This window comes from Panicum virgatum, chromosome 5N (genome assembly GCF_016808335.1).
Source record: "Panicum virgatum strain AP13 chromosome 5N, P.virgatum_v5, whole genome shotgun sequence".
Taxonomy (NCBI): Eukaryota; Viridiplantae; Streptophyta; class Magnoliopsida; order Poales; family Poaceae; genus Panicum; species Panicum virgatum.
The window spans coordinates 688,250-747,551 of record NC_053149.1 but is presented as its reverse complement, the minus strand read 5'-3'; the positions used below and the strand labels follow the sequence as shown (position 1 = coordinate 747,551).

Sequence of the window (59,302 nt, the reverse complement as noted above, 5' to 3'; positions counted from 1 at the left end):
AGTTTATTTTTATTTTAAATATACAATTAATTAATATATGGAGAATGCTCAATGGAAAGTATACATGCTCAAGGCGTGTCCTCGATCTTACAATTGGTAGGGCTGTTAGCTAGGACTTGTGGTTGATGAGGACTGATATATAGACGATTTTGCCGTGTTCATTTCAGTAGCAAATTAGGTGCCTGCCAAACGTAATGGAGCGAGATTATATACTATTCCAGATTCTTCCTGCCGTTGGAACGACGATCACAAGATCGCATTGTTTATTATTTTGTTGATTTAGTGGTAACCACTTTCTCAAAAGCTAAATTCGATCTTAGAGCATGCAGTTATAGTTGCATTATTATATATATTGGTAGCAGCGGAGCCCTGCTATGTAGCTACTACTGGTATGTTAATAGCTAGCAGTTGCATGTACAATCGTCTCGGGTAAGGGTAATAATAAACATCATATATATCGAATGAAGCACGTAATAGAAAGCAAGCTTATATATTGTTTTGGATAGTAAAATAAATAGACTTCCAATATAAATGAATAGCTTATAGCTAGCTACATAAATAGCTCCCCTCGGTTATTATTCCCCTTAGTACAGATAGGCGATGGTGCAACACTCACACGGTGCACTGTCATCCATATGTAGGCAAACCTTACCCAACTATGGTGAGCACATAAAAATCATCTTAATTAGTCCTTATTCTCTCCAACTACTCCCTCCATTCACTTTTGATAGCTATATTTCAAAAACTTAAATGTTCAAAAATGATAGCTATATTTACTATTGGTATGGGTTGTGATAATAAATAGCTCTAATTACAAGGAGTTTCCAGTTAAACCATTGGAGGACCAACAAAAAAGTCTGTTGCATTTATTAGATTGATAAGCACACTTGTGGTGCCCTTGGTCATTGTGCCATATAGAAATATATCAATCAAAACTGAATAGAGGGAGTATCGCACAAGAAAAATATGTTCCAGTCATTTTACTTTGATTAGCACACCTTAATTACTGTCATAGTATGTATATAGACATAATTAATGGATGGAGTTATTGTTATGGGTCATCACAAGAGTTGCATGTATGCATGCATGATGGAGTGGAGTGTGCAGACACGCCTTGGATGCATGGATCGAATGGAAGCACCAAAATGGCGTGAGAAGGATGTACTATGTTTCATCATGCATTTCCAAGATTGAGAACTTGGTAATTGTGCCGAAAAAGTATCATGTTGATGACACTTCTCTTTCATCCAACTCCGATCCCTCTCATCTCTCCTCATAAATGACTCCACCATATCAGCAAATTTATTAATATGGTATGACATTCCTATTACATTTCCATCAAAATTGGCCTCATATATACGTACATACTATACATGGCACCCTCCCTTTTGCAGAAAATGATAACTCGATTCCTGGAAAAAGGGGAGCTGATTTGCAAGACCTTACCTTTTAGCCGTCGTTCAACTGAAAAAAACAAACAACGCGGTAAGAGTGCGTTTCCTATATAGATCGACCAAAACTGGGCCGGGGCTTCACTTTGTAAAATCATCCTCATGTTTTGGCTTTTCAAGTGATGACAAGCTCTTTGTGAACCTTTATATATATAGTTGCAAAAATCCCTGGAGCCTTTTGCACAATTCATTAATAATTCTCTCAGCACGCACCTCTCATAAGGCTACACTGTCGTGTTGGTGCGCTGTCAAGTACTCTCTCCATCCCAAAAAACAAGTCATCATAAGAATTTTAGGATAAAATAATAAGAAGGTAAAATGATCATGTTTGCCCCTATTTATTATCCTTATTTGACGCTGATTGATTCTTACATGCGCATGCACTTTCTAAATAGGGTAAGCTGACATGTTTTTTGGGATAAAATTTGAATCCTAGAATGACTTGTTTTTTTTTTTGGACGGAGGGAGTATAAGCTAACTATAGCTAAGATATCCGCATGCTACTCACTACTACACTATTCTTTTCAGAGGCAGTCAAAAACCATTAACAGAGATGGTCAACCCCAACCGCCTCTGAGTAATCGTCACAATAAATGGGGATTTTTTTGAGGCGGTCGGTCGCCCACCTCTGTTAGTGGAGTAAAAAAACAAAAAGAAAAAGAAAAGCCCGGTCCGTCGAGCCCATCTGGGCCGCCGCCGCTGAGCCCGTCACGGTCACCGCTACCATGCTCGTCGTGGCCGGATCCGCCGCTAAGCCCGACGCGGCCGCCGAGCTCGCCGTGACCGGATCCGCCGCAGGTCCGCTGTGTCGTGGCCGCTGCGCCGAGGGCCCGCCCGCACATGCCATGAGGGAGGGGAGGAGGGGGGAGGACGGGAGAGAGATGGGGACAGAAGAGTGACACGACGGGAGGAGAGTGAGGAATGAGAAGAAAACCCTAAGTTAAGGATATATATACCTAAAGTCATCTACTGAGCCGGGTTGGGCTTTTCCAAACTGGGTAGGGCTTGGCCTTTTAACTAAGGCGGGTTTTTTATAATACAACCACCTCTGAAAATAGGAGTATTAACAGAGACGGTCATTTTTTATTAACAAATGCTGGGTATTGTTGACGCGAGATGATCACACACCAAGCCCGAACTGCACTTGATTCAAATCAAGGCGTGCCAGTCAATTTGACCTGTAAATTGACAAGGAAACAGTAAACCGTCAAATTCAAGAGTGTATCGTCTGAATTTCCGAATCACTCTTATGCAGCGTATCGGCAAGGCTCTGCCGATACAGAAAACGACAATAGATCGGGTATAAAAGCGTGTAACAATTGCGATCTACAGGGAATCGGCAATAGTCCGCCGATACCGATAAGCAACTAGACGGCTAGATCTAAAGCCGACACGTGCCAGGTAACATTGTACAAACCCACGAATGTGTGGATCTGGACAAAGCTAAGCTTACAACCGATCTAATCAGTTTTACAAGGTTTATCGTGATAAACAAGGAGCTTACAGCCGATCAAACAGATTGCTAAGCCGGATAGATTGTGAATAAATCTAAACGAGAAAACAGCGATGCGCCCGAGATCAAAGCTTAGATAAATTCGATAAATTTTGAATAGATCTGAACGAAGCCACAACGATGCGCCCGGAAGCTAAAGCTCAGATTTACTCGGTAAAACGAAGACTTACCAGCAAACCAAGTCGCTCGAATGTGAGGCGTCCTTGATCAGCTTGAAAGAACTCGCAGAAAAAGAAAAAGGATGGCGAAGTCGCCGACGAAAAAGTAAATTGCAAGTAGAGTAAATTTGTGTTTGTTGGATGTGTATCAATCTTTACAATAGCTTGGGGGCTCATATTTATACCCCACACTAACACAATCCTAGCCGATTACGGCAAAGCATGATTCTATCTTAAGAAATAAAACTACTATAAAAAATAAGATAACTCTTGTCAAACCGAAACCAAAATATCTGGTCAATCTCTCCTTCCTCGGTCAGCAAGATTTCCAACCGTGGCACGCGACCACCTCTCCAAATCCACCGATCGTACGACGCAGAACTTTTTCTCCTTTGCAACACTCTTCCTTGACACGTGTCAAAATCTAGTGTCAACAAGTATTAACAGAGGTTGTTATTTATTGTGCCCGCCTCATAGTTGTTTTTTAAGTGCCTCGCTTAATTCAGAATTATAGTAATGACTTTTGGTCCTATAACATAAAAAAATGAAGAGGTTCGGCGTACATTGATTGATATTGATATTCTTTTGCGCGGGGATTGATATTAAGGGCATCCAAAAAATTTTCTACAGTCCGCATCACAATGAATCTTCAGACACATGCATTGAGCATTAAATGCAGTTGAAAAAATAACTGATTACACGGTTTAATTGTAAATGACGAGATGAATCTTTTAAGCCTAATTAGTCCATGATTGGACATTAATTATCAAATAACAACAAAAGTGCCACAGTTTCAGAACCTAAGAATTTTCGCGAACTAAACAGGGCCTGACATTTTGAGTAATATATACTACCATAGAAAGTACCCTCATCATCATGCAAATGCAATGCATCATCTGCAGGCTCATTGATGATATTTTAAGCAAGTATTCCATATATGGTTTAATTAAATTGCATGATGCTACCAATGAGATTATGTTGGTAGATGAGGGTATAGCCACACAAGAGCACCATTAGTCAAGTTGAATGCATGCAAGACGGACGACGAAAGGCACTACAGCTAGAGCACACATGCGCCGGCGATCGATCGATCTCGCGTCGATCTCTAGCTATCGGTCAAGGTCGCCCGGCCCGTACGTGCGGCGCCGCCCTAACGCTAACGCCGGCCGTCGCTCCTTGACTTACCGATAGCCAGTCCGCCTACTATATATCTAGCACCTGCGTAGCGCTCTTCATCATCATGCAAATTAATGCAATGCATCGTCTGCATATATACATATCTAGTGTCTTGACTGGTCTAACGTACTGTACTGTCCCCAGATCTGATCTCATCAGTCAACCTATCTACTAGCTATGTTCTAAATTATTAGTCGTTTTGATTTTTTCTAAATACATAGTTGCATCTACACATATTTTACGACTAGGTGCACATATATATAGCAAAGCCTATGAATCTGGAAAAGCTAAAATAACTAATATATCGGTGCTTTCCTGTGTTATGACTTTTAAGAAAAAGGACACACCGCATCATGATGGTAGAGTACGTATTAGATTGTTGATGATATATAGCAACCGTTACCGGCATCAAACCAGTTCATTCTCCTGTTGTGTGGGGGCTTAAGATTCCTCCTCGTGTGCAAGTCTTTCTGTGGCTGCTCAGCAACAATAAGCTGCTGACTAGAGACAATTTGTCTAAAAGAAAAAACCATTGCAGACAAAACTTGCTTGTTCTGTGGGGAGTGAAACTATTCATCACCATTTCTTCGATTGTTGTGTTGCTATGGAAACGTGGAATTCTTGTGCTAATATTTCGAACATCCAAGGGGCTCATAGCTTTGAAGCTGTGGCCCGCTGGTGGATCAGTAATAAAAAGCATATTGTTCTTAATATGTGTACCTCTGTGTTTTTATGGAGTATTTGGAAACTAAGGAACAATGTTTTCAGGGCGTGATATGGTCGGACTTTGCGGATGGTGGTGAGGAAGGCAAGCATGATGCTGAGGAGATGGAAAAGCTTATGCAGGGAGACCGAGGAACTTCGCTTGGGAGAAATATTGGAAGATGTGGACAGAAGGGCAGCGCGACCACTATGCATAGGTTGGACTGTGTCGGGTTTGCAGGCTGTTCCAGAAGCTCAAACCTTGGCGGAGACTGGAGCAGGCGTTTCGTCAGGTTTTGGCGTGAGCATGGGGTCTGAAGCTGCCGCTGAGGATATGCCTTTCTCTTTTGCCTTAGATGAATACGCCGTAAACTGCTTATTCTGCTATAAGAGACTTGAGATGTTTCTATTTCCTGGAAATGAAAACAGGGGACCCCTTTCCTCTAATCAATTGCTTATGTTTTGATGGGCATGTATTTAATTCTTACTCTCAACCTTTCCAATTCATATGGCTGTCCTTGTACAACTCAAAGGCCACAATGATTTTTAGAGAGTGTATGAATTGGTGGAGACGGATTCAAACCCCTTGGTATATATACGAGAGCACAAAACGCCATTTTAATTCTATCATACCATTCTTGTTATAATGTCAATAAAACAGAAAAATCATGCTTTTTCTTTCCTAAAATTCAATACTAGATACATATATAAACTTGGGGAACGTATCTAGTGCAAACCACAGTCTTCGTGAAAACTCATGCAAACCACGGCAAAAAAGTCGTCTAAATTCACCAAAAAAATCACATATATAGATGATATGATGATACACAACCTTGTAAAATATTTTATCCAAACTCGACTTTGTTTGTGAGATATAAAAAGAATAAATTTCTAACAAATCATATGGACAACTTTCTGGTTTGAAATTTGTTATTTTTATAACTCACAAACGAAGTCGAGTTTGAACAAGATATTTTACAAGATTGTATATCATTATATCATCTACATGTGTGATTTTTTGGTGAATTTAGACGACTTTTTTGCCGTGATTTACATAGATTTTCACGAAATTGTGGTTTGCACCAGATATGTTCCCTATAACTTTTTCTCTATATTTTACGCAACAGATATAAAAGGTCCTTATTTTTTAATCCAACATGATTCAAAAATAGAGTTCAAGTAAATATATCCGACCCCCTTCGATAATTAATGTTGGTATATAAGTTCAATGTGGATGAATGTATAAGCGTGTTTTTCTTAAAAAAATCCCTAGCCCCAGTCACCTGTAGATCATACCAAGGCAAAGCTTTTTGCCACTTGTGATTTTTATTCCTGCTAACAGAAATTGCGTAGGAGGATTGCATTGCTTGGTTTTGATTGGAGAATCTTACACATTCATGGCCACCCGTATACGAAGTTACTACAAAAAATTTGCAGATAGTAGAGGTGTCTCCATGCAAAAAGATGAGAGGGGAGAAACGAGAGAGGCGAGGGGTGTTAAAGCCATAAAGCGCACTTCACTTGTGTAACGCCGCCGTTGAGCTTCCGCCGCGGCCGCTATTCTTCGTGACCCCGAGCAGCTCCGACTCTCTCCCTGCCCTGTCGTCCGTCCCCACCCCTCCCCCAATCTCTCCTCTCCTCTCCCACAAGGCCGCCTCAACAAGTCCCACCGCGCCTTTCTTTAATGGGGTGAGCCTAACAAACACTCCGAGCGACGAACAGGAGGGGAGGCCAAGAGGAGAGAGACACCACCACCGCCACCGGTGCGGTGACCACACTGCTTCTGATTCTCTTCCTTCCTCGCTCCCCCTGCTTCTCCTCCCCGGGACCGGGAAGCCATGGCGCAAGGTGATTCATGTCTGGCCCCTCCCCGGCAGGCCTTGGCGTTCTTTCAGAATTAACCAAGCTGTCAGCTTGTTGGTTGTTGGCAGGACGGGAGCCTGAGCTGTTCGCCGAGCTGTGGCGCGCCTGCGCGGGGCCGCTGGTGGAGCTGCCCCAGACGGGCGAGCGGGTCTTCTACTTCCTGCAGGGCCACCTGGAGCAGCTGCAGGAGCCCACCGACCCGGCGCTGCTGGCCGAGCAGATCAAGATGTTCCAGGTGCCCAACAAGATCCTCTGCAAGGTCGTCAACGTCGAGCTCAAGGTAATTCATTCACATCTCTCGCCTTTTCCGCCCGCCTGGCCTTCAATTGTGTCTGTTATATTAATTCCCTCTCTGTCTCGTCTCTATTGTGCTTGTGCAGGCCGAGACGGAAACGGACGAGATGTTCGCCCAGATCACTCTGCAGCCCGACCCGGATGTGAGTCAAGCACACAGTGGACTGGACCACCGCGATTTTACTACCTACTTGTTTTTTTGTTGTTGCTCTCTCCCCTCGCTTGAGCATGTCCTTTATTTGAGGAGCTGTCCCTAAGTCTGCTCTGCTGCCCATCTTACTCTTTTCGGTTCCCTGAATTCTGCAAATCTTACTCACTTGAATTCCCCCCTCAATTCTGAGTTGTTCTTCTCTTTGCAAGTCTATAGCACTTTCATGGTTTTGTAGGCAAAGCAATTCACTGATTATGCACTCATTTTGGGACACTGTACTATGTGGATTTCTTCTCTGAAAAAAGTGTAATTACCTGTGTTTTGCAGCAAGTGAATCTGTCCACATTACCAGACCCGCCCCTGCCGGAGACGCCGAGGCCAGTGGTGCACTCTTTCTGCAAGATCCTCACACCATCCGACACCAGCACCCATGGCGGCTTCTCTGTTCTCCGACGGCACGCAAACGAATGCCTCCCACCACTGGTACACACAATTCACATGTCTTCGGTACAGCGTATGGTACGGTAGCGGATAATTCATAGAGATTGCTTGTTGTTAAACAGGATATGTCGATGCCGACCCCCACCCAAGAGCTCATCACAAAGGACTTGCATGGATCTGAATGGAGGTTCAAGCACATCTACAGGGGTATGCACTGTCTGAGTCTCCACTGAATTGTCTTTAGTAATTTGGCCAAATTACGTTCTTAGTTTGGGTACAGATCAGGAGAAAAGTTGTACCTTTAGGCAACTTCTGGTGCTTAATTCTGCAATTCTTGCTTCTCTAGGCCAACCCCGTCGGCACCTTCTGACTACCGGATGGAGCACGTTTGTCACATCAAAGAAGCTGATTGCTGGTGATGCGTTTGTCTACCTCAGGTTAGATCTCAACTGAACGAACATCTTGTGCAGATGATTTAGTTAAAAAGAAAACTTGTGCACATGTTCATCATGTAAATGTACATCCTTTTTGTAGGAGTGAGACAGGAAAGCAGCGTGTTGGAGTAAGACGCCTTGTGCAGAAGCAGAGCACAATGCCAGCATCAGTTATATCCAGCCAAAGCATGCATCTTGGGGTCCTTGCAAGTGCATCACATGCTATCAAGACTAATTCCATTTTCCTGGTGTATTATAGACCAAGGTTGGACACTCCCTACCATCGATATTTTCATACAACTGCTTTCTCTCTGCTAATCATTTATTTGTTTTCTTAGGTTAAGCCAAAGCCAATACATCGTCAGTCTGAACAAGTACCTTGAAGCTAGTAAAATTGGATTTAATGTGGGCATGAGGTTTAAGATGAGTTTTGAAGGGGAAGATGTTCCTGTGAAGAAGTAACTATTTATCCTGTCATCTCTATATTTCTCTTTTATTAGTTTGATCCTCATGTGTTGCCAACTTGTTATCCTCTCAAATTGACATGATCGACCTATCTCCTTCAACTGTAGGTTTTCTGGAACTGTAGTTGATAAAGGAGATCTTTCTCCACAATGGCAAGGTTCTGAATGGAAGACGTTGAAGGTATGTTCAATCTATTTTTTGCTCTTATTATCTGCCTTCAGGTTCGTTGAGGAAAAAAAAACAGCACACATTCATTTCCCTAGAAAAGATGCTTGAATACCTTCTTGATTTTCTTGGTTTAGGTCCAATGGGATGAAGCCACAAATTTCAATGGCCCTGATAAGGTTTCCTCTTGGGAAATTGAACCATTTGATGCCTCTGCACCTACCATAAACATACCTGTGCAACCATCAACGAAAAACAAAAGGCATAGGGAGACAGCTGAAGGCCTGGATATTCAAGCAATGGGTATGAGATTGAAAATTTCACGTTGTTTATCTTCAAAAAATAACAGGAATTTTGATTCTGATGTTCACAATTTTACAGAACCTACTCAAGAATTTTGGCTCTCTGGAATACCTGAACAGCATGAGAAGACAGGCATTGGCTCCAATGAGCCCAATTGTATCTCTGGACATCAAGTCGTTTGGACAAGTGAACGCGCAGGATACAGTGCCATGAGTAGTTCAGTATGCCAGAGTTCTGTAGTACTTGGGAATTGGTTCAAGGACTATAACTCCTCAAGCAAGGGGGGCTCCCCTTCCTTGTCAGAGATTTCTCAGAAGCTGTTTCAGGTTACCAGCAATGACGCAAGGGTTCCTCCTTGGCCTGGGCTTTCTGCATATCAAGCCGAGGAACCCTCTTCCAAGTTGTCTTGCAACACTGCTCTGTGCAGCTACCAGACCGAGGAGGTTGCTCCAAATTTGTCCAATGCTATCGAAGAAAAGAAGGAACCCTGCATGTTCCGTCTGTTTGGTGTCAACTTGATTAACCATACAAAGAGTAGTGCTACCGCAGACAAGATGACCATGGGAGTAGGGGAGGTGTCAACCCAAGCTGCTGGTTCTTTTGAAGACTATGGTCAGTTATCGGCACTTACAAAAGTCATAAAAGATCATATGCCGCTCCTGAATGAAAGACCCCGAGAAATTCAAAGCCATCAGAGCTGCACTGGGAGGACTCGAATTAAGGTACAAGTTTTGTTGTTCTCTTCTCTGTCCCCATCAGTGCTTCTTAATCTGTACTGTAACCTGAACTTGATACTTGATCTTTGCTAGGTTCAAATGCATGGAAATGCTGTGGGCAGAGCTGTAGATTTGGCGAACCTCGATGGGTATCCACAGTTGATCGGTGAGCTTGAAGAGATGTTCGAGATAAAAGACCTGAGTTCCAAAGAGAAATGGAAGGTGGCTTTCACTAACGATGATGGTGACACAATGGAAGTTGGCGATGTTCCTTGGCTGTAAGCTGCCTTGTGCATATCCCCCAAAAAAAGTGAAGAGGAGATTAATGGGTTGTTACTGACATACGTATTATATAACTCGTGCAGTGAGTTCTGCCTGAAGGTGAGGAAGATTGTGATCCATTCCATTGAAGATGAGAGCGATATGGATCCTTGCCTGGAGCAGGATGTGAAGACTGGTTTTTAGAAGGAGGGACAGGGATGGAAGGTGGATTTTTGGAGCCTTTCACGGTTGATGATGAAGCATGTTGTTTCTCTGGGGTGGAAGATGGTTATAGCTGAAACATGATGGCTAGATTGTCTTGATGACGCAACAGATTGGTTGCTGGCGTCAGTTCTTTCTTCGCAATCATTTTGAGGAAGAATTGATGTAACATAGGTTTGCAGAAAAGAAAAGAAAAGAAAAGAAAAAAGGTTTGATAATGTGTCTTTAGTTTGGTTTAAAGAAGATGACAATCAATTAATGTGTGTCTAGTAGTCTACCTAAAAAGCTTAGTGGAAGCCTTTATTGGCGTGAAGGAATAATGAAGATGGGTGTAAAGGACAGACCTATGGGAATGTAAGTTTTGTAAATATATCAGTAGGTATATCAATATATGGGTGGTGATATTGGTTAGCATATGAAATTGTTGTGTTGAGTTGATGGCAATTGCAAGGCTTGGTGATAAAAGACAAATACTAATTACAGAACATACATGTAGTGTATGGTGGGGGCGTTGGGCTTCTCAGACTCTGCTGCTTGGTTGGGTGGCCCGCCCTGAGATACCGGGCCGGCCCAGCTGGGTGGTCATGCAGATGGTGTGAGTGAACTGAAGGGAGGAGCACCGGCCACCGGCACGGTTGGGTGCTGGCAGTGTCCGGCCGGCACAACCACCACCGTCCACCGACCGTCCTTGCCGCCGGCAACGAAACGAGAGGCTTGCTTCTTTTCTCTCTGCCAGAAACGGCACCCGCGCACCGGCAACATCACCAGGCAGGCTTTGTCTCTCCATTGCCACCGCCAATGCCTGCAGGGCACAAGGGTGAGCACAACTAAACATCCTGTTTATTTCAGAAGAAAATTTCCAGCATATTACTAGTATGTGCAAACAAGAAAAGGTGTCTTGTACTTGATAAATGATAATGCTCCTTGTTGATCATGTATAAAGACCGTGGGGGTCTTAACACTCATCTCGAGCATGAAATGGAGCTAGTGAATGTAGGGGGTGTTTGATCCAAATAATAATACCCCAAAGTGTTAAAGTTTAGCACTATTCTATCTAAATGGAAGTGCTAACGAGGTAGGTTAAACTTTTGTCATGATTCAAAAACTTTAGCAAAGATACAAATATTAAAAAGTACTAATTTTTTTTAAAAAAAAAGATTTCACCGCTTTATTCTAATGGAACAAACCACAAAGATATTCAAACGTTTACAAGTTGAGGTGTTGCGTACTCTAAGAGCGTGATTGGTTGGTTGCATGAGCCCAAACCAGGCTCGCCGCATGCCACCGCGCCTTGATTGGATGGTTGCACGGGTCTCGAGCCTAACTGCTCGGATGCAAAATGAGGTCGTGAGCCAGGCTCGCGGGAAACGTAGGAATCGAGCGTTGCTGGCGAGCCAGGCTGGTGCGAGCTCCCACGCTGCATGAGAGTAGAGAGCAGCGGTGCAAGGCCCCCTCATATGCCCAGGCAACTAATCAATTTCTCTGCTCTGCCATACTGCTTGCGCGCAGGCAACCAAATGCTGGGCCTTTGCATGGCAGCAGCCTGGCCAGCTAGGGCCTGTCTCACCGGGTGCCATGCAGGCTACCGCATACGCGAACCAATCAGACCCTAAGCGTGCCCGCTACATGACCGAAGCACAAAAACAAGATCAAGAGTTCCAGAACTAGAAAAGGTCTCTGACATGGCGCTGGAGGTTTGTCGGGTATCATGATTAGGGGCACCCTAATCAGGGGACTAAAATCGCCTTAAAAACGCAAACACATATTTGGCAACTAGGCCCACGAACGCCTACAACCTCCTTCCAATCTGGAGGAAAGGAAAGAACTCAAAGAAGCCTAATACACGGCCCATCCAAGCCCCCCGAACCCGCGGGGCGATCTTCGCCTCGCTCGAGGGCTCCCCGCCGAGACCCTCGACAGCGCCCCGCATCTCCACCTCGCTCCAGGGTAGCGAGCCTACCCTCGAGAGAGCAGGTCGACTCCGCCTCGCTTGAGACCACCCCTCGACGGAAAGGACAAACCACCATCCATTCTCCCTCCTGCCGTACGGAGGCATTAAATGCCAACCACTCCTCCGCAGCGCCCGGGTCAGACGGCGTCAGGCCACTATTCCGCACAGTGGCTGTGACCAGAGTCCCGTCCGCCAACTCCGGTCATTGCTTAGCCATTCCGGACGTTGTGGCGTCACTGTGGGAACCTGCGACGCTGTGCGAGACGTGCTCGGCACTATTCCAGCCACTGTGCTGCCAACTCCTCGTACTTCCCTTGTACTTACCCCTCTGCAGAACCCTCGAATGGCATGGGCACGACCCTCGGGCGCGGCCCAAGCCTTGACCAGATCAAGACCCCCGCCCGTAGGACCCTCGGAATGCCGCCACGTCAAGCGCAGAGGACGGTACCCTCTACAGCAACCACCACGCCACCCGCTGGGGCTGCCATGACACCGGTGCGATCTCCACAAGGCCAAGGACGACGCCCAGGACAACTGCCACGCCCGGTGTCACGATCTCCAGTGTCTGCATTGTACTTTCTACAGTAGACAGCCATTGTGCACCCCCGATTCAGGGAAGAACGACGACTTCTCCCCCCCGTACATGTACACCGCCCCTCCTTGTGTCTATAAAAGGGGGAGGCGGGCTTTATCTTATCCATCTGGGCAGAACACTACACTCAGCACAACTCACAGAGCACACACGCTCTTGAGCCCCGATATTGGCGCTTGCCTCAATCAACTCCTCCTCTAGCAGAGACCTGGGAGCTTTCCTCCCTCTCTCGCCTCGCTTGTACCCCCTACTACAGGCACCTCGGTGCAAGACAATACAGTGCCCTCGCACACCCCTTGCTGGACGTACGGCCCCGCGGCCGGAACCAGAATAAACACGTGTGTTACTGTGTTGCCTCTTGCATCAACCATCTGGAATTAGGGACACACAGCATCATCACTAGTTAGTGCAAGGCCCCCGGGACAGGACACCGACAAGGTTGCTCTCGACGCTCCCAACTCTAATGGTGGTAGAACCGATGTTGATGAGGTAGTCGACCGGCTCCCCTATCATCCTCAACGGTTGGTTATCCTTAACGGTTGCAGACTCTTCTCCATTATCTTGGAGATGGCCCAGTCGTACTTCCCCACGCTTTAAGCCCTTGCACAATGGTCTCCAGTTCCTCAAGGCTTGTACCGTCTTATTCAAAGCCATCTGCTCGTCCTTCCAAATCTTCCCCTGAAAGAAAATTTCATTCCTTATTTTTCCATAAACTCCATAACAAAGCAGCACCAACAGTATTTAAGACACTATTCTAGTTATTACTCACCCACCAACGGGCTACAGATTCAAAGTTAGAACCAATTTGCAATTCAAATATATCTGACACATGATTCCATAACACACCGGCAATACAACAATAAAAAAAGGAGGTGATGCGTTGTTTCAGTTTCAGAACAGAATAGGTAAGAGATACCCTATAGAGCTTTTCTTTAGGCTAGATTAGCTCTTGTTAGTGTTTTATTATTAGAGAGCAAGCCAAAGGAAAATATGTATCATAGGAGGAACATGTAAATTCCAGAGTACAGGTGTATAAACAGGTTGAATTCCTCTAAAACTCACTGTATTATACATGGATTGAACCGAGAACTTGCCACTAGCATCAAAAGATCAGATAATAGAATCACAATCACATGTATAGGTGATAGATTCAGCAATCGCAACCAAGTCCAACCAGTCTTGCATAAGAGATTCGCTAACTCCTCTCCTTAAGGAAAGCTTTTAACTCCACACCATCCCCATGCAGAGTTTTTTTTGTTAGCAATGATATAAAGCCCCCAAAATTGAGTGGCCAGGCTACAATTACCGGACCACCAATCTTCACAAAATCTCACTGATTTTCCATCTCCAAGTTTCCATCTCACTCCCATCTTGGCAGCTTTACAAGCCCACAACACCTATTTCCAAAAAGGGAGGCACCAATGACAGGGCAACAGAAGATATTTGGATCATTGTTATATTTATAATCAACAATTTTTTTCCGGATCACATTATCACTCAAGTGATATCTATTAATCCAAGAGGCGAATAAACACAAATTTATATTGCTAATATCAAGAATACCCCAACCTCCATGATCTTTTTTAGCCAGACAGTGGCAGTTTGATAAATGGTATTTGTGTTTGCCATCAGCATCATGCCAGAGAAAATTGGCCATTTGAGAATTGATATATTCTACAGCCCATTTTGGGAATCTAATCATGGAAAGCAAGTATATAGGAATACTAGCTAAATAGGATTTGAGCACACTAGAGAGTAATCTCCCCCTTCCAACCTACAATTCTTTTAACCAATTTATTCATCACAGGTTGTATAGGCACTGTTGCGGGATTTCTAGGGTACCCACAGCCGGGTGGCGGAGCGCACCCGCCTATTCCCAGTGAGGGAGGACTCTGGGAAGTACTTTGGCGATTGGCTGATCTAGCTTTTGGAGGAAGCTCACAAGAACACACGATTTAGAGTGGTTCGGGCCGCAGGAGCGTAATACCCTACGTCCACTGGGAGAAGTTTTGATCTCTGTTGTGTATGAATCTATCCTCTGCCGGGCCTTAGCTCTCACCCAGCTTGAGTCTTCCTTCTAGCGGGCGCCCCCTTTTATAGACCAAGGGGGCGGATACATAGGACGTTGGGGCCCCGACAGGTGGGCCCAACGTGACTGCGCAGCATACTACGCAGAGTATTCAGATGGGTACAGTGGTTACGGATCTTTCCTCCGATACGCTCTGCTAGCGCTACAGTGGTCTTCTCTTGTCCCGTCACCAAGGTGTCCGTTGGGGGAGCGTAGCTTGCGGCGTAGCCTGTGGAGGCTATTATGTAGGCGTCATAATGGGTGAAGCCGAGCCGTCGTATCCATCTGTTATGGCAGACTTGGCAGGCGCGGCGTTGGCGGCGCCTGCGGCTCCACTATCTTGGTAACACGCGATCAATAGTGCCTCCTGGTCAAAGAATCGCCTTGGCTTCCACCGCATCAATGCGGGTGTCCACCTACCACAATAAATGCAGTGGTGGGTGAGGCTTAGTACGGAGACCAAGCGGCCTTGAAAAGTCGTGCTTGTAGACACATGTTGCTCCGGACCACCCCGAGGCAGGACGTCGACTTCTTCCCTTAGCGAGTGGTCCGGTTACCATACAAGGGGTCCGGGACCCTATGAGGGGTCCGGGACTTCCGCGGGGGTCCGAACCCCTCGGGAGGTCCGGAACCCCGGCTGTTTGGGCTGCCCGCCTCTTCCAGGACACGCGCCGTTCCCGGACCTTTCCCAGCCATGAGGCAGGTCCGGAACCGTCACCGAGAGATCAGAACTCCGGACCACAGGGGTCCGGCTGTTTGGACATAGTCAAGGATAACTACAAGGCTCTTGCCTAGATACAGCAAGAAGGGGTACCCCAGTCCTGGGGTACCGACAGTGGCCCCCGGGCCCACCTCGGGAGAGGTACGAACCCGCGGGTGGGGCCACTATCGTGATGTGTTTCTACGTAACCTGATTACGCTGGTGTGCTCATACAAAGAACGGGTGCTCCGGACCCCTGAGGCCGGTACACCGGTTGCCAGGTTCAGGCTCTAGAGTGCTCTCCGCAGGGCGATGAAGGTGTAGGCTTAGGGTACGGAACCAAGCTAAGCGGCTACACAGACCTCGGACCGCTCAGGGAGCAACACCACCTCCTGGACCTGGCTCTTGGCGACCGTGGCGAGCGGTCTCCGCCGGAGCGGGCCACCGGAGTGGACTTGAGGCGACCGTGGCGACCGGTCTCCGCCGGAGCGGGCCACCGGAGTGGACTTGAGGCGACCGTGGCGAGCGGTCTCCGCCGGAGCGAGCCACCGGAGTGGACTTGAGGCGACCGTGGCGAGCGGTCTCCGTCGGAGCGGGCCACCGGAGTGGACTTGAGGCGACCGTGGCGAGCGGTCTCCGCCGGAGCGGGCCACCGGAGTGGACTTGAGGCGACCGTGGCGAGCGGTCTCCGCCGGAGCGGGCCACCGGAGTGGACTTGAGGCGACCGTGGCGAGCGGTCTCCGCCGGAGCGGGCCACCGGAGTGGACTTGGATCATTGCTGACGAACCAAAGGAAAATGTCACCGGACCTCACAGTAAGGTGCAAGAAACCAAGCCTTATACTAGAAGGGAGCCCGGGACCTCTAAAGACAGCAGTCTCGGATACTAGAGTACTTGTAACAAGGTAGTGAAGTACGTGAGCTTAGGGTACATTACCAGGCTAAGCTACGCGGAGCTCCTCTACCCCAGGATACGAGTACCACTTCTCCAGAGCAGGTCCTTAGGGGTCCGGACTGCCTTCCAGCTAGAAGGGGCGTCCTCACCTGACTTCAAGCCGGCAACTTAACTTGGATCGCCAACAAAAGAAAAGACTCTGTTTGGGGGGAAGAGACGGTTAACCAAGAAATAGCCAATCAGAACGAATGAATGTAATTAGAGTGGTGGCGAGACAAGACTAAGAAAATAACTCTCCTTTATTAGTGTGGTTATCACGGTATACATCAGAGGTCGGGATTACGAGGTCGGACCTCCACCGCTCCGGACCGCTTTTTGCCTGTTTGTGTGATAGGGCCAGAGGACGGGTTTACAAGGTCAGACCTTGACCGCTCTGAACACACACATAGGCGCCACGTTATTACAAAGGAGGACTCTCTTAACCTTTTCTTAGGAGTAACCTACGGCTGCATGCTATACAGCGTGTTCTTCTTCGGTTGGAAGTGGTACGGCCACTCCTAAATTCTTCATAGTCGTCGGAGGCGACGGCGCCCTAGATGTGCCTGAATTGCATCATCCAGTATTACCTCAGGAGCTCGGGGGGCCACTCCTTGCCTAAGAGCTGTCATATGCTTTGGTAGCATGAGACAAATTCTTTGGCTTTGAGTGGGAGAGGCCCCCCTACCGCCGTCGTCGTCTGCCGATGGAAACCAGACGCCCTTGCGCAGCAGATGGACCAGACGTGGAGCGCGGAGAGGTGCGGTCGTTCGCCGGCTTGTCCTTGGTGCTAACGCCAGGGGTCCCCGCGCCTGGCGACGGGGCCTTGTCTGCAGCAGCACCGAGCTATGCTGAGGCGGATCTCCGGTGCTGGCGACGGCAGGACGACACGGCCAACTTCCTCCGGGATAGCCGTCGGCTCCGGGCTCCATGTTGAGAGGAAGCCTTGAGCCAACGTCATGCTGCCGGAGGGGAAGGATGGCCGTTGCTTGAGAGAAAACCTTGGGCCGACACCGGGATGGCGCGGGGCGGCACGCGACAGGCGTCGCCCCTGCGCACCACCGTGCCACCGGCTCTGAGGCGTCGCAGTGGCGACGCACAGCATGCGGCGTGGGTGACGCCCTACCTTCCTTCATCTTCTTGTTCGTCGTTGCGGAGGATGAACACGGCCCCAGAAGCCTGAAGATCCAGCCAGCGCCTGTTTCTCCCCACGGACGGCGCCAAATGTTGCGGGATTTCTAGGGTACCCACAGCCGGGTGGCGGAGCGCACCCGCCTATTCCCAGTGGGGGAGGACTCTGGGAAGTACTTTGGCGATTGGCTGATCTAGCTTTTGGAGGAAGCTCACAAGAACACACGATTTAGAGTGGTTCGGGCCGCCGGAGCGTAATACCCTACGTCCACTGGGAGAAGTTTTGATCTCTGTTGTGTATGAATCTATCCTCTGCCGGGCCTTAGCTCTCACCCAGCTTGAGTCTTCCTTCTAGCGGGCGCCCCCTTTTATAGACCAAGGGGGCGGATACATAGGATGTTGGGGCCCCGACAGGTGGGCCCAACGTGACTGCGCAGCATACTACGCAGAGTATTCAGATGGGTACAGTGGTTACGGATCTTTCCTCCGATACGCTCTGCTAGCGCTACAGTGGTCTTCTCTTGTCCCGTCACCAAGGTGTCCGTTGGGGGAGCGTAGCTTGCGGCGTAGCCTGTGGAGGCTATTATGTAGGCGTCATAATGGGTGAAGCCGAGACGTCGTATCCATCTGTTATGGCAGACTTGGCAGGCGCGGCGTGGGCGGCGCCTGCGGCTCCACTATCTTGGTAACACGCGATCAATAGTGCCTCCTGGTCAAAGAATCGCCTTGGCTTCCACCGCATCAATGCGGGTGTCCACCTACCACAATAAATGCAGTGGTGGGTGAGGCTTAGTACGGAGACCAAGCGGCCTTGAAAAGTCGTGCTTGTAGACACGTGTCGCTCCGGACCACCCCGAGGCAGGACGTCGACTTCTTCCCTTAGCGAGTGGTCCGGTTACCATACAAGGGGTCCGGGACCCTATGAGGGGTCCGGGACTTCCGCGGGGGTCCGAACCCCTCGGGAGGTCCGGAGCCCCGGCTGTTTGGGCTGCCCGCCTCTTCCGGGACACGCGCCGTTCCCGGACCTTTCCCAGCCGTGAGGCAGGTCCGGAACCGTCGCCGAGAGATCAGGACTCCGGACCACAGGGGTCCGGCTGTTTGGACGTAGTCAAGGATAACTACAAGGCTCTTGCCTAGATACAGCAAGAAGGGGTACCCCAGTCCTGGGGTACCGACTCTTCCTGTAGCTAGGCAGGACCTGCGTAGTTATCCGTAACTGCACGAGAAGGACGGAGTCGCCAGGTCCCACAGGCCAGGCTTTTCCCTCACCAGGCCAACGGCCCCGGACCGTACCCCACCTGGGGATGGGTCCGGTGATGCCACGTGGGTCTAAGGAAGGGAAGCTCTGAGCTGACCGCCGAGGCCTCGGACCCCCAGAGGGGTCCGGGACCTCCTGCGCCCGTCCGGACTCCCCTCACCATGTAGGGGTCCGGAGCCGCCACGTGTCCTAGAGGCGCGGGATCGTGTGCGAGTCTTCCGCAGGAAGACTCGCCCACCCACCGCATTTAATGCGATGGACAAGGCGTGCTCTGCCGCCGCGGTACACGAGACAGCCTTTGTCAGGCCCCGCTGCGCGCCGCATATTACCAAGGAGCACAGTGGAGCCGCCTGTGCCGCGCCCGCGCAGGGCCCGCCTGCAGCATTAAATGGATACGACAGCACGGCGCTTTTCCATCATGCCGCCTACGCCGCAAGCTACTCCGCCCGCTTAAGCAACGTGGCGGGCGATGCCTCTAGCTACGTCAGGCTCCGTCTCGACAAGACAGCACCAGGACATGATGGACGAAGGGCTCCGGGAGCAGGCGAGGGAATCCAAGAGAGATCTCCTTTGCCTGCGACGCCATAATATATGAACAGTACGTTATGCTGCATCGTTGGACCCACCTGTCGGGGACCCAACGGCTGTGTACGCGCCCCCTTGAGATATAAAAGGGAGGCGCTCGCTGCGCACAGGACGATCCAGACAGACTCAAGCTCTTGCAACCTTCTCACTCTCGTGGGAAGGCAATACAACACACAGTGGACGTAGGGTATTACGCTCCGGCGGCCCGAACCACTCTAAATCCTGCTGTGTTCATCGTGTTCTTGAGTGAGATCGATCTAAGACCAGCTAACCCCCGAGTACACACCCTCAGGGCTAGGGCGGGTGCCATCCGCCACCCGGCTGTGGTTTGCAGCACCACGACATTTGGCGCGCCAGGTAGGGGCACTTTAGCTGGTCGCAGTTCATCTCTTCTTCGTCCCCATGGTTCGCGTGGACGACGTGGAGATGACGGAGGGTGTGGCGTCCTCCACGCCACATGCCTCTCGTGTTCCTGCTCCAGGGGCAACTGTGCCTGCGGAGCAGCCACCGTCGGCGGCAGCGCGCGCTGCTCGCCGGCAAGAGTCAGGGCGCCCATCAAGGGCCCCCTCACAAGCTGCGAGCGGCGGAGCGCTGGCAGCGGCTAGGGAGTTGCTTCGCAACCCCCCGGCTGAGACAGCCTCGCCAGACGCCCTGAAGCAGTGGCGGGACGACGTTGACCGTCTCCTCCACCTGGTTCAGGCCTCCCCCAGTTCTGCAAGGACTGGGCAACGACCTCCGCCCGGCAACGCGGTGGTACCTTACCACCAGCGTCAGGGCGGTGCGTCGGCGTCCGTGCGCTCCCCTACTGTGAGGGGTGCACGAACAGAAGACCTGCGGGCGGAGCTCAACCGCCGGCGCGCGGGAGAGGATGCCCGCGTCTCCGTTGAGAGGGCGCGAGAGCGCCGTCTTAACATTGAGGGCCGTAACCTCAACGCCGACTTGGACGTAGTGGCACCCAAGCCCCCGGTGAATGCCCGGATACAGCCAGGCGCACCAGTTGCTGGGGTGGGCTGCGCTGCGCTGGCGAACCACCTCCGAGCAGTGGCATGGCCATCCAAGTTCCGCCCCCACCTGCCGGAAAAGTACGACGGTACCACTAACCCGTCGGAGTTCCTGCAGGTGTACGTTACTGCCATCACAGCGGCTGGTGGTAACGCAACCGTCATGGCAAGCTACTTTCATGTAGCCTTGTCTGGGCCAGCCCGGACCTGGCTCATGAACCTCACACCTGGGACGATCCAGTCCTGGGAAGAGCTCTGTGCGAGGTTCACAGCGAACTTCGCCAGTGCGTACCAGCAGCATGGTGTGGAGGCACACCTCCACGCCGTGAGGCAAAAACCCGGAGAAACGCTCCGGGCCTTCATCTCGCGCTTCACCAAGGTACGGGGTACCATTCCTCATATCTCAGATGCATCTATTATCACTGCTTTCCGCCAGGGGGTACGTGATGAGAAGATGCTCGAGAAGCTGGCGACGCACGAGGTGGAAAGCGTCACTACGCTTTTCTCCCTGGCAGACAAGTGTGCCAGGGCCGCTGAGGGTCATGCATGGCACTCAGCCCCCCAAAGCGGAGACGCCAAGGCTGGCGGCTCCAGTGCTACCGCTCAGGGCGGTGGCAAGAAGAAGAAGAACAAGAACCGGAATCGCGGAGAAATGCAATCTGGTGGACCAGTCGTTGTAGCGGCGGCACCAGCGGCGGCGCCGGCTGCAGCAGCAGCGGCTGGGGGCCAAAATGCACATGGCAAACGCCCTCGCCCGCAAGGTGGGAGCGGAGGTTCATGCCCAGTGCATCCCACCGCACGCCACAGTGCCGCTGACTGCCGCGAGATCCAGAAGCTCGCGAAGCGGGTCAGTGGGCGGCGGGAGCAGTCCTCCAAAGACGGCTCACCTCCTCCTCGCCAGCGCGCCGGCAAGGAGAAGGCCTCCGACAGCGGGGCCACCGCCGGGGAGAAGGAGCTGGGGTGCCAATCCCCCGCTCGAGAGCTGAAGGGCGTCTACCACTGTGACGACTCCGATTCCGACAACGGCGACCACCGCAAGAAGCTGTACGTAATGTACGGCGGAAGCTGGGAGCTTGTCTCCCGACGGGACGTGAAGACCCTTCGCCGGGAGGTCCTCTCGGTGAAGCCGGGGGTCCCGAAGGCGGCGCCGCACCAGAGGTGGGTGAACACCACCATCTCTTTCGGGCCATCCGACTGCCCAGAGAATATGGCCGGAGCTGGTGTACTACCTCTAGTCACCGCTACCGTCATATCCAACGTAAGGCTCTATCACGTGCTGATTGACGGTGGGGCAGGCCTCAATGTCATCAGCTATGCAGTGTTCAAGCAGCTGCAGATCCCGGAGTCCAAGCTGACTCCCTCTCGCCCATTCTCTGGAGTGGGCCCACACCCGGTGTTCCCTCTGGGGAGCATCACATTGCCGGTCACGTTCGGGACCGAGGAGAACTTCCGCACAGAGAGCATTCTGTTCGATGTGGCGGAAGTAAACCTCCCGTTCAACGCCATCATTGGCCGGCCGGCGCTCTACCGCTTCATGGCCATTGCTCATTATGGGTATTTGGTCTTGAAGATGCCTTCCCCTGCCGGAGTCCTCACCGTGCAGGGCGACCGCACCGCTGCCGTCGCTGCAGTTGAGAGACTGCATGCTCTGGCGGCAGAGGCTGCACGTTCCGAGGAGGATCCGTCCACCTCGCAACCTAAGGCGCCTGCAAAGGTTCCCAAGGTCCAACCGTCCGATCCGGACCATGTTCCCGTGAAGACGGTGCAGAGATCCTCAGGGGACTCAAGACCCGCACCTACAACTGCTTGAAGAAGCATGGTGCCAAATGGGTTGACGAGCTTCCATGCGTGCTATGGGGCAACCGGACCACACCCAGCCGAGCCACCGGGGAGACTCCGTTCTTCCTGGTCTACGGGGCTGAAGCATGCCTTCCCCCAGAAATTCACCTGGGCTCACCACGAGTCCAGGCCTTTGACGAATCCATGCAGGAGCAGCTGCGGTGCGACGACGTGGACCTCGTTGACGAGCGAAGGTGGCGAGCAGCAATCCGAAACGCACGCTACAACCAGGCGCTCCGGCGCTATCATCAACGGTTCGTGCACAGCAGGGAGCTCCGGCCTGGCGACCTCGTCCTCAGACGGATCCTGAGCCGAGCAGGGCTCCACAAACTCTCCCCTAGCTGGGAGGGTCCCTTCAGGGTTACAGAGGTATGCCGGCCCGGATGCGTTCGCCTCGCCACAGAAGATGGAGTGCCGCTGCCCAACCCATGGAATATAGAGCATCTGCGTAAGTTTTACACCTAGGCAGAGCAGGGAAATAAACCTTTCCTTTGTAATAAGATAGAGTTAGCGTGCGGCCCAGAGCGGTTGGGGGCCACCCTCGTAAACCCGACCTCTGGCATCCATCGCACCACCGGCTAACGCGCGGCTCAGAGCGGTAGAGGTCCGACCTCGTAAACCCGGCCTCTGGCATCCATCGCGCAAGCCATGTACATCAAGATTGCAAAGGAAAGATTTTCTCCTAGTTCTGTCTTTGTGTCAAAGTTAAATTACGCATTTCGATTCTTGGAGTTCTCACCTTTCTAACCCCCGCGGGAACCTCTACTCTTGTTGCTACAACTAAGATCTGCATTGAGCTGCTGGACTGCCGTACAGATCTGGACCCTCTTGCTGCTGGAGGGGGGTCCGGCCCCTAGGGACCTACTCTGGGGAGCGGGTACTTGTTTCCAGGGGTGGTCCGGAGCCTGTGTAGCCGCTTAGCTGGTTCCGTACCCAAAAGCCTACACACTCCACCACCCTGTAACGAGCGCTCTAGTACCTGGAGCCGGGTAATTGGGGGCCCGGACCTCATTCCAGCTCAAGAGTTGGCTTCCTAAGTCCAACACGGCATGTCCAGCTCTATATCTCAAAGGATCGAGTACAACAAAGCGACCTCACCCACTGCTGCGGAGGGTCTGGGACGCTGAAGCCAGGTCCGGAAGGATCGTGCTGTTTCCTGGAGTGGTCCGGAGCCCTGTGTAGTGCCTTAGCCTGGTTCCGTACCATAAGCCTACGCACTCCACCACTCTGAAGCAAGCACTGAACTACCTGGGCCTGTGCATCTAGAGCCATGGACCTGGTACCAGCCTGGGACTGGTCAGGAATGAGCCCCGCGGGTCTGCTACTAAGCTATAACTTTGAAGTGGTACACAGGTTAGCGGTAGCCAGTCTCAAACCATTGAGCCTATCTGCCAGGGGGTCCGGGTATCCGCTTCAAAGCTTTCATGCAGGATAAGAGCCAGTCTCGATGGTAGACAGACTCATAGCAACTGAGTCTCTCTCCCAGGGGGCCCGGGGCATCCGCTTTGACCCAGACATCATGGATGAATTCTGCATGTGTCAAATAGCTAAGATGCAGTATCGTTGCTACTATCTAAGCGAACTTGATTCTTCTATCTGTACTCCTGTATACTACACAGGGAACAAGGCGCTTGCTCGTCTTACAGGCTATGCAGCCCTATGCCAAGGAGGTCCGGAGTATCTTCTACGACTCAGTTGGCAGACAGGTCCAAGCAACTGAACCTATCTGCCAGGGCACCCGGCACCGGGGTGCTACTGGGGTGCTGCATACTGCAAATCAACAACTGACAAACAGCTAAGTTGAAGTTTTTTCTACTTCAAAAAATTTCAGCTAGTACAAAGTTTGTTACATAATGCAATAGGAAAAAGATACAATGCCCAGCTCAAGGGTCTGCAGGCTCTCGCTTGAAGTAGGAGGCGACGAAGTCAACGACCTCCTGCACGCTGTCCCGAGCGGCGGCCTCTGTCTCCGCTACAGGGCCATCGACCACGGGCGCCAACGAGATGGTCGGGTCGTGGCTCTGGAGGCAGGTCAGGATGTGCTCCGCCACCATTCGGATCAGCTCGCGGCCCTCGGTTTCGAGCTGTCCAGCAAGGACCGGCCCCAGGCGTTGGAGCCTATCCGAAGCAGAGCTCAGCACTGGGAGCGCGTCAGCTATCGAAGCTGGCGGCTCCGCCACCTGGATTGGGCTCATCCCAAATGGCACCAGTGCGAGGCTCGCTTCGGCCGCCCAGTCAGTGATCCGCTGGGCTCCTGCGCGCTGGTCCTCCTGGTGCTTCCGGACCGCCTCCCGGACCGCCTCTTGCACCCGAGTGTCTAGGGCCGCCTTGGCCACCTCCACCTCGCGGGACCTCTCCTCGAGCACGCGGGACCTCTCCTCGAGCTTTGCCTCCCTCTGCTCCGCCCACTCCTTCAGCTTCTTGAGCGAGTCTCGCTGGCGCCCAAGTTCCTTCTCTATGCCGGTGGCGTGAGCCTCCCGCTTGGCGAGGGACTTCCGGCCCTCCTCCAAATCCGCCTCGTCGGCAGTTAGCTGGCGGGCTCTCTCCTGCAGTTGTTCACGCCATCCCTGCAGAGTCACAGAGAAGACGTCGAGCTCCTGCCTCCGGACCTCGAGGTCCTCGCTGCGAGTCTCTAGCTCGGACTGTTGGGCTGCGAGGTGAGCCTCGAGGTCGGACCGCTGAGCAGCAAAGCCAACAACCTCTAGGGTGAAGTCCCGCTCCCGCTGCGCCAAGGATTTCTCTCGGTTTGACACCGCAAACTCTCGGTCAAACACCTTCTTAAGGTTGGCTCGGTAGGCCTCTTGGTCCGCCTTGAGCTTTGACCGAGTTTCCGCGGCGCGGGAGGCTTCAGCCTTCGTGTGCGCTTCCAGGCGGGTGTGCCAGTCGGAGAGGCGCTGATGCTCGCTCTCCAGAGCAGACCACTCCCGCCGGAAGGCCACCTCGGCGGAGGAGGTTGCCTCCTCGATCGACCGCCGAACTCGCAACAGCACCTGAGGAAGCGGAGTCGCATCCTCCTCCGGGAGTAGAAGCTGCAGGAGCTGCCTGCCAAAGACCACCTCCAACTCCTCCTCTGCAACAGGACCGGAGCTGGAGGTAGGGGCTTCCGCTGCGGCACTTAGCTCCGGCGCCCCCGCTGCCGCCGAGTCGGGCGTGGCCGAGCCCAGCTCCGGCGCCCCCACTGCCGCCGTGGCAGACGCGGCCGCGTCGGGTGCGGTTGCGGCCGCCTCGTCGGGCACGGCTGTGCCTAGTACCGGCGCCCCCGCCACCGATACGTCAGGTGCGGCTGCGCCCTCCACCGGCACCTCCACCACCGTGTCGGGTGTGGCTGCGCCCAGCACTGGCGCCTCCGCCGCTGCAGCGTCGGGGGCCGCGGCGCCCAGAGCCGGCATTTCAGCCGCCACGGCATCGGGTGCGACTGCACCCAGCACCGGGTTTCCGCTGCCGTTGTGTCGGGTGCGGCTGCGTTCAGTATCGGCGCCTCCACCGTCGCCGCGTCGGGCGCGGCTGCACCCAGCGCCGCCGCCGCCGCGCTGAGCACTGCAGAGTCTAAAAATGACACACCAGTCAGCATCACGTCGCGCACCACGGGGCTAGCACAGGTCGCCGTACCTGAGGGTCCTGCACTTGCTGTCGCCGTCGCTGTCGACGCCAAGGCCGCCGCCGCCTGGGCACCTGCCGATGTGCCAGCGATGGTAGAAGAACCGCTGGGGCGAGGAGCCCTGGTAACCAGCAGAAAAGCCTTCAAAAAAAAACAGAGCACAGGCGCAAGGGAAGAGAGCAGGATGACACTAACCCAGAAGTACCGGGTACCCAGCGTCCCCGGAGCCCGGGCCTCTTCTCTTGCGGCTGCTGCTGCTGCCCTTGCAGCTGCGATGCAGGCGCAACCCGGGCTTGCTCCCGCTGCTGCTGTCCCTGTGGCTGCGGCATGGGCGCAACCCGGGGTCGCACCTGTTGCTGCTGTTGCCGCCCGCGTGCCTGCTGCTGCTGCTCTTGCTGCCGGCGGGAGGAATTCCTCGGCGGCGAAGGTGGTGGTCCAGTCGCCCCAGAGGGCCCATGGGGGCCGGCAGCCCGGGAGCTACCCTGGCCTGCGCCCTCAGAAGACCTCTGGTGCTTCGCGGCGGGCTCCGAGACCAGGGTCCCGTCGCCCCGGAGTAGCCTGCGCCGGCCTGCGTCACCCGACGATGTACCGGAGCTGCCCTGTGCACGGCTGGAGCCGGCTGCGGCCGCGCTGCTAGCCGCGGCCTGCTTCCCCTTTGTGGTGGCGCCGGACCCCGCAGCGCTCAGCGTAGCCTGATCCCCGGATGCGCCAGGGATCCGGAGCCCACGGTTCACGTCGCCTCCGGTCTGGCGTGGGGCCAGTCCCCCGTCGTCCAGAGTCGGCAGGGTTGCCAGCACCGCCACCCTCGTGGGGTCCTCGCAGAGGGCGACTATGCTCTGCGGGAGGATCAGGTTCTCCGGGATGAAGGTGTCTCCCGTCACGTTCCGCACCAGGACCTCCAAGGCCTCCTGGGTCAGGTCGCTTCCCTCCCCGCGGTGGGTCCTGCTGCAATCGTTGAGGCCGGTGAAGCTCCACGCCGGTCGCGGTCGCTGCTTCAGGGGGGCGATCCGGCGCTTCACGAAGTCCCCGAGCACGTGCCACGAGGTGAGGCCGCTCTCCGCCAGCGACCTGATCTTGTCCAGCACGGAGTCGAACTCCGGCTGCAGCGACGGCTTGGCCCTCCAGGATGCTTTGTCGGAGGCGGGCCCCTCGGTCGGCAGGGCAAGGCGCTCGTTGGCTTCGGTGGTGGCGATCACCCAATCCCTGCGCCACTCCTCCCACCTTCCACCAGCAAGACCGGGAATGTAAGGAGTCGGCAGGTCGCTCCTTATCTGGAAGTAGTATCCCCCCACTTCGTCCTTGCTCCTTCCGGACCTCACCAGAATGAAGAAGTAGCGGAAGAGGATGACGCAGGGGCGCACTCCCACGAACATCTCGCATAAGTGCACGAAGATGGACGCCAGGAGGAGGGAGTGGGGCGTCAGATGCTGAAGTTGGAGGCCGAAGTCTTCCAGCAGCAGTAGCAGGAACGAAGAAATCGGCAGTCCCATGCCGGCGGAGATGTGCGAGGTGAATAACACAAACTCCCCGGCGCGGAGGTTGCCAAGAGGAACCGAGCCTGCTCGAACCCCCCAGCCGGTCTCCTGTGCACTCCACCCGAGTAGACGGCGCACTGTGTTCAACTCTCCCTCGGTCTGGAAGCGGCGGGGATGAACAAGGGATGCCATTGCTTAGTGGAGGTGAGAGGAAGCCGGCGCAGGGGAGCAGGGAGCAAGGGGCAAGGAAAGCTCGAAGGCAAAGGGGCGCAAGAGATGGAAGGAAGAAGGCGAAAGTGGGAAAGAAACCATGGAATGTGGCTCACCCCAATATAAAGCCTGACTCATCCGGCGCGCCCCGGAACCGTCGCTGGAACCCAAGCGACGCCCGCACCTAGGGTTAACCGCCCGGTCCATGGCAAGGGGGGCCAGGCCCACCTGTCAGGGAGAGCAGGTAACCAACAAAGGTGTGAAAAGGCGGGATCCGAACCGTCGCCCGCGCGCGTGAAGCAAGGCGGAAGCTGAGCTGACGTGCGCGTATTAATCGCAGGCGTGGCCGAGCTTTTCGGGAGCTGCGCCGGTGGTAAATGATCCGTTTACTCCGGCCGCAACAATGCCGAACGTCGCGCGCGTGACTAGGTGAACCACTGTTCGTGGGGCCCATAGTCAGGAAGCCGTTGCGATGTGATGAGGCAGCAACCAACCCGAGGGGTAGTCAAAACCGGACAACCGGTCAAGACCCCCGCAGAAAGGAGCTTCAAGCTAAACAGAGCCAAATCGCAGAAGTGGCCCCACCTGTGGGTTCGTACCTCCCCCAAGGTGGGCCCGGGGGCCACTGTCGGTACCCTGTAGCAGGTGTACCCACTCTTCCTACAGCTAGGCAGGACCTGCGTAGTTATCCGTAACTGCACGGGAAGGACGGAGTCGCCAGGTCCCACAGGCCAGTCTTTTCCCTCACCAGGCCAACGGCCCCGGACCGTACCCCACCTGGGGATGGGTCCGGTGACGCCACGTGGGTCTAAGGAAGGGAAGCTCTGAGCTGACCGCCGAGGCCTCGGACCCCCAGAGGGGTCCGGGACCTCCTGCGCCCGTCCGGACTCCCCTCACCATGTAGGGGTCCGGAGCCGCCACGTGTCCCAGAGGCGCGGGATCGTGTGCGAGTCTTCCGCAGGAAGACTCGCCCACCCACCGCATTTAATGCGATGGACAAGGCGTGCTCTGCCGCCGCGGTACACGAGACAGCCTTTGTCAGGCCCCGCTGCGCGCCGCATATTACCAAGGAGCACAGTGGAGCCGCCTGTGCCGCGCCCGCGCAGGGCCCGCCTGCAGCATTAAATGGATACGACAGCACGGCGCTTTTCCATCATGCCGCCTACGCCGCAAGCTACTCCGCCCGCTTAAGCAACGTGGCGGGCGATGCCTCTAGCTACGTCAGGCTCCGTCTCGACAAGACAGCACCAGGACATGATGGACGAAGGGCTCCGGGAGCAGGCGAGGGAATCCAAGAGAGATCTCCTTTGCCTGCGACGCCATAATATATGAACAGTACGTTATGCTGCATCGTTGGACCCACCTGTCGGGGACCCAACGGCTGTGTACGCGCCCCCTTGAGATATAAAAGGGAGGCGCTCGCTGCGCACAGGACGATCCAGACAGACTCAAGCTCTTGCAACCTTCTCACTCTCGTGGGAAGGCAATACAACACACAGTGGACGTAGGGTATTACGCTCCGGCGGCCCGAACCACTCTAAATCCTGCTGTGTTCATCGTGTTCTTGAGTGAGATCGATCTAAGACCAGCTAACCCCCGAGTACACACCCTCAGGGCTAGGGCGGGTGCCATCCGCCACCCGGCTGTGGTTTGCAGCACCACGACAGGCACTCTTTTGAATTTAGTATAATTAACCAATTTATCCACCCCAGGTTGTATAGGTACTCTTTTGAGTTTAGTATAATGAAGAGGGACTCCCGGTACTTAATAGGGAAAGTACCAAAGTTACAGCAGAAGAGCCTAGCTAAGGTGTTTTGCTGATCTTCATTGAAATTTAGTGTCAGGAGATCACTTTTATTGTAATTAATTTTTTATTTCTGAAAGTTATTCAAAACACACAAGCAAGAATTTAAAATGTCTAGTTTACTGGATGTCATTTTCGAGGAATAGAAGGGTGTCATCAACATATTTTAAACTGATATCCCCTCCACAACTTCAGGAAGAAGACCTTCAATCAGATTATAATTAACTGCTTTCATAAACATTCTGGGAACACATCTACTACTAGGTTAAAAGTACTAAAATTTAACCCTCAACCTTAACCTCAAAAGGGACCCGTAGCCGCCGCGTCCATGCTTATCACGTGACCTCTGCCGCCCGGTTTGGCTTGCACTTTCAGCAGCCCAGTCCAACCAACAAACGTCGAATAGAATGCTGGCACTCGCAGCTGAAGAAGAGCAGCCAGCCACCCTCCTCGTCTCGTCACCTCTGCTCGTGCTCCCCACACAAACAGAAAGAGAAATTTAGCAGACAACAAATAGCCTCTTTTAATCCTGTCCTGTCCCTCCCTCCCTCTCTCCCTTATCTTCTTCCCCCGCCCGTCGCAAGCTTCCAAGCCACCGGGAGGGCGGGAGCAGGGGAGGGACCCAAACCAGATCTTGGCGACACCAACAGTCCAACACAGGTAGAGTGGAGGTGGTTCACCCCCTTCCCTGTTTCCCCATATTATAGGTGAGCCACCCCACCACCACCGCCGCCGCCGCCGCCGCCGGCACTGAGTTGGAGCTTCCACTTCCTTCAAAAGCTCCCTGCTCTCTTTGGGGGTTTTGGTTGCTCAACAAGGGGAGGAGGGGGTTTTGGTGCTCCTGGGAGGAGGAATCTTGGCACCAAGGGAGGGAGGCGCCCAGATTTTTAACTCCCCGTTTGGCCCATGGAGGCGGTCGCAATGTCGCCGTCATCTGTCTCCTCCCACATCCATGATGCCGCCTCCATCACCGACGACATGTCCTTGCAGGAAGGCCTCCTCTTCTCAGACACCCTCAAGGTATGTATGCTTCTCCCATCTGCACAAGCCTGCATTTTTTTTTCAGTCCCCCCTTCTTGTTCCAATGGATCTAGGCAACGCTCTTGTCCAAGGAAACTTGACCGCATTTCTTGATTGCTGATTGCGTTCCCACGAAACAACATTTCCTACGCGCTTTCCTGTCCATGTCAAAGTGTCAATCACAAGATTTTGTCCCTAGTTAGGTCTATTACACACTGTAGGTAGGAAGTGTAGTCCCTGTCCACACTTTTTACAGTAACGTAACCTTGACTACTGGAGTAGTTTTTACTCAGGCATTTCTACCTCATCAACCATTTACCTATATCTAACCTTGAAATATACTCACTTCCTTCCAACAAAAAAAAACTTGAAATCTTGAAATATACTAACTTCACTCCAACAAAAAGAGAGGCAAAACCATGCGTTACTTGTATAATCACTGCCTTTGCAGCTCTATAATGGCCGCACCTTTTCTCCCCCTACTTTTCCCCTTATTATGCAAAAGCATCATCCCAATTGGATTTTCAAAATGCGCTTGTCTGCATAATGGCACTGCAACTCTGACCCAGCACGGATGCTCTTGCCAAGAAAGCAGCATCAAAACCATTTGTTCTGTACCGCTTTGCTTTGCCCATATTATTTTTAGATTAAGGAAAAGTTCCGGCCTTGAACATTCAGGTGAATGTCTACTGCCAAGCTTTGCCCATATATGCAAGGGCTATTTGCTCATTCAAAGTTTGAACCTGTCCTTCAATTGAGTTTTACTGAGTTTATTGGTCCGTTAATGTCAATCCTTTACGTGCTGCTGCCATCTATTGTCAAATTTGTCCCTGCTTGGATTAAACAAATTAGTATCCTTGTCCACAACGAAACCCCACATGGCAATGCCTTAGTTAATTATTTTATGTGTCTTCTATATGTGCTGAGCTGGCATTTCTTATTACTATCTGCTATGCTTTCTCTGCTTCAGTTAAATAAGTTATGCTTTATTTGCAGGACCTGAGGAATCTGCGGTCACAGCTATACTCAGCAGCAGAATACTTTGAAGTATTTTACCGAAACAACTCACACAAATCTACGTATGATCTTTTCCTGGATCTTTGGTTCCCTGTCTGTCTAGTCTGCTGTTGCTTCAATAAACAAGTAACACATCTCATCTCCTTTTTAATCTTCTGCAGGGTGATGACGAGTTTGAAAGATTACACAGTAGAGGCCCTTGTTAGCACAGTGGACCATCTGGGTTTTGTGTCATACAAGGTGGATAATCTTGTCAGCGAAAAGGCTGATGAGGTTAATGAAACAGAATTTCTAGTGTCTTCAGTTGAACAGGTATAATGCTTGCTGCAAAAAAATTCTTTTAGTAAATCATTTTTTTACTGTGTTTTGCAAGTTTGCTTATGTGGGATGAATATGAGACAGTTACATTTGTCTATCTCTAGCCTTCAAATCATTGTTGTTTCTCATGGTTGCAGAGGGTACGAATTTGCCAACAGACGATGGACCAGGAAGGAAGATCTCAACAAGCTCTTCTCATCAAGGGGCCAAAGTACCACAGGCGTTACATATTACCAGGCAATTCCACGCGCCATTCTGTTACTACTGCATTAAAGACTTACCTTCTTCGGACATATAGATTATTGTTGCTATGTTTTGTAGGCATGGATCTACTGGAATCTTCCATACATCCAGTTTCAGAACCTCCACGGTACAACAGACAATATACAAGTCGCAAAATGCACAAGTCTCAATCTTGTAAGTTCATTGAACTTCTGATCTATGAATCTTTGTAAAGGTTACTGTGTTGTTGATTTTCAACTGCTTCCTCCAGCCATTTCTACTGCAGGATGTCGGCAGGCTACAATGAGGTAAACAAATAGGAACTAGCAGATCCCTCCATTGCATGTTTGATTTATTCGGTCAAAGTTGATTGTTCACTGTTTAGTATCCATAATGATACACTGCAGCACCCTTTTTTTTAAAAAAAATGCATGTCCTGCTGCAGGCGTGCTCGTTCACCATCTCCTACACCTAAGGATGCATATCACCGATCCCAGTCCTTGTCACCTTCTCGAAAAGCACGAGCTAAATCTCCATCTCCCCGAATCGTGAACTCAAATGCAAAAGGTACATTGTCCTTTGTCTGTTTGAGCATATGTTTGAATGTGGAGCTTGCATTAAGGAGGTTAGTGAGCAATTATCGCATTCGCTTTTGCTATGCAGAAACAAGGGCAGGCTCGCCAATACCAGATTCTAATCCTCTGGCACGGTCCTCTACAGTCGCAAGAAAACCACCCCTGAACTCAAAGCATTTGGTATGTCCTGAGCACAGCTTTGACCTATACTGGTGGATTACCAAAAAAGCATCATCTGATTTACTTTGTGTTTGATCACAGAATTCAATTTTTGTACTGTGGCATTCTGTGCAGAGACAAACTTCAATGCAGTTACACACCGACTGGGACCACCACAAGGAACAGGAGAAAAGCTCGAGCAAAGGCAGGGGTTTCCTCAAGTCGTTGCTCACAAGGCGCCGGTGGAGGAACGATGAGTCATTGTACAGTTACTTGGATGAGTATTGACTGTTGGAATGCTGAAAACAAAGAAGTTTGGTGTTAATTGAATCAACATATGATATTTGTGGCCTCTTGCTATGCCAAAAGGTTGCAATCATGTCCCTTCGTTTCTTTTTGCGCCATTTTTTTTTCATGTATTCATACAACTCTGGCACATGGTGAACGCTGCTCATTGTGGCATTGTGCAAGTATAGCCATCATGGTCTGAATACAACGTTCGGATGAGGCTCCCGTTTTTTCGGTTTTAGAATTTTAGGGTTGCCGTCAAATCTCATCTTGAAGCCAAAGATGGGAATATAGTCCACATCACTAAAGCACCCCCTTTTCATTTTTCAAGAGTAGGAATGAAGAAGGGCAGCGATAACAGGAACCCAAAATGAACCCTTTTAACTAACTCGGCCTGTTTGTGGCCTGCTGCTCTTGGGCCTAGACCAATTCCTGCGCAACACAATCGTGCCGTGCAGCTTTACTGTACCAGGTTAGCTGCTAGACGACATGCATCAAGCTGCAAAGGTTTTTGTCAGCAACTTACAATTTCTAAGTTGCTGATAATACAAATAAAACATTTTTTTGGTTGAGTGGTTGAGGCCAATCATCAGCTGGCTGATTTGTTGTATTGTATGTCTTTTTTTTTGTGGAGCAAAAGGATTGATGTGCACCTTTTGGCTTTTTTAGTCCCCTAGCTTGTAATCATCCTGCTGCTGTTGTACGTATATAACGTATTGCTGTGGCTGAAATTAAAAAGAAAATCCCGGAATAGTTTATGTGTTGTGGCGTGGTCGGCAGCCAGTACGTTTTCAAGGACAGACAACTTAGCAAGCTTTGACTCCCTCAGCGTTTGGAAAAGAAACAAACATCATTGAGAATCCAAATTTTTATATATATGCTACTAGCTATAGGATACGACGTTTCGTGTTGCACTACTCTGCTAGCTGCTTCAAACACAAAATGGTCCTGTTTGGATTCAAGGGTTAGAGTTAGATTTGAGTCATCTAACCCAAAAATATCCAAACAGAGTCCAACAGCTAACCCACCCCAAAAAACTATCCCCCCTAAGAGCAAGTCCAACCGTCTCGGTATCCCGCCTCGCCTCGGGAAAAAAAACGGATCACCTCTGAAATCGGCGTCCAACAGGCTCTTCAACCAACTCCTCTCGCTATCATATTCTGTATGTACGCTCCTTCGCTCGCATCATTCCCCGAGCGCAAGGAGCTCGCCATCTGCTCCCCCCGCGCGCGGGTCCCACTTCCGGCGTCTGCGGCGGCGGCCCTCGGCGGCAGCAACAACCGCGTCCCCGTCCAGCTCGCGGCGGCGGCGACTGCGCCGGCCGGCTCCGCCTCGCCCCGTCCAGCTCGCGGCGGCGGTGGAGCTCGCGCGTGTGTTAGAAGCGACAGCGAACAAAAACGATGAAAATAGAAAAGATCAAACTTCAAGAGACACAAGGATTTAACGTGGAAAACCCCTCCAATGCGAAGGGTAAAAACCACGGGCGCCAGCCAGCAAGAACTTCACTATATCGGGTGTGTGTTTACAACGCCTAACGGCGGCCTACAAGAGGAATAATCGGATTGATGTTCTCCGGTGAAGCCTATGGGTTAGATATATAGGAGAGTCATATGGTCTCCTCAACTTCTACTAACAATGTGAGATTAAAAGTTTGCACCACATGAGCCTTTGGGATTTATTTGGAATAACTGAAATACTTAATGGGCCAAGCCCAAATTCCAACAATCTCCCACCAGAATTTGGATAACAATATAACAGCGCGGTGGGCAGAGGCCGACGGTAGAGCGCGCGCGGCGGCGGCAGCCCTTGGCCCGGCCACACCGGCAGCGGAGCTCGCATGCGGTGGCGGAGCTCACTTGCAGCGGCGGAGATGGGCCCTGTGGCCGTGCTCACCGGAGCTGCCATGCCTCTGTGACCGCTCGTGCTCAGATCCGTCCGGCCGCGCCCCCTCCGACTGCGTGCTGCCTCGAACACGGCTCACCATGGAGGAGGAGGAGGCGGCGAGCTCCACCCTGCGTGACCATAGAGGAGGCGGCGACGCGAGCTCCACCCCGGCTAGGCTATGGAGGAGGCGGCGCGTGCGCTCCTCGGCGCTGGGAGGGCGGCGCTAGGCGGCGCTGAGCAGGCGGCGGAGCGGGTGGCGCTGGGCTACGGAGCGGGCGGACGGGAAAGAAGAGTATATAGCTGGTCTGTTGAAAATCATAGACAAATGGAGAGTGGAAGTTAGCTAAATGAATAGCTATATAGCAATAGATAGTAGGATTTGGATAATCTGTTGGAGATGCTCTAAGGAGTGTTTATTTGGGTTAGAATGGTGGGGCCCCGTTTTTTTCCTCTCTCTCAATCGATCTGTGGCCGAATCGGCCTTGTCTCCGCAACGCACCCTTCCTCGTCGCCCCCCTGCGCCGCCCATCGCCGCCCCTCCCAACGCCGCCCAGGGCGGCCGCGCCGCCCGGCCGGCCGTCGCCGAAATCGCCGCGCCGGAGCTGCGCCACCGGTCCTGGATCCGCCCCGGAGCTGCACCAAATCGCGCCGCCCGCTCGGCCCTGGAGCTCGCCTGGAGCTCGCCTCGCCGCCCCTTATTCACTCCGAGCGCCCCCACCTTGGACGGAGAAGGCTTCGATATGCTTGAGGACAGCGTCCTCGGGGACGTGCACGCGCTCGAGCGTCCTGCCGGTCTTCCCCTCCCAGAGCGCCAGCAGCTCGTTGTGCGACAACGTGTTGGCCGGCGGCCTGATGTGCAGCGTCTTGTTCTCGGCGCGCGGGTCGCCGGCGGCGAGCACGGTGTAGGCCGCACCGGTCCGACGCCCTGCAGCCCGTAGCAGAAGAAGTAGCCCGCCAGCGCACAAGAGATGGCCACACCAGATCCATCCAAAAATGATTGCAAAAATACTTTTAATTTAATTTTAACCCTTGCATCCAAACATTATTTAAGTTAGAGTTAGTCTAAAGCTAGAAACTAACTCTAACTTCTAACTAAGTTAGAGTATTCAAATAGAACCAATGTTTATGTGGAGCGGTCGTAACTATTTAGCTCTTTGCGAGCTGAATATTATTCGGCACCTACGGTGGAGCCTCTAGCTCTGGTAAGTACTCTGGCTGGGCAGTAGCAACAATCGAATCCAACCTACATTGCGTATTTGTTTTAGTGTTCTTTTGCAGTCATTGAGGTATTCTGGACATGTACGTGTGACGTGATATATATGCAGATGAACAAATATATATGCAAGCTAGCAACCAAGTGGAGAATCGGAGATTCCAGCCTTGTCAAGTTGCATTGTTTGGATCTCGATCTTCTTGTGAATAAATGACCAAATGCCGACTCACCTAGTCGGTCGAGAGTTGACCATTTAAGGGAAAACGTTCTCTGATAGATCGATCTACTAAGTATGAAAAGTTGGATGCATGATCCTTTGTAGACTGCACAAGCTAGGCAAAAAAGATGGCGTTATACATGTTCCGTGGGTTTTGCTTGTACAGGGAGCTTTATTAATTTCAACCGCAGGCTAGGAATTGAAGAACACAGCATGCTTGCAGCCCAATAATAATTCCATGTCCTGAGCCAATGGATTGATCATTACTTACTGGTAGGGGAAATGAAGAGGATGATCAACGGACAACTGCAGAACACAACAGAGTAATGATTAACTAACCTGCTGCAGCTAGCTAGCTAGTATATTATTAAGTTGACAAAGGAACAATATAATAATAGTCGTGGTCGTTTGAAAAAAAAAAGTAATAATAGTCGTCGTGGTCGTGGTCATGGTTGTTGTCGTGGTGGACATGAAATTCAGCATCCGCCGCTGTCTGGTTTTATTTGCTAATAAGTATATAAGGGAAAATGAATGCTGCCTGTAGTATCATTATACACAAATCAATCGATACACACACCTACACACCATGTGCTATTCTACACTTTAGGTGTAGCACTTTATCCTACCCAATAGTTAAAATGAGCAGAATTACTAAATAAATTTTCAGTAGTTCAGTAATTGGAGAGGTATTATTGAACATATTTAGTAATTTGGTAAATTTAGTTTAATATTTTGATGATGTACACTATAGGTGTAGAATGTAATTCTACACCCACCTTATATTACTACTAAAAACGACCTACATTATGGAACGGAGGGAGTAGTAGCTTATTACTGCATACCTTATATTACTACTTAGAGCCTGTTCGGCTGATCGGTTCTCGGCTTGTTTCGGCTTATTTCCTCTCAAATAATACTATTCATTCTACCAGCCGAACACTATTCATCAGATCAGCCGAACAGCCTCTTACTCAAAATTCTGAACTGCGGAAACCTCGATCTGCTAGCTTAGTTTTTTTTTCGATCTGCTAGCTTAGTAGTAGCTTATTACTGCATCATCTATCGTGTGGACGCGAGCGATGGGACTCCTCCTATCTTTGCCCAGCTAGCCGGGGCCGGTCGATCAGGAAGGAATATGCTGTGGAAATTCCTTTCTTCAACGACACAAATTCTTCGGATGCATCCGGCTGGGGGCTGGCCATGCATCCTCTTCTTCAGACACAGATAGATCGACCAATACCATCATTCATTGGCACGCCGCGCGCAGCATTATTTGCTGCTGTTGGGCAAGTTGCTGCTGCTGCGCTGACAGCTGCTGCCCAGCACATATATGTATACAAGAGCAACTCCAATGGAGTGATTAAAACTCATTTAATCACTTGCTTTTCAAGTTTAGTCATTTAAAATGTAGTCTCTACTCCAGTAGCACTGACTAAATAAACTAAAAAATGGTGGACTCTATTTTTAGTAGCCTAAGTAGAGGGTGACCAAATCGAGGGGGTGAGAGAGGAAATTTAGTCACCCCCTTATTTTAGTCACCCAAATAAGGACCCTGCTGGAGATGGAATTTTGAGTAAAATAACTAAAATATGAGTTTAGTCACCTAAATAGAAGCACTGCTGGAGTTGCTCTAAGACATCGTCGAATATGCAATAGCTAGTATCGGATCGTCATATTTCCTTTGCTGATTAGGCTCTGGGACTCTGTGCAAAACCAGATGCAGCAACTCAGCAAACAAAAAAAAACCGCGCCCAAGACCGCTAATTTTAGTTACATAATACAACTCAGACACAGCTATAAACATAATTTTTAGAAATATCTCGTTTTTTTCCAGAGGCCGCAAAAGATAATCTGTTCCTATAAAGAGAAAGGAGCTACTGTAATAGTTGACCCGCACAAAAAAATATTTTCTAGAGGCGGGTGATGGCATCACACGTCCTAGAAATGACTATCATTTTAGAGGCGGGTGATGCCATCACCCTAGAAATGGTGTCACACAAAATTGATAATTTTTTCATATAATCTCGAATGAAGACAAACTTAATATTAAAATTATAGAGCTTGACCATATATACAATTTTATAGTTGATAATTTTTATTTAAGGTAATTTTGTAGTCCAAAAAATTATCTCGAGTTTCAAAATCAATTAGATTTGATTGGTTTTCAAATAATCTCAGATGTAGAGTAGCTAGTCTCGTATCAAAGTTGTAGTGGTAAGTTTTAAATTTTATAATTTATATATTATTTATTTAAGACCATTTAGGATCACAAGATCATTTACTAGTTATTATCTACATATGGCTATCTATATAGTATCTCATACAACTCAAGTTATATTTTCAAGTTTCCATAATCTTAACCTTTATATACATGAAATATATTTGGTATATTTTTTAATCTAAATTTCACAATAATCATAGTGTAAATGTTTCACTTATTTATTTATTCTTCTATATTTAAATAAATTTAGGAATAAAATAGAAAAATATTTTTGGGGCTGGTGATGGTGTCACCCACCCTGAAAATATATTTTTAGGGGCGGATGATGGTGTCACCCGCCTATACAAATCGACTTTAGAACATATCTCATAGAGTTATAACTAACTGAGTAGTGTGGTGGAGAGAGAGGTATGCGTGAAGCTTGAGATAACGGTTCGAACCAACAATTTACGCAAGTAGAGGGCTTGTGGTGGTGGCTGGTTAGGTGGGATATTATATTGTTCTCTTTTTTTCTTTTGTTGTTTTCTAATTTTTTTATTTTTGAAAGTTGATTTGTAGGAACAGAACACGCCATGACCTGTTCCTACAAATCGATTTCTAGGAACATATCACGTCATGATCTATTCTTACAAATCGATTTCTAAGGATAAGCATGTTACCCATTTCTACAAATCGATTTTTAGCTACGAGAAGTAGAGGCGGGTACTACATCCATATGTATCATGGAAGAAGCTGGAAAAAGAAGCAAACTACAGCATATATACTACATGCATTGGTTGTAGCTAGCAAGCTAGCTAGCAGGGCACACAAGCTAGACTAGTCATCAGACAATCATCCACCACAGCTTCTTTTGCATGCCTTGCTGGGCGTCGAGATATGATCGGTCAGTGTCAGCATCTCATATATATCAGTACCTGTCGCCAAGGATTTAGTCGATCCGGATCCAGGAACGGATACCGAATGTAATCTCCATCTTTGGACGATGTACGCTAGCTAGCTTATTATTTGCTCTGCTACTAGCTGTACATGTTCTGAATTTATTTATTATATGTTCATTTATTTCCACGGTTAATTCTCAAAGCATGCATGCATCAGTGGAGTAGTGGCAATTAAGCAAATAAATCCGCAAGCTAAGGAGCTAGTTGAGTAGCCTAGGCAAGCATATATACGTCAGACTAATTGTATATATTACTGCAGATCGATATGATATATGAGAACTAGCAAGGTGGCCCGCGCAAATAGCGCGGGTAGCTAGTTTTTTATTTAATTCTTTAAAAATATTTACATTGACGGAAGATATGTATTTTGTAATTTATTTACCTCTCATTTGCTCTTGTTGACTATTATACTACTTGCAGCTTTCTATGCATAGGAGTTCATATCAATCATCACTTTTTATGTTGCTTTATTCTATATTATAGTTGCATATTTTAGTATTTAAACCTACAAAATCTAAATTTGAGGATTGAATTCAATTTTGGATCACCTTGAATATGGAGCAAATTGTACATAATTGTATTCATATAAAGTTTTTTATAATTATGAAATATATTTATATGTATTTGATAGTTATGTTTGCCAACAATCTGTAACTTAGATGTTGGAGTTCGATTTGTATCTTGCAATATTTTGATTAATATTTAGCGAAAATATATCTAGTGTAGTTGTTGGAGCACTTAAGTAGCATCTAGCAGATCTAGACCTGACTCATCATCGGAGCGAAATAAAAATGATCATGGATTAGACAAAAAAAAAGTTATGTTAAAAAATAAGTTGAGGCCTCCTGCTGGCTTTGGTAAATAAATGTTATGGAAAACTTATATATATATATGCATGCTATGTTAATGCATATATGTTTTAAATTTTTTATTTAACCGAACCTATTATTATTTTTCCCACTTTGGTTACTGCACAATTTATTTGTTTTTAGCCCATATGACTGCATATATTGGTCTACTTTAGAGTTTTGTCATCTCGGTGATAGATAGTTCCATATATCTTTGTTGTTGTTTCTAACTCTTTTCTTTATTTTTCATTTTCTCTAGCAAATTTTATTGATTTCTCTATCTTCTATTTTGTTCCTCGGTACATTTGAAATCGATTAGTGTGTATCGCATCTGATGCATCTAATGGAGAAGTTTCCTGTTTAGTATTGTGCCTCAGGGTTTTTTTCTGAGCGAAGAGGAGCATCGACAACGTATATTTGTTTGAATCATTTGATTTTGTACCGTAGCCAATCGACTTTGAGATAGATTAGCAGGGCTTCAGGCCTGTATCTGTGGCTAAAATAATTTCAGTTGTGGCTTCTTTGATGGAGCAGCTTTTTTTATGGATATAGAGCTGTTTTGAAAACCGTTCGGTAGAACCGCTTCTTCTATTTTTTCATGAATATATGAAAGATGTCAAATGTCCAGGACATGGCTATAATTTAATATTTTTCTCATTCTAATGATATTATTTATAGACTAAACCAATAAATTCATTTTTGTCCTTTTCTTTTGCCCTCATTTTCTCATTTTCCTGCCTTCTTTTTCTATTCTCCTTTTTCTACTTTCCTTACCCGTTCAATCTTGGTGCTTCTTTATCTTTTTATCTTCTCTTTCTCTATACTTCTTTAGAGGTATCGATCACATTTGTGTTCCATGCCTAGTGTGTACTTATAGAAAATTAGATGTGGATAATAATGTTAATAATTTTCTATGCTATTTGATTCCTCACATGACTAACTCCTGGATTTTTCCCATGCATCTATTTAGATTGAGCTAATAATAGTCACATTTATTTGTAGGTTTTGGTGCTTTACCCTTTATCCCAGTGATTATTACTTGTATGGAACTATTATATGCCCATAGAATCATAATTCTTTGTTGACCACCATCAGATTAGTTTGAATAACTAAAGTTGTTCAAGAATATGCAATATTTATGATGATAATTCTTGTTTGGAGAAAGCATTGGTTCTTTAGCGGATATTTCTCTCACATTAATTCATCTGCGTATTCATTGGCCCACACTTACAATAATAAGGTGCCAATGGTCTTGCAATAGATTGCAATATGTGAAACTCTGCGCATCATCATTATTTTTTCGTCCCTATCTTGACGTTTGGTTGCTCCAGAAGAAATGGATTGATTGAGTTCGGCAATGATTTTGAGTAGAATCCAGTGTGCTTCATGCAGCTGCATGTATTGCATGACGTTCTTGAGACTCAAAAAGTTGTGATTCAGAATCTCGGGCAAAGACTATGGTCGCGTCGTAGTGCAGGGCGTTCCAAAGATTTTTCAAAGCAATTATTTCTTTCAATAGTACCAATACAATACAACTATAGTCTTGTTGTCACGCTTATGATGCTGCCATTTTTTTGCATCTTTAAGGAAGGTTAATGCGAGACATAGATGGTAACATGAGTTTTTATGTCATGTGGACCCTGTATTTAACTTTAATTGGATACAGACACTTTTTGGTAGTTTAAAATATTGCATCTCATTAAATTGGACATGGACTCTTTTGTCCAATTTAGATCGTTAGATCTTCATTAAATCGAATGGTGTAAATCCTATACACAAATACTATTTAGATCTTCACTAATTTGGAGTATTTATTAACTTTATTTGCCATGAAACTCAAACTTGGATTTTTATTATTGCATTTGATACTATTTAGCTATTTTTCTTCTTAATATGATTCATAATCACTACACATATCAACAATAATTTTTTTATTCTAGTTCTTGCATTTATCTATTTATTAATCATATCCATCTTCGACATCTCTTCACGTCGGGGCAGTGCCACGACACCGGGGGCACATCACGTCGGAGGCTCCCTCTGCAAGCCTATTGCCTGCGACCACCGTGCTGCTAGCTACCAGTAGTTGCTAGGAATTCAAGTCAACATTATCTCTTTGCAAAGAGGTATTAACAGTCCAGATTAATTCTAAAACATATGTTTTTCCATCAAGCTCACGTATTACCCATGCCCCCTCTTCTTCAATCGTCCAGAATGCATAATCCGTTTGCAAAACTTTTAACAAGTACTAACAATATGACATACTAAAAAATTAGTCAACTGACAACAGTTGGACAGTCATAGAATAACGTAGGAATTTATAGACCCTCTCGACGAACATGGTGGTTTGTTTTAACACTCCCTTAATAATATAATAGAATTTATACTTTTCATTTTAAATTTAGCTATTCAGCTAATATTAATTTTTTATCTAGTGGTAATGCTATTTTTTTAATTTGATAATTCAGAATTTTCCTATTTAGTAATTGTATTCAACATGGACTCTTTGATTAAGCCCTAATTTCCTTATTTTTAAATTCCGAATTAAACTATTTACTAATAGTATTCAACATGGACTCTTTGCCATGTCTTAATTTTCCTTAATTTTTTAAATCCGAAATTAGCTATTTATTAATAGTATTTGATATGAATTCTTGAGTTAGTTTGAACCGTTAGATCTTCATAAAATCTAACGGTGCAAATTCTTCTCTTTTTTAGATTAATGTGGGAATTTTTAGACCCTCTCGGCGAACGTGGTGGGTTCTTTTAACACTCCTTTAATAATATAATAGATTTTTACAATAATAAAAAATAAGAGCCCTCCATCTAACAAATCGTACGGTGATCGAAGTAGAAAGTATTTTGAAGTACTTGAACTAAAATACCCGGTGGTACAAAAATATATGACGTACTATTCATTGAAATTTTGAAAATATCTTTCATAGATGAACGGCCAAGAAAAAAATTAATTTATAGAAAAAGTAACTCAAAGTATCTTATGGTATTTTACAATTATTGTAACAGAGCTCGGCCTAGAACGAAGGAACTCCCTTGCATCATGCGTTGGATTTGAGCCCCCACATGTATAGCTATAGGAGTATTCTTGGCTTACCAATACATACAAGTATGGATCCGCGGCCGATGAATACTCCAAAGAGCCGTATAGTTCCGTACATCCATCCATCTTGTTAAATAGTTGCTTGTTTACAGACTGAAGAAAAAGATGATCGCACGCACACAGTTGCGTGGTGACTCCATTTATTTATATTAGCTAGGTTGGCCTCTCGATCGTCACATAGTACATGCATGCACTAGCTAGCTAGTTAGTTTATCTGAAAATTAAATGCGTGATGGATCGCCGACATGCCTGCACATACAGCTTCGTCAGATCCGATCGAATTACCAGAGGCAAGTAATGGTGATGATCGAAGAACTGGTGTACTGTAGCAGACGGAGGCAGCTAGCAATGGTGATGATCCTGATTGCTTGAAGCTGATGATGATGGAAGAAACCAAGCAAGGAACGTCAGCTAGCTAGCTCATCGCTCGCTCGCTGAATCCTATTCCAGCCTATTCCTAACGATCGCTCGTTAGGGTGCACTGAACCGGAATCTGGCTGATGGATCGAGATGAAGGCCAGTGGGCGGGGAACGAGATCCGCTGCAGTTGAGTGCCCTGCAGTTGAGTGCCCTGCAGTGGTGTCCCTGACACATGGGCTCCACACATGCAGGCCCACCTGTCAGTGGCCCAACTGCAGGCTACCGAACTGCAGCGGATCCCTTTCCAGTGGGCGGATGCCGATGCGCACTGGCACCACTGTTAGATCTGTGTGTCCGATCCGAATCCGATCCATCCATGGCAATTAGCAAGTGAAGGGATCAATCAATTCAACACACCCGTCGCCATCACCGCCAGCGAGCAGCCGAGCAGGTCGGCGATAGAATACAGCATTACGGTACCGTCCCAGATTGGAGGGGGCCAGCCGCAGCCGCAGGCAGCCATCGCTAGCTGCGACGCGGCCGCGCGGTTGCCGGAGCCGGAGCCGGAGCCGGAGCGGGACGCGGTCGCCGGAGCGCGGTGCGCCCACAGCGACCCAGATAGCAACTGCCAGCCTTCCCAGCATCCAACCAATGATCCGATCCATCCATCCGTCGTAGCGAGCAGCGAGCCTGGCCCTCTGCCTGCTCTACACGTGCGGCTCGCTATTTTACCAGCCATGTCTGAGGTGGGGCCGATTATTGCTACAGCCATGTCGTCGGAGTGCACCCGTTATTTTACCAGCAAATTCTCCATACCATGCGCTTTATAGTATGCTTTATGCGGGAGCGGATCTAGCGGTGGATTTACTATCGGCGGATTTATAAAACCCCTCCTAAGCACCACTTACAATTTTTTGTACGGATGTATTATGAGAAGAAATAGAAACTGTCTAGAGATAGAAGAAAATCTCCTGATAGTTATATATCATGGATCTGCCACTGCTTTTATGCTCTTTCTTTTAGATTTGCTTGTATTTACCACTTATCACCAACAATATCTAATATATGTATGCTATATGTGTAGCTAGATAAAATGACGAGAACCATATCTTGTTCGTCTTTGTTCTTACCTTCTCGCTTGCTTGCAGTACAAAGAAATATCTCAAGTGGCTTTCGCAGGGGCAAGTTCAATTTGTACCGATAAAGTCCAGTGACATTAAAGTCATTGCAACCGTGTATCGGTTAGCACACATCAAAAGCTAATTACGAAGTGAAAGTTTTGATTGTATTTTTTATCACTGGATCATAGTAATCTCGCTCATCATATTAATTTTGCTGAAAGAGCAAGCGCGACTTGTACGAGCAAGCTACATATGGCATATATAAAAAGAAAAAAGAAAAGCACCAATGCGCAAATGGCTACGCATCATTTAGCAATCATACAAATAGTATCAAACCTCACTGATTGGAGCACATACTCTCTCCGTGCTAGCAAAGAAAGTCGTTTTAAGTTTATCTCAAATTAAATATTTTAAATTTTGATCATAAATAAATTATTTTGGATTGAGTTTTGTAAAAGCATACATTAACTATATTTTATTAATACTTTATAATAAAAAGATAGTGATTAAAATTATTTTGAGAGATCATGTCAGTACTCAAAACAACTTTCTTTACCAACATGCAGAGAATACTGATGTGTCTAATGGAGCCACGAGTCTGAACGTTGACATCTCAGTAGCCTCCGAGCAATAATACATACTGATGGGGTTGCCGTGGCGGGGATGTGATTCCTGGCATCACACGCAGACTCTCTCTGATGATGAAAGAAAAAAAAAGAAGAGAAGAGGCCAAGATCTGGCTGCCCCACTTGTCAATATTTTATTCCGGTCCACCACTCCGGCCCGCGGCAGCGCACCTCCCTCCACCCCCGACCCCAGCCACATTTGATCCATCCCCCCTCCCCCACATGGCACCCCGCCTCCTCCCTCCACTACTACCGGCTCGTCGTCGTCGTCTCCTCCTCCTCCTCTTCCGCCGTCGCCGTCGCCGCTAGCCAGGCCCAGCTCGCCGCCGCCGCAGCCGCCTTCTTCCGGTACTAGCTAGCGCCGCCGCCACCAGCAGACTACACCATGGACCTCGACCCCCCCACCTCCGGCCCCGGGGACGCCTGCGCCGTCTCCGCCGACGCCTGGCCCTTCGACTCCCTCACCTCGTCCCTGCTCTTCCCCTCCGTCTCCGCCTCCCCGCCGCTGCCTCCCCTGCCGGCCAACTCCTCCTCCTGGCTCACCCCGCCCTCGCCGCTCTGGTTCTTCGAGGACCGACACCTGCTCCCGCTCGACGCCCCGCAAGCGCCCGAGGCCACCGTCGCCGCCGCCGTCGTTGAGGAGGTCCAAAGGGCCCGCTCAGGTGACACTTTCTTTCTCCCTTCTTTCTATTGCACATCGGCTCTAAGCTTCCTGCTGGATCGTACGATTTCGCAACAACACTTGTTAGACGAAAAGAAAGGAATAAAAAAAAAGAGAAGCCTGGAGATTCTCCCGTCCGTCCCATGCCAGATTTTGTGCTCCGCTCCACCATCTTTGCTTTGCTTTGGCCTGCACCTAGTGGATTCGCGGAAAGTTGGAATCTTGCTCTTGTTCTTGTCACCAATACGCTACTAATCTTATCAAGTTCCAAGCTTTATCCGGTTTGACTTTGATATTTTTATTCTTACGGAAAACTCTAGGTAGGGGGCTTGCTTCATTTCTGCTATGCTTATTGGCCTCTTAGGATTTGCCTCGTTAGTTTTGGATCAAACAGAATCTTTGCGCTTCCTGTTTGCAGGAGTATGGACAAAATGTCCCAAAGTTAGCTGCATCTCCTAGTTTGCAACGATACGAGCGCATTTGGTTACTTAGTGCAGCTAAGACTAAAAAAACATGCCTTTCTTTCCGACCTGGTGGGGTCAAGCTTCGTTTTTAATGCTAATCATTGCCAGGATTTGTTGATGGCAAATTGGATCCCACTAGGAGGTGCGAGGTGTCCTTGGTTATATTTACTGTGCAGTGTGCACACACAAAAGGAAGAGAGAGACCCTCCTTTCTTGTGCTACATATTGTTGCCTGAGTCATTTACTAATTTACACTATAATGCATGGACTACTTTGCTCTGTCTCCTAGTGCTTTTGTGCTGTCTCTAAAGCTACCCCGTGCTGTATTTACTAGATTTTTCAGTGGGTTATGACGCCATGGACTGTATGCTAGATTGTATTCAAAGTGGAAGCAGTTGGATAATGCCTCGCTTATCTAACTATATTATAGTTAAATTACGACATTGAGGTCAACTTTAGTTACGTGCCGAATAAACTGTGACATCTTCATTTCATAGGTTCTTGATTCTGTATTGTGTATTCAAGCATTTATTTTGCTTCACTCTGTTGAAACCATAGACCAGACCAACCATGCCATTTCTAACTTGTGTGTGTATAAAATTTGGTCCATCTATATATAGAAACAGCGATCTAACTGTTCATATGAGCGCTAGGAGGTTTCGAACCAAGCAGCCAACCATAAGCAGAACTTCTGCTTCATTTAGTTTACAGCGCCACCCCTTTATTGTATGCTTCGATCCTAGCCTTTCCCCTCTTACAATTCTGCTTCTGTTGTTCAGGGAATTCTGACTCTACAAGTAAGAGGGTAGAACAAATCAATCACAAATGGCAGTTTCACCTATCACTGGATGAAGACGGCACGGACAACTCTAGCTTGTTCAAGGAGAGGCTTACGCAAGCTCTCAGGTACTTTAAGGACTCCACAGATCAACATCTGTTGGTTCAAGTCTGGGCACCAGTTAAGAATGGAGACCGCTATGTCCTTACTACTTCAGGACAGCCATTTGTGCTTGACCACCAGAGCATCGGGCTACTACAGTACAGGGCTGTATCCATGATGTACATGTTTTCAGTAGATGGGGAAAATGTTGGGGAGCTGGGGCTACCTGGCCGTGTCTACAAGCTAAAGGTGCCTGAGTGGACACCAAATGTGCAGTATTACAGCAGTACCGAGTTTCCACGGCTTAACCATGCGATCAGTTACAATGTTCATGGTACAGTTGCCCTGCCTGTTTTTGATCCTTCTGCTCAGTCGTGTATTGCTGTTGTTGAACTGATAATGACATCCAAGAAGATAAACTATGCCTGTGAGGTCGATAAAGTCTGCAAAGCACTTGAGGTTGGTCTTTTCCTTATTTCTTGCCATATGTTATTTTAGTATCACATACACATTAATGTGATAGCTAAAATTGTTCAAGGTTGATGTTAGTAACCTTACACATCAACTATAATGACCACCTGTAGCTTAGATTTTGTTGAATTACCCCCTTACATTTTGGCGATACTGCTGCAGGCAGTAAATCTTAAAAGCACGGAGATATTGGACCATCCAAATGTCCAGGTGAGCCTTCAATCAGTACAATATGTATGGATGTTTTCCTGTTCATACTATGTGGTGGTTTATGTTTTCGTTCATCTCCTTCCTCACTCAGATATGCAATGAAGGCCGTCAGACTGCTCTGGTGGAAATACTCGAGATCTTGACTGTGGTATGTGAAGAGCACAAGCTTCCTTTAGCACAAACTTGGGTTCCTTGCAAGTATCGAAGTGTATTGGCACATGGTGGTGGTTTGAAGAAGAGTTGCTTAAGTTTTGACGGAAGTTGCATGGGGGAGGTCTGCATGTCGACTAGTGATGTGGCATTTCATGTGATTGATGCTCATATGTGGGGTTTTAGAGATGCCTGTGTAGAGCATCACCTACAGAGGGGGCAAGGGGTTTCTGGAAAGGCATTTATCACACGCAAACCTTGCTTTTCAAAAGACATCAGGAAGTTCTGTAAGTTAAAGTATCCCCTTGTACACTATGCTCGTATGTTTGGATTGGCTGGCTGCTTTGCAATATGCTTGCAAAGTTCCTATACTGGACGTGATGACTACATATTGGAGTTCTTCCTGCCACCTGATTGTATCGACGAACATGACCAAAATGCCTTGTTGGAGTCTATATTTACTCTGATGAAGCAGTGTCTTCGTAGCCTAAAGGTAGTTGGTGACAGAGACTCGAGTGGGGTCTCACTTCAACTTAGTAATGTGCTAAAAATCGAGAATGAAGAATTCAAGACAGATGCTCAATTTGATAACTCTGATGGCTCCCTTCATGAATCACCCAAAGGTGATACACATGGAGGAGCCCACACGTTTGATAATGGGGACAACAATGTTCCAAATTTGCCAGAGGGACATTTGATGGCTGATGACTGCTCTCAAGACAATGGCACTTCTGTTGGCAGACCAAATGGTAGCGGTGCTTCTGATTCTTTGGTGCTTCCCAAAACTAGCAAACCCCCTGAAAGAAGGCGTGGGAAGGCTGAAAAAACTATAAGTTTAGAGGTTCTTCAGCAATATTTTTCTGGAAGCTTGAAAAACGCAGCCAAAAGCCTTGGTGGTATGCCTCTAATATTCAAATTCACTATACTCCTTTTTTATTGTTCCATTCTTCCTAGCCAACTTTTAGTATCCCGGCTCATTTGCAGTTTTGTCATTTTTCAAATGATAGTCTAATCCATGCTATTCTTGGCTTTTATGTTGCATTCATCTGCTGTATTATTTCTTTTTCTTCTGAAATAAGGGAGTTTAGTTAGAGTTGACAAGTATGGGGATTTTAGTTTGATTTTAAGTTCATGGTGTTGGCTTGTTGGGAAAGCCCATGGTTAGATTGCTGGACTGAATAAGTAGAATATTTTATTAAGCTCTATAACCATAGCGGATAGAGTCTGCACGGAGGCGTTTGCATTTTTGGAACTGGAAGGGTTGATGGGGAACTGGGTGATTGCATAGAAAATCTTCTTATTAACATAGGATCAACATAAAATACTTGTTGAGAGAATGATGATAACTTGGTTAAACTTTATTTCCTTTGAGACTCAAACTGGATCTTCTGTTCGCATTGGCACATAGGAAGGCCTAATACAGTACCATAGCAAGCAAATCTGATGCAGTGAAGCATCATTATTGTTTTGCCTGTGTGTTGTGCACTTCTGTTATAAACTCTCCTTGCTTTCCTTGCTTTCAGCTTTCTTTTCCAACAATTTCTGTTCTAGAATCTGAAGAGGGAGTAGAGATGACAAAACATTGATTTTTTTCATATAGTGTAAACTGTGGAAGCTAACTTCCTTTTTTCTATCTGGCAGTTTGTCCTACAACCATGAAGCGCATCTGCCGGCAACATGGGATTTCTCGTTGGCCATCTCGAAAAATTAATAAGGTCAACCGGTCTCTCTCGAAATTAAAGCAGGTGATCGAGTCTGTTCAAGGCTCAGATGCTGCATTTAATCTAACATCTATCACAGGTCCTCTTCCTATTCCTGTTGGCCCTTCATCGGATTCTCTCAATGTAGAGAAAGTAACTCAAAATAAAGTTGCAGAACCTTCAAATCTCGTTGTTGATGGTGACAGAGATTCATCATTGCAAAAATCACTTGAAAATGATGGCCATTTTAGTATACTCATGGCCCAGCAAGGATTTATAGACAATAACAATGATTCTCAGCTTGAAGCAGACAAAGCTTCTCGCTCGAGAAGTTCATCTGGAGAAGGCAGCATAAATTCACGTACTTCAGAGGGGTCATGCCAGGGAAGTCCAGCAAACCGGACATTCGTTTGCAAGCCAATTGCTTCAACATTTGCAGAACCTCAACTTAATCCTGAAGAGTTCCACAAAGAGTATTTTCAAGAACCACAGTTACCACTTTCCAGGATGCTGATTGAGGATTCTGGCAGCTCCAAAGATTTGAAGAATCTCTTCACTCCAGCAGCCGACCAACCTTTTTTGGCCCCTCCCAGTAATTTGGTGTCAATGAAGCATTCAGGGACTGTAACAATAAAGGCAAGTTTTAAGGAAGACATTGTAAGATTCCGGTTCCCATGCTCAGGCAGTATAACTGTATTGAAAAATGAAGTAGCAAAGAGGCTAAGAATGGATGTGGGCACGTTTGATATCAAGTATCTCGACGATGACCATGAGTGGGTGAAGCTGGCATGCAATGCAGACTTGGAAGAGTGCATGGAGATCTCACGTAATTCGGGCAGCGATGTCATCAGGCTTTTGGTTAGCGATATTACAGCACACCTTGGTAGTTCGTGCGGAAGCTCTGGTTGATATGCATGCCAGCCTTTTGCTCTATTCAATGGGTACGAAAAAAATTCTTGTACCATGAGTTCAGTTTCACCTGTTTGTAATCTAGTTGTCACTAGGTAGCATTAGCTGCTTCATTGTATTTGGTAAATGTACCATTGTTTTTTTTCCTCCAACAGTACATGTAATTATGCAGAACGCAATTGTAGTCCAACCCTGTACATATTAAGCAGTTAGTGCTGGAAATTCTGTTTTTAAGTTTATAAACAAGAATTGTTGTAATTGTTCATAAGAACCCCCCCCCCCCCCCCCCCGTGTTAAAAGGTGGCAAATCCTCCCGGAGGTTAGATTATTTGGAGACGTAGATTATTTTGTAGTTTGCTAGTCTATGTTGTAATTACATTTATTCATGTCAGTTCTTCCTAGCTCATGGAGTGGGTCTTTGCCGAATTTTAACTGGAGTGATTACATAACATGGAATATTTGTCAATTTTGAATATTTGCCTCTAGCTTTACCCTTCAAATGGAAATCGCCATTAAGAAACAAATTGTACATTCGTTGTGGATTTCTATGACCCTAGCTTTAGGACGAGTGCTGCATCATCCAGCAACACTCACAAGAATAGGAAACAAGTTTGAATCGTCAGCTCACCTAAGATTACTTACATTACATATGATGATCGCATTACCCACACAAATAGGAAACAGTTCAGTCATCCACACGAATAGTGTAGGAATCATATGGCAAAAAGGAAATGAAAAAAAAGGGCTCCAACAATTTCTATGGCGGCTACAGGACCCTTTTTTAGCATGCTGTAGTAACAGAGACATTTCTTTTTCAAGACTCAAGATTGTTGACAACAGGTACACGGACCATCAGTTTACAACAAACAAATATAAGATGATGACCGTTTGGTCAACCAATGGCGTATGCATGAAACTAATATAGCATATCCATGCCTGCCCTTCTGGCAACTAAAAATGAGCCATATTCCGAGCGAAACTTCTCCTTCCATGTTGTCAAATCATTTATGCTTGAAAAATACATGTACATGAGTTCCAATTGCTTTTGAAAACTTCATGTATATGCACATGCCCTACTAACTACCCAAACAACTGACATTGAAGACAAGTATTGCTGCCCTCTCCTGACATCTAGTCTTGCAAGAAAGGTTCTGGCATCTGACATCTGCCTAACAAACTTTGTAAATCGACTCCAATTGTGGAACTCAAATAAGCTTTTGTTCATCCTAACATAGTTGAAGGAAAATGAGGTTCCTGAACTCCGACCTGAATAGAGCCTTGAGCTTCTTATCACTTGGTTCAGTGATGCATCATCCAGCCTAGTCACAGAATTTTCACCATTAAGGGGAAGATTGCACATTTTTGCAGCACCTATAAGTTGCCGAAGGGTCCCTTCTGGACTGCTCTCAGGATTTGTTTTTTCTGCATCCCTCAGGTCAAAACAACCGCAGCACAGTGCAGCTTTGTACTTGGCAAACATTTGAGCAATAGGAAGGTAACCATCTCTCAGTAGGGTATTATAGTAGCCAGCTGTCAGTTCAGATGGGTGTGCACAAGTATAATAGTGCCAATGCATGCCAGCAACCTTTCCTGAGATGGTCACACCAGTACCGGAGAAAATAGTGTCAGCTATCATGCATAGCCTTTCTCCATGGAGGACAAGCATTCCTGAATACCACTCAAGGAAAAAGTGACCATAAGGTGTATCCCAATATCCTCCATCAGCGCGAAAAAAACTACTTTCTTCGAGGTTATGCTGTGAGCCATCTATGCCAATTGAACCACCACTCCCCCACTCTTGGATCCCAAGAATCTGTGCATGAGCACTCAATGATGCTTGCATAAACTGTCAACAGAACACATATATCATTAACTCAATCTTGTAGCGGAAATATGGTGTCAGGTGCGTGATTCTGACACATGCGTTTCTTCCAATCATTTCAGCAAATGCAGAGTTGACCTTGTTATTGCATGGCTCAAAAAATAGAACACACCTCACACATCATTTCTACAAATGCAATCTCCTAATATAGAGCAGACTTGTATGAGCTCAAACGATAGGGAGCTAACCTATACTAGTTACTAAGTTGAAGTCACAATTTTGAAGTGATTTTAGAGTAAAAATCTTATTCCGCAATGTACCTTGTCATAACATTGAAATTCCCCAAGTTTGGATGTACTGCCTGGCTGATTCAGCTTCTCAGTTGGGCATGATGGATACCTAAGCTCACCTCCTGGGCCCATTCCAACTTGAACTTCCTGAAAGACAACAGGTGTAAAACAAATACATCCTTTTGGTGGTGTACTATAAATCTTGTGTGCTTAAATACCAAGGAGAATACAAACTGTTACTATGGCCCCAAGGTAATCTTCGAAAGTATTGCGGAAGCTTCTCATGAAGTCTGAGTAAGCTTGCATAGGTGATCTTCCTTTCAGAACAGGAAGACTATCACACCCCAATGAGATGTATTCTTTGTTTCTCTGCTGGTATCTATTGGTATATGACAAGTCTGGAACCTTATCCATCTCCTCAAGCACCCACTTTGGCAAAGGAATCCTGGAAAGGAAGGAAATTGTAACCATTAGGCACAAAGAAGATATGCTTTTGTGCGCAGCAATGCAACACCCAGTGAATTGAACTTTGCACCATAGCAATAAAAAGCGTGAACAACAGCTTGGCTGAAAAAAAAGCACAACTTGGAAAACAAGAAAGTAAAGCAGTTACTGAGTTGCAAAACAAGAATGTGTTTATTTAACAGAAGTCTAATATAATGCCATGTGGCTTCATTACTTGCTATATCACAATAAATATTGGTACTAGCACATCCTGGGAAAGAGTTGGTACTAGCACATCCGATATCAAAAGATGATCTTCTGGGGCATTCCATTGATTAATATGCTCAGGTAAGTCATAAAAAAATCATTTTGGCCTTTTGACAACATCACATAGATGATCTAAAAACCACAACTGAAGCATCATAGGCTATTACAACCACATAAAACTAGCTCCCATGCATTCATATTGCAGTAGCCCCTAATGACTTTAGCCTAAGCAGAAAAAATGTATCAATACCAGCCTCCCCTATCTCTAGTCTGCTAGATTCTTCTACTTTGGTCTTGATAGCGAGCATGTTCATTTTGTATCTCACTTCTCAGAATGTAGAACCAGCCTCAGTAAAACCTCTTCTGTAGTGACTACAATGCTAAATATTGGCTTGTATTTTCTTGGACCATTATTGTGGCTCCATTGTTGGGTGTGCATGTGTCTGATATGAATGCTTTTGTTTCCCCTAGATGCAATTAAAGAACTATTGACATGCTGCATTTCATGCTTAGCGTGGCAGTGTGAGCACTAAACATGGATGATTTTAATAAAACAAGTAATCATAATGACACTAGTTATTGTGCATCAGTAACTGAGGGTGAGTTTTTTCCTAATTTTTTTGTGCATTGTAGTGTAACAAAAAAAAATTGCAAGCCATGTGAAGAAAAGGAGAAACACAGAAATATCATTAGAATCATGACAATTTCCATAGCTATTCAACACAGTATTATCTAAAAGCGTTCAATTCAGGCTACAAGCATTGCCCAACAGTATAAACAGGCCACAATGGGGGATACAAAATGAAGAATAAGTTGCAATAGAATACTGCAATGCTCCCATCATATCACTTAGAACTTGTTAACATGCCACCCCCTCCGTGAGTTTCTACCTGAGAGAATACTACTTGAATACCCAATCCATATGATTCCAAAAGGGGTAGAAATGCAGGTTTTTTCACTGCAATTGTTCGGTGAGCTTCAACCCGCATCCCCTAATCCCATGCAGATTTGAATTTTACAGTTGACAGCAGAAATGTTCAGCTGAAACCTAACAAAGTAAGTGGGGAAGATGGACAAAGAGGGGCCTTTCTGGCGAAGTGGGGTGAGGGAGACGCACCAGAGCGGGTCGTGCGGGCCAGCGCCGCACTGGTGGAAGGCGAGGATGGCGCGCACGCGGAGGCCGTGGCGGCGGGCCATGGCGGCGAGGTCGAGGTAGCCGGCCCAGTCGTACTCCCCGGGGCCCTGGCGCTCGACGACGCCCCACCAGAGCTCGAAGGCGACGCCGGCGACCCCGGCGGCCGCCAGCGCGGCGAGCGAGGCCCCCATGGCGCGGCGGCGCGCAACGCGCCCCCCCGGGCCGACGGCGTCGGCGGGAAGCGTGACGTAGACGGGCGCCCCCGGGGGGTTGGCGGGTGGAGAAGGTGGCGAGACGTGGAGGATCTCGCCCCCGCCGCCGCTGCTGCCGGCCGCGGAGAAGGAGGTGGAAGAGGATGGGCGGCGGGTGGAAGAGGGGCGGAAGCGGGAGGATGGGGAAGAGGAGGCAGCGGCGATGCGGGTTAGAGGCCCGCCGCGGCGGGGGAGGCGGCAGGAGGTGGAGGCGGGAGGAGGGGGCGGCGGCGCGGTGATCGCCGCCATTGGAGGAGCCGCAGCAGCCGCCGCCGCCGCCTTGTGTGTGTGTGGTTGTCCCTCTCGGGCTCGATCCGCGCGAGTGTATCGTGTCCTCAACCACTTTCTTTCCTTCTTTCCTCTGTTTTGGTATGGTAGCATCGCATCCTCGTGTTGCTCAGTTCATTTCCTAAGTCTTTAATCTGTATACGCTTATGAAAATTACTCTGACCTATATATCTCTAAAAAGATCGGTCGCATCTATATACCATGCCACTATTTTTTTTACCCACATACTCTTTTGGACGGAATAGGGTGTAACGATGGTAAACGGAGTTGTAAAAAAACATTTTTACTCCTGAGCTGGTGATCAGAGCACCGGACTGGTCTGGAGGGAGGTTGGCGCACAGTGCCTGGGCGGTGGGGCGCAGGAGTGGCTGGGCGGGGTGTGCATCCGGTGATTCAATTTTTTTATATTGCAGATGTAATAAAAAAATAAACACAATGCAAAATAAAAAAAATAAAACAAGAATAAAGGCATCCGTGAGGAGAACCTCCTCCCGGCCTGTTGTGCTATTTTTTTTAAAAAAAATCAGATATAATAGGGGACATAGAAATTTGATTTGATAATTAAAAAAATAGAAATATGCCCTAAGCATATAGAATTTAGAACAATAACAGTGAGGCATACACCATTTTTCATTCTACAATTAGAGCAACAAATTCACAGCAACAAGTACTTGTTCAATTCACCAACATAAATAGTAGAATTGCAAACAAAAAGTGCCCTAAATTACATAAACGTGGCATGAAACATCACAACAAAAGAAATAGTTCTCCAGATCATAAGTACGGCCATGCCAAAAGAAACTGATGCTTCATGACAAACAAATGCTGCAGCCAAAATAACACTTTGGAATCACACTTTATTCAAGCTGGAGTTGCTTCTTGCTTCTAGTATTTGAAGCGGGGTTGGACAGGCTGGCTGCCACAACTGCAAGAGCCCTCTTTGGTGTAAGTTTTTTTCTTGATGGCACACTTCTTCCTTGGTGTCTGCACTGTATGTTCTGTGGCTTCAGGGCACCCGGTGTCTTGAAGAAGAGGCACAGGTTGCAAAACTTGGAGAGGAAGAGGGTCATTGGATCCAGTTCCAGATCTTGTGTAAAAAGCAAAAAAAATGTGTATTGGTGAGGTGATTGTACATGATAAAGTAATGAAACTGAGAATAGCTTAAGACAACACCTGGTAGACCTAGTATCGGCAGTGCTTGTCGAAGTACTGGTTGCTGTCCCTTTTCTTTTTGTGACACCTGCTTTTGTAGATGATGTTCTCTTTCTTTTCTTGTGTGTAGCATTGGCCACTACCTCATTGTGTGGGAAGACCATCCCTAATGCAGGAGTGGGCACAACAATGCTAGTCTCTGTGCTACAAGTGAATGCTTTCTTGAGCTTTTTCTTTGGTGGACCCCTGAAATAAAAGCGAGTGGTGATCTACAATGATAGTTATTAAAACCAGTGAACTAAAGTGAAGTAATGTTTATAAAGTTTACCTCACAGCCTCCATTGCAGCTATGTCTTCTGGATTCCCATTCTTACAAATGTACCAATGGTGCCCTAACTCCTGGCATATTGGGCACCTATGTTTCTTCTTTCTGCTATTACCTCCCTCCATAGCTGATTTCATTCTATTCTTTCTCCTTCCTCCAGCAGTTGACTTAAGCAATGGAGGATGCATGAAGAAGCCATGTGTGGCTTTGGGCCACATGGATTTATCTGGAATACTAGGGATAGAACCCTTGTATGCAACTTTGAATTTCTCAATTGAGTAGTACTCATGCACATAGTCTTGTAGGTGAGTACCAGGAATTGATGTGATGTAGGCAATGGCATGTTAGCAGGGTATTCCAGACTCCTGCCAAGCCCTGCAGGTGCATGTGAAAGGATCTTAAGATGCCTAGAGGGGGGTGAATAGGCAATCTGCAATTTAAAACACTTAACAAAAATGTCAGATGCAGACTATCCCGGATACTCCGGGTATATGCCCGGATACTCCGGGTTTGGTGGTCCGGAGTATCCGGAGCTATATCCGGAGTCTCCGGGTTTTAATGACCTGAAATGAAACTGCAAGAATCTCTGTAAGAAAAGTAGATCGAGCCAGAGAAAGAGTACCAGGGGTTCCTTAAGGTTGATATCCAACAAACAAAGTTCACTAGAAACTCGTGAGTGAGTAGATCGAGCTCAAACCCTAGAAAAGAAGTCTCACAAGCAAATGACAATGAAACCAAGTAAACTAACACAAAGGAGACAAGGATTTATTTCCCGAAGTTCACACCCGAAGGTGCTACGTCTCCGTTGAGGAAGGATTCAAGAGAAGGTGCTCAAGAACCCCTATGCTCCTCTTCCAAGGGCGAGATCACCTCTCAAGCCCAAGGTTACTTACTATGGATTCCTCGGCGAGGAAAGGAGATTACAAACTTCTTGTGCAGCTCACAATCTTGGTTGAGCTATCACAAGCACGCCTAGCCGTCTAGGAGCACAAGGCTCCAAGAGTAACAAACTTGAATCAGCGAGCTTGACCAAAACCAAGTGCTCAAGAGATAGAAATGAGGCTCGCTAGCACTAATCCTTGCTCTTGCTTGCTTCTCACTCAAATCTCTCAAGGGAATCACTCAAGAATGGAGAAGGGAGAGTGAGAGAGCTCTTTTTGGCTTAGGTTTGAGTTCTGTTCGTCAAAAGTGGCAAGAGAGGGGGCTGAAGGGGTATGGAGGGGGTATTTATAGTCTTCAGCCCAAAAATAGCCATTGGGCGAAAGGGTACTCGGAGACTCCGGGTATATGCCTGGAGACTCCGGGCAACCCTGATTTTTCAGCCCGGAAACAGCACCCGGACACTCCGGGCAATGAGGTCCGGAGTATCCGGCCCTATACCCGGAGTATCCGGGTAAGGCAGGAAGAAACTTCGGTTTATGGCTCTTTTGAGTTGTTTTGTGGCTCACAATCGTTTGTATAGGTTCTCTTGAGCACAAGATCTAAATCGAAACCCTTGAACCAAGTCCCTCTTGATAGTACGGCATTCCTATACTCAAATTTCAAATTCAAAAACTAATTTCTTGAGTAAACTTGAGCTCCGCTTTTTCATTTCCTTTTTGAGGGTCGTATAACGTCACTTGATTCACCTATACATGTTCACCACCTGCACACATGCTCAATTACACGATTAAATGCACATGTGTTTTGTCATTAACCACCAAAACTCACTTAGGGGCCTAGATCACTTTCAGCATGTCCTCTCAATTAAATTGACTACAAACATGTATGCAGTGGCAGAACAGTCCTTAGCACAAATTTCAGCAATGCTATCGGTGAGCTTGTGATCACTTCAATGTCAAGGTTATAGCTGTCGTCCCTCAACTTCTGGACTATATGAGGCAAAGTCTTCCCTTCAAACTTTTGGGCACACCTTTTCCTATTATTCCATTTAATCAAGATTTTTTGTCTAATGGTATCCATCTGATCATCCAGGTGCTTGCCCTTGTGATCCTTTATCTGCAAATGTAGGAATCAATGGTTAGGTACTGGAATAAAAAAGATATCAATGCAAAAGAAAGTCATGACAAATTGAACTTATTGCTTACCCATTTATTGAATGCCTCAGCCAAGTTATTGGTAATATAATCCACCTTTGACAAGGTGGAGAACTGACTCCTGGTCCACAATTTCTTGTGAGTTTCCTGAAGATATTTCATAGCCTCTGGTTTGTATTCAGCCATTGCTTGATAATGTTTCTCAAACATGTATGGGTTCCAAGAATATACAGACTGCCACAAATG

The 59,302-nt window shown here is 47.9% G+C and overlaps 5 protein-coding genes across 5 annotated transcripts; 3 read left to right on the top strand and 2 right to left on the bottom strand.

Annotated features, from left to right (window-relative positions):
- The first annotated feature begins 6,510 nt into the window (after window positions 1-6,510).
- On the top strand, window positions 6,511-10,705 carry LOC120673665 (auxin response factor 1-like). Its single transcript, XM_039954617.1, has 13 exons — window positions 6,511-6,848; window positions 6,932-7,143; window positions 7,244-7,300; window positions 7,636-7,791; window positions 7,872-7,956; window positions 8,096-8,186; window positions 8,284-8,448; window positions 8,522-8,641; window positions 8,756-8,828; window positions 8,951-9,116; window positions 9,195-9,838; window positions 9,926-10,110; window positions 10,198-10,705. Exons 1-13 carry the CDS (start codon window positions 6,839-6,841, stop codon window positions 10,295-10,297), a joined length of 2,064 nt encoding a protein of 687 aa, XP_039810551.1. The 5' UTR covers window positions 6,511-6,838; the 3' UTR covers window positions 10,298-10,705.
- A 19,142-nt stretch (window positions 10,706-29,847) lies between these two features.
- Window positions 29,848-33,159, top strand: LOC120676145 (probable protein ABIL3). Its single transcript, XM_039957366.1, has 9 exons — window positions 29,848-30,476; window positions 31,473-31,555; window positions 31,655-31,805; window positions 31,949-32,048; window positions 32,133-32,228; window positions 32,305-32,341; window positions 32,479-32,600; window positions 32,697-32,788; window positions 32,903-33,159. Exons 1-9 carry the CDS (start codon window positions 30,363-30,365, stop codon window positions 33,053-33,055), a joined length of 948 nt encoding a protein of 315 aa, XP_039813300.1. The 5' UTR covers window positions 29,848-30,362; the 3' UTR covers window positions 33,056-33,159.
- Window positions 33,160-45,770: 12,611 nt separating this feature from the next.
- Window positions 45,771-51,317, top strand: LOC120673988 (protein NLP3-like). Its single transcript, XM_039955051.1, has 5 exons — window positions 45,771-46,263; window positions 47,506-48,065; window positions 48,240-48,287; window positions 48,379-49,333; window positions 50,079-51,317. The coding sequence occupies exons 1-5, from the start codon at window positions 45,987-45,989 to the stop codon at window positions 51,044-51,046; spliced, it is 2,808 nt and encodes a 935-aa protein (XP_039810985.1). The 5' UTR covers window positions 45,771-45,986; the 3' UTR covers window positions 51,047-51,317.
- Window positions 51,318-51,764: 447 nt separating this feature from the next.
- Window positions 51,765-55,639, bottom strand: LOC120673989 (beta-amylase 3, chloroplastic-like). Its single transcript, XM_039955052.1, has 4 exons — window positions 54,987-55,639; window positions 53,393-53,603; window positions 53,189-53,305; window positions 51,765-52,892 (listed from the first exon to the last, which is right to left on the bottom strand). The coding sequence occupies exons 1-4, from the start codon at window positions 55,634-55,636 to the stop codon at window positions 52,101-52,103; spliced, it is 1,770 nt and encodes a 589-aa protein (XP_039810986.1). The 5' UTR covers window positions 55,637-55,639; the 3' UTR covers window positions 51,765-52,100.
- A 516-nt stretch (window positions 55,640-56,155) lies between these two features.
- Window positions 56,156-57,364, bottom strand: LOC120672146. Its single transcript, XM_039952443.1, has 3 exons — window positions 57,024-57,364; window positions 56,717-56,941; window positions 56,156-56,630 (listed from the first exon to the last, which is right to left on the bottom strand). The coding sequence occupies exons 1-3, from the start codon at window positions 57,236-57,238 to the stop codon at window positions 56,429-56,431; spliced, it is 642 nt and encodes a 213-aa protein (XP_039808377.1). The 5' UTR covers window positions 57,239-57,364; the 3' UTR covers window positions 56,156-56,428.
- Between the last annotated feature and the right edge of the window lie 1,938 nt (window positions 57,365-59,302).

What these genes read in the sequence shown, in the direction of transcription:
- LOC120676145 (XM_039957366.1), top strand. Translation starts at nt 30,363, where the DNA reads ATGGAGGCGGTCGCAATGTCGCCGTCATCTGTCTCCTCCCACATCCAT. An exon ending in TCTTCTCAGACACCCTCAAG is followed by an intron (nt 30,477 to 31,472) that starts GTATGTATGCTT and finishes CTTTATTTGCAG; the next exon opens with GACCTGAGGAATCTGCGGTC. An exon ending in CGTGAACTCAAATGCAAAAG is followed by an intron (nt 32,601 to 32,696) that starts GTACATTGTCCT and finishes TTTGCTATGCAG; the next exon opens with AAACAAGGGCAGGCTCGCCA.
- LOC120673988 (XM_039955051.1), top strand. Translation starts at nt 45,987, where the DNA reads ATGGACCTCGACCCCCCCACCTCCGGCCCCGGGGACGCCTGCGCCGTC. An exon ending in AAGTCTGCAAAGCACTTGAG is followed by an intron (nt 48,066 to 48,239) that starts GTTGGTCTTTTC and finishes ATACTGCTGCAG; the next exon opens with GCAGTAAATCTTAAAAGCAC. An exon ending in TGGACCATCCAAATGTCCAG is followed by an intron (nt 48,288 to 48,378) that starts GTGAGCCTTCAA and finishes TTCCTCACTCAG; the next exon opens with ATATGCAATGAAGGCCGTCA.
- LOC120672146 (XM_039952443.1), bottom strand. Translation starts at nt 57,238, where the DNA reads ATGTGGCCCAAAGCCACACATGGCTTCTTCATGCATCCTCCATTGCTT. An exon ending in GCTGCAATGGAGGCTGTGAG is followed by an intron (nt 56,942 to 57,023) that starts GTAAACTTTATA and finishes CTTTTATTTCAG; the next exon opens with GGGTCCACCAAAGAAAAAGC. An exon ending in GCCGATACTAGGTCTACCAG is followed by an intron (nt 56,631 to 56,716) that starts GTGTTGTCTTAA and finishes TTTTTACACAAG; the next exon opens with ATCTGGAACTGGATCCAATG.
- LOC120673665 (XM_039954617.1), top strand. An exon ending in GATGCGTTTGTCTACCTCAG is followed by an intron (nt 8,187 to 8,283) that starts GTTAGATCTCAA and finishes TCCTTTTTGTAG; the next exon opens with GAGTGAGACAGGAAAGCAGC. An exon ending in GAAGATGTTCCTGTGAAGAA is followed by an intron (nt 8,642 to 8,755) that starts GTAACTATTTAT and finishes CTTCAACTGTAG; the next exon opens with GTTTTCTGGAACTGTAGTTG.
- LOC120673989 (XM_039955052.1), bottom strand. Translation starts at nt 55,636, where the DNA reads ATGCTACCATACCAAAACAGAGGAAAGAAGGAAAGAAAGTGGTTGAGG. An exon ending in GGCCCGCACGACCCGCTCTG is followed by an intron (nt 53,604 to 54,986) that starts GTGCGTCTCCCT and finishes CTTCCTTTCCAG; the next exon opens with GATTCCTTTGCCAAAGTGGG. An exon ending in ACCTTGGGGCCATAGTAACA is followed by an intron (nt 53,306 to 53,392) that starts GTTTGTATTCTC and finishes GTTGTCTTTCAG; the next exon opens with GAAGTTCAAGTTGGAATGGG.